General features: G+C 37.3%; 3 protein-coding genes and 1 pseudogene across 4 annotated transcripts; 2 read left to right on the top strand and 2 right to left on the bottom strand.

Moving 5' to 3' along the window:
• Window positions 1-13,371: 13,371 nt before the first annotated feature.
• Window positions 13,372-14,561, bottom strand: LOC123467613 (annotated as a pseudogene).
• A 16,898-nt stretch (window positions 14,562-31,459) lies between these two features.
• Window positions 31,460-34,528, bottom strand: LOC123467612. Its single transcript, XM_045167476.1, has 9 exons — window positions 34,235-34,528; window positions 33,939-34,032; window positions 33,527-33,866; window positions 32,904-33,464; window positions 32,674-32,829; window positions 32,481-32,612; window positions 32,096-32,415; window positions 31,852-32,032; window positions 31,460-31,788 (listed from the first exon to the last, which is right to left on the bottom strand). The coding sequence occupies exons 2-9, from the start codon at window positions 34,005-34,007 to the stop codon at window positions 31,499-31,501; spliced, it is 2,049 nt and encodes a 682-aa protein (XP_045023411.1). The 5' UTR covers window positions 34,008-34,032; window positions 34,235-34,528; the 3' UTR covers window positions 31,460-31,498.
• Window positions 34,529-34,537: 9 nt separating this feature from the next.
• Window positions 34,538-36,355, top strand: LOC123467611. Of its 2 annotated transcripts, XM_045167475.1 has the most exons (4): window positions 34,538-34,971; window positions 35,033-35,538; window positions 35,578-35,629; window positions 35,706-36,355. In XM_045167475.1, exons 2-4 carry the CDS (start codon window positions 35,447-35,449, stop codon window positions 36,351-36,353), a joined length of 792 nt encoding a protein of 263 aa, XP_045023410.1. In that variant the 5' UTR covers window positions 34,538-34,971; window positions 35,033-35,446; the 3' UTR covers window positions 36,354-36,355. The 2 variants fall into 2 exon arrangements, with proteins under 2 accessions (XP_045023410.1, XP_045023409.1); XM_045167474.1 differs by having other exon boundaries at window positions 35,033-35,629.
• Window positions 36,356-36,397: 42 nt separating this feature from the next.
• Window positions 36,398-37,533, top strand: LOC123467610. The gene has a single exon (XM_045167473.1). The coding sequence runs from the start codon at window positions 36,398-36,400 to the stop codon at window positions 37,511-37,513; it is 1,116 nt and encodes a 371-aa protein (XP_045023408.1). The 3' UTR covers window positions 37,514-37,533.
• Window positions 37,534-72,089: the final 34,556 nt, after the last annotated feature.

Genomic DNA, 72,089 nt, shown 5'->3' with positions numbered 1-72,089 from the left:
GACGAATCATAACGGCAGTAGGTAGTCCTTTCAAGGCTCTAGATCAGTACCTTGCTAAGCTTGCGGCTTGTTTACTACCGTGCATCCCGGGATCACTGATAGACACAGCAGTGCTTTTAAGGGATTTGGCAACAGTGCCAAATCTCCCGCCAGTAGCTAAACTATTTTCAGTTAATGTCATATCGCTCTACCCGTCCATCGACTGGGTAGAAGCGGTAGAAGACTCAACCAGCTTCTATATGGAACACTTTGACGTAGTTAAAGAATTTTGCGAGAAAAACGACATGCTCCCTCCTCCTCCACACCAGATCTTTAGATACATACTACAGATGCTTTTACAAAACAATGTCTTCCTTTTCCAAAATGAAAAGTACTTCAGGAAGCTTAAGGGAAGAGCAATGGGTTGCTCGATGTCAGTTTTTATGGCCAACGCCTTTATGTATAGAAAAACACGACACCTTATTGAGAACCCACCAGCCGAGCTTCTTTATTTTGGGAGGTACATTGATGACATTGAAGCGATATGGACAGGGGCGAATGAAAACATTCCAAACCTCTTTGAGGGTGTAGTTGATGACAACATCAAACTCACATTTGACTACGGTGGTAAAACACTTGAGGCCCTTGACTTGCTAATAGAGATTTAGGATGATGACTCACTGTCGACTCGCCTATATAGGAAGCCGACAGAGGGTACCCAATTCGTACATTGGACCTCAGCACATCCAGTAAATCTTAAAAGCTCAATCCCATACGCCCAACTCCTTAGGATCAAAAGGAATTGTAGTAAGCACTCTGACTTCACCCGTGAGGCAGAGACACTCCTACACAAGTTCAGAATAAGGGGCTATCCTCAGAAGGTTCTAGACAGCGCTTATAGCAAAGCTCTCCTTAAGGATCGAGCCGAACTATTGAAGACAGGGGTAACCAATAAAGACACAGACGACGAGCGCTTAACGTTAGTCTCTGATTTCCATTAACCGCTCATCCTACCACTGAGGAATAGCATACGATCCTTTAACACGATCTACACGAAACACCACTTATCACAGAAAGAGTAGACCGACTCGGCCCCCAGCTTCCATTAGAACCTCCAAGACTAGCTTTCAGAGCAGGTAGATCTCTTGGTAGCTCACTAGGTCCAATCTTCAAGAAAGGGGAACGGAATTCTTAGGAAGGAGTCGATGAGTTGCTGTGTCCACGTGCTTCGCAGGTGGACCTGACTCTTAATAGTTCCAAACCCTTTTTGGTTCGTGTGCTTCGTACACAACAAGCCCTAATCTGACACTAGATGGCGATCAAATCTCATTGGTTCGTGTGCTTCGCACACGAACACTACACTAAGGACATGAAAGAATGGGTTTTCTACCACATGGGTGATCATATTGGTTCGAGTGGTCCACAAACGAACACTATATTTTGACCTCCCGCGGGATAGAGAACGTCCATTTTGGAACACTACATCTAGAACATCCTGTTAATACTTCACAGCTAGCTTCGGGAGAGGGATGGGTACACTGGGCGTGGCTTCCTGATTTAACCTACAATACACAGTGATACCATGAGTTTTTACTCCTATATATAAACAGGATCAAATATACTTGTATTCAATGTGAATACACTGTGATATTATGAGTTTACACTTCTACATATAAACAGAATAAAATATACTAGTGTTCAAAGCAAATACACTGTGATACCATGACTTTTTACTTCTATATGTAAACAGGATCAAATAAACTTGTATTCAATGTGAATAGACTGTGATATTATGAGTTTACACTTCTACATGTAAACAGAACCAAATATACTTGTATTCAATGTGAATACACTGTGTTACCATGAGTTTTAACTTCTATATGTAAACAGGATCAAATATACTTGTATGCAATGTGAATACACAGTGATATTATGAGTTTAGACATCAACATGTAATCAGAATCAAAGATACTTGTATTCAATGGGAATACACAGTGATACCATGAGTTTTTACTTCTACATGTAAACAGAATCAAATATTATTGTATTCAATGTAAATACACTGTAATACCATGAGTTTTTACTTCCGTATGTAAACAGGATCAAATATACTTGAATTCAATGTAAATACAATGTGATACCATGAGTTTTTACTTCTATATGTAAACAGGATCAAATATAATTGTATTCAATGTGAATACACTGTGATATTATGAGTTTCACTTCTACATAAAAACAGAATCAAATATACTTGTATTCAATGTGAATAAACTGTGATATTATGAGTTTACACTTCTACATTTAAACAGAATTAAATATACTTGTATTCTATGTGAATACACAGTAATACTATGAGTTTTTACTTCTATATGTAGACAGGATCAAATATACTTGTATTAAATGTGAATACACTGTGATATCATGAGTTTTACTTCTATATGTAAACAGGATCGAATATACTTAATTCAATGTGAATACACTGTGAAATTATGACGTTTCACTTCTACATGTTAACAGAATCAAATATACTTGTATTCAATGTGAATACACTGTGATACCACGAATTTTTACTTCTATATGTAAACAGGATTAAATATACTTGTATTCAATGTGAATACACTGTGATATTATGAGTTTACACTTCTAAATGTGAACAGAATCAAATATACTTGTATTAAATGTAAATACACTGTGATACCATGAGTTTTTACTTCTATATGTAAACAGAATCAAATATAATTGTATTCAATGTGAATACACTGTTATATTATGATATTACACTACTTCATGTAACCCGAATCAAATATACTTGTATTCAATGTGAATACACTGTAATATTATTAGTTTACACTTCTACATGTTAACAGAACTAAATACACTTGTATGCAATGTGAATACACTGTGATATTATGAGTTTACACTTCTATATGTAAACAGGATCAAATATACTTGTATGCAATGTGAATAAACTGTGATATTATGAGTTTACACTTTTACATGTAAACAGAACCATATATACTTTTATTCGATGTGAATACACTGTGTTACCATGAGTTTACACCTCTACATGTAATCAGAATCAAAGATACTTGTATTCAATGGGAATACACAGTGATATCATGAGTTTTTACTTCTATATGTAAGCAGGATCAAATATACTTGTATTCAATGTGAATACACTGTGTTACCATGAGATTTAACTTCTATATGTAAACAGGATCAAATATACTTGTATTCAATGTAAATACACTGTGATACCATGAGTTTTTACTTCTTTATATAAACAGGAACGAATATACTTGTATTCATTGTGAAAACACTGTGATATTATGAGTTTACACTTCTACATGTAAACAGAACCAAATATACTTGTATTCAATGTGAATACACTGTGATATTATGGGTTTAGACTTCTACATGTAAACAGAATCAAATATACTTGTATTCAATGTGAATACACTGTGATACCATGAGTTTTTACTTCTATATGTAGACAGGATCAAATATACTTTTTTCAATGTGAATACACTGTGATACCATGAGTTTTTACTTCTATATGTAAACAGGATCGAATATACTTGTATTCAATGTGAATACCCTGTGAAATTATGACTTTTCACTTCTACATGTAAACAGAATCAAATATACTTGTATTCAATGTAAAAACACTGTGATACCATGGGTTTTTACTTCTATATGTAAACAGAATCAAATATACTTGTATTCAATGTGAATACACTGTAATATTATGAGTTTACACTTCTACATGTAAACAGAACTAAATATACTTGTATGCAATGTGAATACACTGTGATATTATGATATTACACTTCTATATGTAAACAGGATCAAATATACTTTTATGCAATGTGAAAAAACTGTTATATTATGAGTTTACACTTTTAATATGTAAACAGAACCAAATATACTTGTATTCAATGTAAATACACTGTGTTACCATGAGTTTTTAGTTCTATGTGAAAACAGGATCAAATATACTTGTATTCAATGTGAATACAATATAACACCATGAGTTTTTACTTCTATATGTAGACAAGATCAAAAATACTTGTATTCAATGAAAATACACTGTGATACCATGAGTTGACACTTCTACATGTAAACCGAATCAAATATACTTGTATTCAATGTGAATACAATATGATATTATGAGTTTAAACTGCTACATGTAAACAGAATAAATATAATTGCATTCAAAGTTATTACACTGTGATACCATGGGTTTTTACTTCTATCTGTAAACCAGATCAAATATACTTGTATTCAATGTGAATACACTGTGATATTATGAGTTTACACTTCAACATGTAATCAGAATCAAAGATACTTGTATTCAATGGGAATACACTGTGATACCATGAGTTTTTAGTTCTATATGTAAACAGGATCAAATATACTTGTATTCAATGTGAATACACTGTGATATTATGAGTTTACACTTCTACATATAAACAGAATCATATATAGTTTTTTTCAATGTGAATACACTGTGATACCATGAGTTTTTACTTCTATATGTAAACAGTATCAAATATACTTGTATTCAATGTGAATACACTGTGATATTATGAGTTAACACATCTACATTTAAACGGAATTAAATATACTTGTATTCTATGTGAATACACAGCAATACCATGAGTTTTTACTTCTATAGGTAGACAGCATCAAATATACTTGTATTCAATGTGACTACACTGTGATATTTTGAGTTTACACTTCTACATCTAAACAGAATCAATAATAATTGGATTCAATGTGAATACACTGTGATACCATGAGTTTTTATTTCTATATCTAAACAGGATGAAATATAATTGGATTCAATGTGAATACACTTTGATTTTATGATTTTACACTTCTACATGTAAATAGAATCAAATATACTTGTATTCAATTTGAATACACTGTGATACCACGAGTTTTTACCTCTATATGTAAACAGGATAAAAAATATGTGTATTCAATGTGAATACACTGTAATATTTTGATTTTATACTTCTAAATGTAAACAGAATCAAATATACTTGTATTGAATGTGAATACACTGTGATACAATGAGTTTTTACTTTTATTTGTAAACAGGATCAATTATACTTGTATTCAATGTGAATACACTGTTATATTATGAGTTAATACTTCTACAAGTAAACAGAATCAAATATACTTGTATTCAATGTGAATACACTATTATATTATAAGTTTATACTTCTACATGTAAACAGAATCAAATATACTTTTATTCAATGTGAATACACCGTGATACCACGAGTTTTTTCTTCTATATGTAAACAGGATCAAATATACTTGTATTCAATGTGAATACACTGTGATGCAATGAGTTTTTACTTTTATTTGAAAACAGGATCAATTATACTTGTATTTAATGTGAATACACTGTTATATTATGAGTTAATACTTCTACAGGTAAACACAATCAAATATACTTGTATTCAATGTGAATACACTCTTATATTATGAGTTTATACTTCTACATGTAAACAGAATCAAATATACTTTTATTCAATGTGAATACACTGTGATACCACGAGTTATTACCTCTATATGTAAACAGGATCAAATATACTTGTATTCAATGTGAATACACTGTTATATTATGGGTTTATACTTCTACATGTAAACAGAATCAAATATACTTGTATTCAATGTGAATACACTGTGATACTACGTGTTTTTCCTTTATATGTAAACATGATCAAATATACTTGTATTCAATGTGAATACACTGTGATACCATGAGTTTTTACTTCTATATGTAAACAGGATCAAATATACTTGTATTCAATGTGAATACACTGTGATATAACGAGTTTTTACTTCTATATGTAAACAGGATCAAATATACTTGTATTCAATGTGAATACACTGTTATATTATGACTATATACTTCTACATGTAAACAGAATCAAATATACTTGTATTCAATGTGAATACACTGTTATATTATGAGTTTATACTTCTTCATGTAAACAGAATCAAATATACTTGTATTCAATGTGAATACACTGTTATATTATGAGTTTATACTTCTACATGTAAACAGAATCAAATATACTTTTATTCAATGTGAATACTCTGTGATACCACGAGTTTTTACTTGTATATGTAAACTGGATCAAATATACTTGTATTCAATGTGAATACACTGTGATATTATGAGTTTATACTTCTACATGTAAACAGAATCAAATATACTTGTATTCAATGTGAATACACTGTGATACCACGAGTTTTTACTTGTATATGTAAACAGGATAATATACTTGTATTCAATGTGAATACACTGTTATGTTATGAGTTTTTACTTCTACATGTGAACAGAATCAAATATACTTGTATTCAATGTGAATACACTGTGATACAATGAGTTTTTTTCTATTTGTAAACAGGATCAAATATACTTGTATTCAATGTGAAAAACACTGTTATATTATGAGTTTATACTTCTACATGTAAACAGAATCAAAGATACTTGTATTCAATGTGAATACACTGTGATACCACGAGTTTTTACTTCTATATGTAAACAGGATCAAATATACTTGTATTCAATGTGAATACAATGATATATTATGAGTTTATACTTCTACATGTAAACAGGATCAAATATACTTGTATTTAATGTGAATACACTGTTATACCATGAGTTTTTACTTCCATATGTAAACAGGATCAAATGTACTTGAATTCAATGTGAATACAATGTGATACCATGAGTTTTTACTTCTATATGTAAACAAGATCAAATATAATTGTATTCAATGTGAGTACACTGTGATATTATGATTTTACACTTCTACGTGTAAACAGAATCAAATATACTTGTATTCAATGTGAATACACTGTGATATTATGGGTTTTAACTTCTATATGTAAACAGCATTAAATATACTTGTATTCAATGTGAATACACTGCGATATTATGAGTTTACACTTCTACATATAAACAGAATCAAATATACTTGTATCTAATATGAATACACTGTGATACCATGAGTGTTTACTTCTATATGTAAACAGGCTCAAATATACTTGTATTCAATGTGAATACACTGTGATACTATTAGTTTGCACTTCTACATGTAAACAGAATCAAATATACTTGTATTCAATGTGAAAACACTGTGATACCACGAGTTTTTACTTCTATATGTAAACAGGATCAAATATACTTGTATTCAATGTGAATACACTGTTATATTATGAGGTAATACTTCTAGATATAACAAGAATCAAATATACTTGTATTCAATGTGAATACACTGTGATACCATGAGTTTTAACTTCTATATGTAAACAGTATCAAATATACTTGGATTCAATGTGAATACACTGTGAAACTGTAAAGAATCGATGTCGCAGATTGCAAAGAGCCTTGAGAGTTCAACGTTCTCAGGGTAACCCTTGTTATTGTCACAAATCAATGCAGGGAGTTGACCGTGGGAATGACATTCGACCCGTGACCTTCAATCGGAAACCCATCTAGCTAGTCTAGAATCTTCCCCTATACTTTTCACTAGGGCAAGGCCAAGAATAGACCATATACTGCTACCTTTAAATTTGACCTCTAAGAAAGTGACGCTTAGCCAGAAAAACCTACCCGAAAGCTAACAAATAGGACCAAAAAAGCAGAAACAAGTAGATTCTTAGACGGACACTTCTTCCCTCAACTAGGGTGTTGTTCTGCTCTTCGGGAAACCAAGACTAGAACCCTTGTCTCGTATCATCATTTTTTATTTTTTTTTTTTTTTTTTTTTTTTTTTTTTTTTTAAAAAATTTTTAAAAAAAAAAATTTTTTTTTTTAATTTTAATTTTTTTTAATTTTTTTTTTTTCAATGGGAATACTCTGCAACACCATGAGTTTTTACTTCTATATGTAAACAGGATCAAATATACTTGTATTCAATGTGAATACACTGTGATATAACGAGTTTTTACTTCTATATGTAAACAGAATCAAATATACTTGTATTTAATGTGAATACACTGTGATACCATGAGTTTTTACTTCTATATGTAAACAGGATCAAATATAATTGTATTCAATGTGAGTACACTGTGATATTATGAGTTTACACTTTTACATGTAAAAAGAATCAAATATACTTGTATTCAATGTGAATACACTGTGATATTATGAGTTTACACTTCTACGTGTAAACAGAATCAAATATACTTGTATTCAATGTGAATACACTGTGATACCATAAGTTTTTACATCTATATGTTAACAGGATCAAATACACTTGTATTCAATGTGAATACACTGTGATATTAGTTTGCCGTATCGGTTTTTTCGATTTTTTGCTTCGTTAGTTAGATAATAAATTTTTCTCGTTAACATTGCGTATCATCTGATTTGTCTTGATTAAGTGGTGCTTTTTCGTTAAGCTTTTGGTTTTCCGTATCGGTTTTTCAATTTTTTGCTTCGTTAGTTAGATTATCAATTTTTCCCGTTAACATTGCTTATCATATGATTTGTCTGAATTAAGCAGTCCGTTTCGGTTAAGCTTTTAGTTTCTGTATCGGTTTTTTCGATTTTCCGCTTAGTTCGTCAGATAAATAAGTTTTTCCGTTGACAAGTGTTACAATCACGTAACACTCCACATCATTCGATTACTCTTAATTAAGTAGTGCCTCTGGGTTAAGCTTTTGGTTTGCCGTATCGGTTTTTTCGATTTTCCGTCTAGTTCGTAAGATAATTGACCCTTTCCATGAATGTTTTGTGTAAAAAATATTTGTTATGACCCATCATCCGTAAAAGTTGATAACCATGCAACAGATAGTGTTGCGAGAAGACAGAACGGACAATTAGAACCGGTTGAATTTCTGTATTTGATTCCAGACTGACTCGTTAATCGACGTGCGTACTTTGAGCGCGTCGCCTACACACTGCCCCGTACACACTTGTTCTCCCTCGGAAGACAATGGGGACTCAATTCAAGGGTTAACATCGCCGAGGGCTAATGAAGGGACAAAATAGAAATAGCTGAAGGCTAGTGAGGGGACAAAGTGGCCGAGGGCTAACTAGCAGTAGCAGTGCTACAACATTCGGCCCTTCCTGACAAAACAAGATCTCCCGATCATGATGTTTTTTTTTTTTTTTTTTTTTGAAACGGAAGAGAAGACTAAAGACTAAGTGGCGTAACAAATCGATGAAAAGGAAGATGAATTAAACAGGAGGGATAGATGGACATAGTACTGGATACAGACATAGATGAAAATAGATGTGGGCAAAACAAAGCCGAAGAGGCATAAAGAAAACTACCGTATGTTTAAGTGGCTACTTAATCGAACGGAAAAGAAAGAAAGAAAAAAAAAAGTAGAAGAAGAACGGAGAAGAAAAGAGAAAAAAAAAACCCACAAAAGACAAAACGGGAAACACTGCGAGGAAGGATACAAAAATTCAGCGACGGACTCCTGCTACAAATCGTTCTGGTTGTCTGGATTGTCTTCCTGTTCTTGTCGTTACCGGGCCCGTTCTAGTTCGTATCTCTTCATCTTCCTCGAATTCTGTATCGGATGTACTTGTTTCCAGGTCATTTTCGAATTCGGATTGGTTGGCATTTTTGTCGTCTTCCGTGCGTATCTGCTGTTCGTTACCACTGAGGCTGTCGTTATCAGTGCTACTTCCTTCGTCCGGCTGCCAATCGAGTTCACGTGGCGGAAAATAACGTCTCAGCTGGGAAACATGCACATTGAAACGGCGCCAGATTCGTTTCTTTCTATGCGCGGGAAGATCTTCTACCTTGTAGCACGTTGAAGACACTCGTTGGCAAACTTGATACGGTCCCACAAATTTAAACAAAAATTTCTTCGTTTTCCCGTTACATCGCGGTTTGCGGGCAACAAGCACTAAGTCGCCTAGTTCATACTGGGGGTTTGGTTTCCGATGAAGATCGTAGGTGGACTTGCTTTTCTTTTGCCTTTTGAAGACTAGGCGTCGGGCGATTTTTCTCCATTTGGTCACTTTTTTGAGGCGTTCTTCGTGTGTTTCGGCGTGGTCGGGTGGCCATGGAAAGCTGGCTTCATGTGGAAAGACTGCAGAACGGCCGTAAACTAATTCGAAGGGTGTGATTTGCGTCGTTGACTGTTTCGCGGTGTTAATAGAGAATGCAGCCTGTTGTAGTCCCCGGTCCCAGTCGTTATGTTCGAAATTAACGAAGGCTGCTAGAGTAGCCACCAAGGTTCCGTTAACTTTTTCCACTAATCCATTAGTTTGGGGATGCTCGGCGGAGGCCATGATGTGACGAACTCGCCAGTCCCGTAAAAATTCAGCGAATCCCAGTGACGAAAAAGCGGGGCCTCTATCACTAATGAACCTTCGTGGAGGTCCGTGTTGGAGGAAAACATTGTTTTTCTAAAATGCAACTGCCGCGTTGGTCCCCGTATCTTTTACCGCTTTTACTTCGATCCAGCGGGATAGATAGTCGATACAGACTATTACGTGTTGGTTTGCTTCGGCCGTCTCTTTAAAGGGACCCAAATGATCAGCCGCTACCATTTCGAACACTTCTTTTGGTGGAGGGATAGGGCATAGTTTACCGGCTGGGTATCCTACCCGTGCTTTGAAGGGCTGGCAAAATTCGCACGTTCTCACATATGCCTCGACACTTTTTTTCATGCTCTTCCACCAGTATCGCTGAGCTAACCTAGCCAATGTTTTTTCTATTCCGTGGTGAGCGCCGATCGGTGAATCGTGACACTCGAATAGAAGATCTCAGCGAATGATTGACGGCACCACCAAGAGACGTTTGCGGCCCGGCTTTGTATTCTTCTTATACAATACTCATTCGTACAACATGAAGTCGCTGTTTTCGTTCCGCTCGCGATTTTTGTCTCCATAACCTTGAAGTTCAAGGACAATCTTCTTTATGTCTCGATCGGCGTGTTGTAAAAGGGCTAATTGTTGGGAAGAATATTCAGCTACTTGAATCCCACATAATTTTTGATTGGGCGGGTCGGTCAGCTCTGCAGCTCCGACGGGGGCTCGAGATAAGGCATCGGCTACGACATTAGATGACCCCTTTAGATGTTGGATGTCGATGGAATATTCTTGAAGTGTTATTATCCATCTGGCTAACCGGCCGCTCAGGTCTTTCTTTTGTGACAGCCAGCGTAATACTGAGCTGTCCGTTTTGATTGTCAGGGGGCGTCCGTAGACGTGATGCCGTAGTTTGTTTAGTGCCCAGACGAGGGCCAGGCATTCCAATTCGTTACTGTGATACTTTTCTTCGGAGGGAGTAAGCCGTCTGCTGATAAATACCACTGGCTGTAGACCCCTTTCTTCTTCCAACATTAACACGGCTCCAATTCCCTTGATGCTGGCGTTCGTGTACAGCTCTATCTTTGATACCCCGTCATCGCTGACCAGAACGGGTGTGGAAGTCAGTTTCGTCTTGAGCTCCATCATTGCTATTTCGTGACTTTGGTTCCAATCTCGTTGAACATCGGCTCGTTTTTTCAGTAGATTGTGTAGAGGCCGGGCAATGGATGCGAAATTATGAATAAAACGGCGATAAAATGAGGCCAGCCCCAAGAACGCTCTCAACTTTGTCACGTTATCAGGTCGGGGAAAGTCACGCACTGCTTCTACTTTTGTAAGGTCGGGAGAAATACCCAGTCTGTTGATTCGATGGCCTAAATACGTTACACTCGACGCCCCGAATTCACATTTTCGCACATTTAGAGTCAGGCCGGCATTTCCTATTGTCTGTAACACACGATGAAGTCGTTCATTGTGCTCCGTTAGTGAACCTCCGAAAACCAGAATGTCGTCCATATAAACGAGACATTCCGTCCACTTAAGTCCGTCCAGCACCCGATCCATGAGACGTTGAAACGTAGGTGGTGCGCCACACAGACCAAACGGGAGACGTGAGAATTCGAATAGTCCGTCCGGAGTCACGAACGCTGTTTTTTCCTGGTGTTCTTTGGCCATCGGAACCTGCCAAAACCCACTCTCAAGGTCTAGGCTCGTGAAGAATTGGGCCCCACCGAGACGATCCAGCACGTCTTCTATCCTGGGAAGTGGATAGACATCTTTAACGGTCACGGAGTTAAGTCGACGGTAATCCACACAAAACCGGATTTCTCCATTCTTCTTTTTCACTAATACGACCGACGAGCTCCATGGACTCCGTGATGACGTGACGATCCCGTCTGCGCGCATTTTCTGGACCTGTTCCTGGATCACTTTTCTTTCGGTTTCGCTCACCCGGTATGGCGACGAATGAACTGGGTTGGCCGCGCCCGTCTCAATACGATGTTCTATAAGCTGCGTCAGCCCCTTTTTTGAACGAAAGCAACGCCAATGACGTCGAATAACGTCCAGTAGCCCTTCTCTATCTTTCCCAACTAGGTCGGGATCGATATTGACGTCTTTCTCAATTAACAGCATATCGTCACAATCCGGTGATTCACTCGGGGGTTGTAGCGCTCCGATCGTTGTAGTCTCTTCTTCACCAATCAGGAACACTTGGTCGGCAGCTACGATTGAAGCGCACCAAGAGCCACGCACCATCAGTTTGTTTATAGTTAAGTTGACTACCGGAATAAGCACTCTTCCATCTTGGCTTTCCACGAGACATTCCGGCGTGACCCATTCCTCCCCGGACCGGGTAGATTTGTTGGTTCTAATCAGCCACAGGCCATCACGTCGTTTTGGGGTCACCGCCTCGACAAATTGTACACTAGACGCAGCAATTCCTATTTTTTTCTTCAACCTCACGTAAAGCTGCAGCTCACCCTGATCGACACCCGGGGTCACCTCCTCTTCTTCCACTAGCGCTCCCATTACTAAGAGTTCGTCGACCGCTTTCCCGTATCCGCAATCTTTGTCGTCTGATAAGGTAGGAGTTGGTGATTTAGTGGTTTTATCCAGTTTAGAAACTGCAGGGTCGCCCATTTCTTCCTTAGTTTCATCATTCTTCGCATTTTCCTGCCTATTACTTTCCTTCAGTTTCTGGCCGCGCGTAACCTCGACTATCGCCACGCCTTCCTTCACGCAGATGACAGCTCCGGATCTTTCTATCCAATCCATTCCCAACACCATGGGAAAAATTGCATTCTCCATCACTAGAACCTGGTTTAAGTTAGTCACCGCACCACCAAAACGCACTACCAGGCTAGTTTCCCCAACTAAAGGAAGGATTTGATAATCCAACGTTCTCCAAGTTCTAGAAGCCACCCTAAGGTCAAAAACGGATCGACCGCGAATGAGATCGGCACGAATAACACTGTTTTTTGCTCCGGAATCAACCATGGCCTTCACTAACCCGACGCGAAATACGTCCACTTCGATAACAGGACTTCCACTGGTCAATTTAGTTACGGGGGCTTGAACAAAATTTACTGCCGACTCTGCCCCGAGGGGTCGGCAGACGCGTTTCCCGGTGCTGTCGTGGGCCACCGAGGATTAGGAAGGGGGCAATCACGTGAGATGTGGCCATAGCCGGAACAGTTATAACATTGCACTTCGTTTTTTGAGCCGGGAGGACGACGATCGAAACCTACTTGTTTTAGAGCAGGCTTTCCTGTCCCAGGTGAGTTGGGTCTGGTCACTGTACGGGTCAAGACGGCCACCTGATTTGTAAGAGCCTCCACTGCCTGAAATAGCGAGTCTCTGGTCTCCTGGTTCCCTGCATTCTCCTCAGTTGTCGTCGAAACGCTAGAGGGGTTGGTGACAGGCTCGCTGATGCTTTCTAAACGGCGGACTTCGGTGAGAAATGCGTTAATCGAGGCGGGTGGGTCATCATGACCGACCGCATTTCGGGGTGGTACAGTCCTCGGATAAGGTAAGGGGTCAACTCGGCATCAGTAAGAGCTGTAGCTCGCCGACGACAGAGTTTCACTTTGTCAAGCGCATAGGCGCACCCGGACTCACCCGGCAGCTGCTTCCTTCCCTCTACCAGAACCTGCCACTGGCCTTCCGTCAATTGCACTTCAAAGGCCCCTCGTAGGCCATTAATCCAGTCATCCCACTGGGGAATGTTCACTCCGATCTCCTCCTGCCAGGTTAATGCTTTTCCACTCAGAGAGCTTATGGCAGCTCTCCGTTTCTCTGCGTCCCCCCAGTTTTCCGCTAGGGCCTTTCGGTTTACCAACTGCAACCAATCTTGAAGTATTTCTTCTGTCGCTCCTGAAAACTTTACATCGGTGTCCAGGGTTGCTCGAATTATGGCGGCTGGAGGTGGGACTGGCGCTGCGGGTGGGCCAACGACCGGTACGGCCAAGATCCGGTTGGCCAATGCCGTCAATAAATCTTGCTGTTGCTGTATTTGTTGTTGTTGGAGCACGAACTGCTGTTGTTGCTGCTGTTGATTGGCCGTTAGCGCAGCTAGTGCTGCATTTAAGGCATTCGGATCCATATCTCCTAATTCCACACCCACGGCCTCTTGGGCATCAAGGAACTCCTCAGATCGTCTATTTGAACAGCGTTGGGAGAAACAGAAACAATTTTCGTCGCACAGTTGGTTCCCTTTCGAACAAACGCACTTAAGGCACGAACCCACTCCGCAACGGCAATGAGGACGATTCATTCAGTACCCCTCCGAAGAACCTTGGGTGTTTGCGGTTTGATAACGGACTTTTATGATTCTGCAGCAAACTTGGGGAAAACCACGTGTTGAACACCTACGCGAGCTGACCGCGTAAGAACGAAAACGAAACGGATGGAATTAACGCGATAATTTCCACGAGGCACGCGATACAATTCCACGTGCGAGTGTTACGACTTCGCGAGGAAACGGTACAATTTGCAACAAATTCGCGAACGGGGCGATACGATTTCGTGACGAGTTCCACGAGAAGAACCATGAATTTACGCGCTTGCTTCTGCGAAGATAAACGATAATCGATGTGCGATGGCGTAGATACGAGGCGATTCAGCTGGTAACGCCACACGTGGCGATCTATTCGCTTCCTCCTATATATATATTTTTTTTTATCAAACCTGAATCGCACGACACTGGAATTGTTAACTTCAGTTTGAATCTCGCTGCTGCCACCAAATGTTGCGAGAAGACAGAACGGACAATTAGAACCGGTTGAATTTCTGTATTTGATTCCAGACTGACTCGTTAATCGACGTGCGTACTTTGAGCGCGTCGCCTACACACTGCCCCGTACACACTTGTTCTCCCTCGGAAGACAATGGGGACTCAAGTCAAGGGTTAACATCGCCGAGGGCTAATGAAGGGACAAAATAGAAATAGCTGAAGGCTAGTGAGGGGACAAAGTGGCCGAGGGCTAACTAGCAGTAGCAGTGCTACAACAATAGCTTATTCTTTTTCACATGGCCACACCAGCCATGATTAGATGTATCTGTCTGATCCCCTCCAACCAATTAGACCCGGCGAGAACGGATTAGGATTAGCGCCATTTTGTTTTTTAGAAAATGGGGTACCCTTTTGTTGGGGAAATGACCTTGCTGCTAATGACCACCTGATGGTAGCCTTTTTGACGGCCTACCTGATGGTAGCCTTTTTTCGGCTTACCTGATGGTAGCCATTTTTCGACTTACCTGATGGTAGCCTTTTACCTGATGGTAGCCTTTTTTTGGTTTACCTGACGTTGCCAAGCCACGGCATTGGTCCATTTCTTTTTATTTAGGCGTTTTGTTTAAACTTTTGACTTGGCGCTTAGGATTTTTCGCTATCTCTTACGGTTTCTGAGTTATTTGACTTCAAAGTTTTTCTTTGATATTTTTTGACCAAAAATAACCTCTCCGCTTATCTTTTTCAGGTTGACTGCTGCTGTTTAGTATATTTTTGCCACGTTTGTATGTTCCCTCCCCCTTCTCTTAGTGTATCTTGGTAGAGCGCGCGAGTAGAAGGCGGTCTGGTGGAACGACTCTGATTTTTAGCCGATGCTGTAGTCCATCTCTCTGGCAAGATCAGAGTTGTGAAATCGAAACTGGCATTGGCTTATAATCACTATTCTGGGACTCTGTTCTTCTCTAACCGTTGGCTACACATATCGCATTCATGCTTATGAATTGATATATGTGTAGCACAACTCCTTTATCGGAGGGAACCGCGGTATAAAGGAAGGACGGAGCGACAGAATAGTGGTCGTCCGAGTCATCAGGCACATGGTCATCGGCGAAGGGTGAAAGGTCAAAGACCCGCCTGATCGTAACACAGCCAGCCGCCTTTGCCACGTTTGTAGTAACCCCCCCTTTTGGAAAATGAACGAGATTTTGAGAATAGCTCTCTCGTTCAGTGGGCAGACCTTCAGACTAATAACGAGCGTTGACGGTTCCACTGATCACGTGGACGGGTCGTTCGGAAAAATAACCGGAAGGAGTGGGATTGGACTAATCAATCATTACCTTTTACAAACTTCACTTTTCATTACCTTAATTTCAAGCTTTCACTAAAACGAGGGATTTTACTTGCGGAAGGACACTATTTTTAGGGATTTTATTTGCGGAAGGGCACTACTCTGTGGGATTTTTCTTGCAGAAGAGTACTATTTTGCGGGATTTTAATGCGGGAAGGGTGCTAAATTGCGGAATCCTCTTGCGGGGAGGATACTAAATTGCGGAATCCACTTGCGGGAAGGACAGTAATTTGCGGAATCCTCTTGCGGGAAGGACACTAATTCGCGGAATCCACTTGCGGGAAGGACACTAATTCGCGGAATCCACTTGCGGGAAGGACACTAATTCACGGAATCCATCTGCGGAAAGTGCTACTTTGCGGAACGGTAACTGCGGTTTTCCAGTCTTTTTATCAGCTTTTGAAAATGAGAGTGAGCCTTGACGAATTAGAGGGTAAAGCCAAAAAACCAGGAAACACTTAGTTCTCAGGTTCCCCAGCGCTAAAAGGAAGACGGGTAATTGGGACTACTTCTGTAGGGCAACTGAGGAATCAATTCTATCCGATGATACAATTGATCCCGAGTTACTTCGTACAATTACCATCGACAGCTCTAGACTTTCATGCCTCCCTCTCCGTACCACTAAGAACAAGAAAACTTACACCAAGATTAACCGGGCTTATTTTGGGAGGCTAGATGGGAACATAGAAAGAACCCTAATCTCACCGGTAGAGGGCGAACTTCCAGGTAGTCTTAGTTTGGAACTTTACAATAACACAACACCACGACAAATAACATCTAAGTCAGCTTCAACAACTACAGATATCTACCGTCGCAATCTAGGGGGGGTTATAATAGAAAGAAACACAGGGCAATCACCACAGCTTCCACCACCTAGCGTCAGTTTTACCACACCACAAACAACATCCACACCACCAAACAATTCAAGACGAGGCACACACACACAAAGGGATAGCCCGCTGACGATCGACCTGACACCAGGCGGTCACGAGGAGCGAACCCTAACACAAACACTACAGCCGGCATTAGAATCACCGATTGGCCACGAGGAGCCTCCTAGCCAGGCTCCGTTGACGGTCAATAATAACACACCCAACACACACAACGCATCCACAGATACATTAGAGAACTTGGTCATTTTAGCGGAACAATCAGAGGACACGGAATAACTCTCTATACTCGACCACCTACCTCCACCAGAGTTGCCGGTAGAGGCACTCCGGGAACCTAAGTGTATTCATATAGGGAAACTCTTAGCTGAGGTTGAAAACATGATCGCTGCCAAAAACGTCATATTAACGAGTTAGCTGATATCCGCCATCCAATTATCCCACTAGCCAAACAGTTTTAATGTCCATCCATGCGTAGAGTAGCCAATAAAGACCTCCTTGATAAGCTTCACGCAGCCATGATGTCCTGCGCTAGAGAATGCAGCCTTGCATTGATTAAAGCTGAAGAGGAGGTTGAAAAAAAGCTTAGGGAAGAGATACTCGATCTCTCTGAGGGTTGAAGGTTTTCCCATGATGAGTATACTTCCATCAAGTATATAAAAGAAAGCAGGCTCTCTAGCATCCATCCATACACCACACGCACAGATCCACTTATATTTTTTCAGATCACGGGGAAGGGGGATAATTTACGCATCACACCACACGTATCTAATGCTAGGGCGAACACATCAGGTCATAAAATTCCAGGAAAAGCAAAGGGAGCGAAAGCGACTGGAGCAACCAAGGAAGCTCCGGCAACCAAGGTACCTGATGCCAAACTCGCACAAAACAGAAACGAACAAAACAAGGAGAGTAAGAAGAGAAAAGGTAACACAAACAGGAATAAGAACAGAGGGAAAAATAATAAAACGATCAGTAAAGGGGGAAATAAAACGACAGAAAAGACAGCACCTACCCAAATAGCCGCCCCTAGAGTCAGTTCTCCCCAACCCTCTACAAGCAGACAGGCGGCCCCAATATCACCAGTGGCCGCCCGAAAGAACAGCAACCCCCCGGCTAGACGAACACTATCACCAACAGTTCAAATACAACCACGCACTCATGAACCGTCAAAAAACGGCCACAGATACATAGCACCACATCTCAGAGAAAACAGGGGGAATCAGAACTCTCGTTACACAAATCCACCAACACGAACAACAGGGGCACCCTCCTACCCACCCCCGGCGACATTCCGTTGGACCCCAACAGGGTGGGAAAGGATTCAACGCGACAAACCAACGGGACGGAACGACCGTCGTACGGGTTCACTCGCTCGGTACCAACCTCCTCGCTACGTACCAAACAAAGGGTAAAGATCAAAACCGACAGGGAGGGAGGAACTGCTTCAGGAAATAATTTGTAACGACATGGGGGCACAGCTTGATGAGGGTGGCTGGTGGCTTCCTGATTTAACCTACAATACACAGTGATACCATGAGTTTTTACTCCTATATATAAACAGGATCAAATATACTTGTATTCAATGTGAATACACTGTGATATTATGAGTTTACACTTCTACATATAAACAGAATAAAATATACTAGTGTTCAAAGCAAATACACTGTGATACCATGACTTTTTACTTCTATATGTAAACCGGATCAAATAAACTTGTATTCAATGTGAATAGACTGTGATACTATGAGTTTACACTTCTACATGTAAACAGAACCAAATATACTTGTATTCAATGTGAATACACTGTGTTACCATGAGTTTTACATTCTATATGTAAACAGGATCAAATTTACTTGTATGCAATGTGAATACACAGTGATATTATGAGTTTAGACTTCAACATGTAATCAGAATCAAAGATACTTGTATTCAAAGGGAATAAACAGTTATACCATGAGTTTTTACTTCAACATGTTAACAGAATCAAATATTATTGTATTCAATGTAAACACACTGTAATACCATGAGTTTTTACTTCCATATGTAAACAGGATCAAATATACTTGAATTCAATGTGAATACAATGTGATACCATGACTTTTTACTTCTATATGTAAACAGGATCAAATATAATTGTATTCAATGTGAGAACACTGTGATATTATGAGTTTACACTTCTACGTGTAAACAGAATCAAATATACTTGTATTCAATGTGAATACACTGTGATATTATGAGTTTCACTTTTACATGTAAACAGAATCAAATATACTTGTATTCAATGTTAATAAACTGTGATATTATGAGTTTACACATCAACATTTAAACAGAATTAAATATACTTGTATTCTATGTGAATACACAGTAATACCATGAGTTTTTACTTCTATATGTAGACAGGATCAAATATACTTGTATTCAATGTGAAACACTGTGATACCATGAGTTTACTTCTATATGTAAACAGGATCGAAAACTTGTATTCAATGGAATACACTGGAAAATACTTTCACTCACATGAAACAGAATCAAAAACTTGTATTCAATGAATACACTGTGATACCACAATTTTACTTCTATATGTAAACAGAATCAAATATACTTGTATTCAATGTAAAAACACTGTGATACCATGAGTTTTTACTTCTATATGTAAACAGAATCAAATAAACTTGTATTCAATGTGAATACACTGTGATATTATGAGATTACACTTCTTCATGTAACCCGAATGAAATATACTTATATTCATTGTGAATTCACTGTAATATTATGAGTTTACACTTCTACATGTAAACAGAACTAAATATACTTGTATGCAATGTGAATACACTGTGATATTATGAGTTTACACTTCTATATGTAAACAGGATCAAATATACTTTTATGCAATGTGAATAAACTGTTATATTATGAGTTTACACTTTTAAATGTAAACAGAACCAAATATACTTCTATTCAATATAAATACACTGTGTTACCATGAGTTTACACTTCTACATGTAATCAGAATCAAAGATACTTGTATTCAATGGGAATACACAGTGATATCATGAGTTTTTAGTTCTATATGAAAACAGGATCAAATATACTTGTATTCAATGTGAATACACTGTGATATTATGAGTTTTCACTTCTACATGTAAACAGAATCAAACATACTTGTATTCAATGTGAATACAATGTAATACCATGAGTTTTTGCTTCTATATGTAGACAAGATCAAAAATACTTGTATTCAATGAAAATACACTGTGATACCATGAGTTTACACTTCTACATGTAAACCGAATCAAATATACTTGTATTCAATGTGAATACAATGTGATATTATGAGTTTACACTACTACATGTAAACAGAATAAATATAATTGCATTCAAAGTTATTACACTGTGATACCATGGGTTTTTACTTCTATCTGTAAACCAGATCAAATATACTTGTATTCAATGTGAATACACTGTTATATTATGAGTTTATACTTCTACATGTAAACAGAATCAAATATACTTGTATTCAATGTGAATACACTGTAATATTATGAGTTTATACTTCGACATGTAACCAGAATCAAATATACTTGTATACAATGTGAATACACTGTGATATTATGAGTTTACACTTCAACATGTAATCAGAATCAAAGATACTTGTATTCAATGGGAATACACTGTGATATTATGAGTTTATACTTCTACATGTAATCAGAATCAAAGATACTTGTATTCAATGAGAATACATTGTGATACCATGAGTTCTTAGTTTATATGTAAACAGGATCAAATATACTTGTATTCAATGTGAATACACTGTGATATTATGAGTTTACACTTCTACATATAAACAGAATCAAATATAGTTTTTTTCAATGTTAATACACTGTGATACCATGAGTTTTTACTTCTATATGTAAACAGTATCAAATATACTTGTATTCAATGTGACTACACTGTTATATTATGAGTTTATACTTCTACATGTAAACAGAATCAAATATACTTGTATTCAATGTGAATATACCGTGATACAACGTGTTTTTCCTTTATATGTAAACATGATCAAATATACTTGTATTCAATGTGAATACTCTGTGATACCACGAGTTTTTACTTGTACATGTAAACTGGATCAAATATACTTGTATTCAATGTGAATACACTGTTATATTATGAGTTTATACTTCTACATGTAAACAGAATCAAATATACTTGTATTCAATGTGAATACACTGTGATACCACGAGTTATACTTCTATATGTAAACAGGATCAAATATACTTGTATTCAATGTGAATACACTGTTATATTTTGAGTTTATACTTCTACATGTAAACAGAATCAAATATACTTGTATTCAATGTGAAAACACTGTTATATTATGAGTTTATACTTCTCCATGTAAACAGAAGCAAATATACTTGTATTCAATTTGAATACACTGTGATATCACGAGTTTTTACTTCTATATGTAAAAAGGATCAAATATACTTGTATTTAATGTAAATACACTGTTATATTATGAGTTTATACTTCTACATGTAAACAGAATTGAATATACTTGTATTCAATGTGAATACACTGTGATACCACGAGTTTTTACTTCTATATGTAAACAGGATCAAATATACTTGTATTCAATGTGAATACAATTTTATATTATGAGTTTATACTTCTACATGTAAACAGAATCAAATATACTTGTATTCAATGTGAATACACTGTGATTCCATGAGTTTTTACTTCTATATGTAAACAGGATCAAATATACTTGTATTCAATGTGAATACACTGTGATACCATGAGTTTTTACTTCTATATGTAAACAGGATCAAATATACTTGTATTCAATGTGAATACATTGTTATATTATGAGTTCAGACTTCTACATGTAAACAGAATCAAATATACTTGTATTCAATGTGAACACACTGTGATACCACGAGTTTTTACTTCTATATGTAAACAGGATTAAATATACTTGTATTCAATGTGAATACACTGTTATATTATGAGAGTATACTTCTAAATGTAAACAGAATCAAATATACTTGTATTCAATTTGAATACACTGATACTACGAGTTTTTACTTCTATATGTAAACAGGATTAAATATACTTGTATTCAATGTGAAAACACTGTTATATTATAAGTTTATACTTCTACATGTAAACAGAATCAAATATACTTGTATTCAATGTGAATACACTGTGACACCACGAGTTTTTACTTGTATATGTAAACAGAATCAAATTTACTTGTATTCAATGTGAATACACTGTGATACCACGAGTTTTTACTTCAATATCGTAAACAGGATCAAATATACTTGTATTCAATGTGAATACACTGTGATACTACGAGTTTTTACTTGTATATGTAAACTAGATCAAATATACTTGTATTCAATGTGAATACACTGTGATATTATGAGTTTATACTTTTACATGTAAACAGAATCAAATATAATTGTATTCAATGTAAATACACTGTGATACCACGAGTTTTTACTTCTATATGTAAACAGGATCAAATAAACTTGAATTCAATGTGAATACACTGTTATATTATGAGTTTATACTTCTACATGTAAACAGAATCAAATATACTTTATTCAATGTGAATACACTGTTATATTATGAGTTTATACTTCTACATGTAAATTGAATCAAATATACTTGTATTCAATGTGAATACACTGTTATATTATGAGTTTATACTTCTTCATGTAAACAGAATCAAATATACTTGTATTCAATGTGAATACACTGTTATATTATGAGTTTATACTTCTACATGTAAACAGAATTAAATATACTTGTATTCAATGTGAATACACTGTGATACCACGAGTTTTTTCTTCTATATGTAAACAGGATCAAATATACTTGTAATCAATGTGAATACACTGTAATATTATGAGTTTATACTTCTACGTGTAAACAGAATCAAATATACTTGTATTCAATGTGAATACACTGTGATACTACGAGTTTTTACTTGTATATGTAAACTGGATCAAATATACTTGTATTCAATGTGATACACTGTGATACCATGAGTTTTTACTTCTATATGTAAACAGGATCAAATATAATTGTATTCAATATGAATACACTGTTATATTATGAGTTCAGACTTCTACATGTAAACAGAATAAAATATACTTGTATCTAATGTGAATACACTGTGATACCACGAGTTTTTACTTCTATATGTAAACAGGTTTAAATATACTTGTATTCAATGTGAATACACTGTGATAAAATGAATTTTTACTTCTATATGTAAACAAGATCAAATATACTTGTGTTCAATGTGAATACACTCTTATATTATGAATTTATACTTCTTCATGTAAACAGAATCAAATATACTTGTATTCAATGTGAATACACTGTGATACTACGAGTTTTTACTTGTATACATAAACTGGATCAAATATACTTGTATTCAATGTGAATACACTGTTATATTATGAGTTTATACTTCTACATGTAGACAGAATCAAATATACTTGTATTCAATGTGAATACACTGTGATACTTTGAGATTTTACTTCTATATGTCAACAGGATCAAATATACTAGTATTCAATGTGAATACACTGTGATACCATGAGTTTTTACTTCTATGTGTAAACAGGATCAAATATACTTGTATTCAATGTGAATACACTGTTATATTATGAGTTTATACTTCTACATGTAAACAGAATCAAATATACTTGTATTCAATGTGAATACACTTTAATATTACGAGTTTATACTTCGACATGTAACCAGAATCAAATATACTTGTATTCAATGTGAATACACTGTGATACAATGAGTTTCTACTTTTATATGTAAACAGGATCAAATATACTTGTATTCAATGTGAAAACACTGTGATACTACGAGTTTTTACTTGTATATGTAAACCGAATCAAATATACTTGTATTCAATGTGAATACACCGTAATATTATGAGTTTATACCTCTACATGTAAACAGAATCAAATATACTTGTATTCAATGAGAATACACTGTGATACCACGAGTTTTTACTTCTATATGTAAACAGGAACAAATATACTTGTATTCAATGTGAAAAACACTGTTATTTTATGAGTTTATATTTCTACATGTAAATAGAATCAAATATACTTGTATTCAATTTGAATACACTGTGATACCACGAATTTTTACCTCTATATGTAAACAGGATCAAATATACTTGTATTCAATGTGAATACACTGTAATATTATGAGTTTACTAGTATACGGCGGCCCGTCCCAGGACGGTAATAGGTGAAGTCTAGTATTGAGTGTCTGCTGTGCATTAAGTTGCGTTATACTTGTATTGTCTGCTGTCCATTTAGTTGCGTTATACTTGTATTGTCTGCTGCACGTTAGTTGAGTTATACTTGTATTGTCTGCTGCACGTTAGTTGAGTTATACTTGTATTGTCTGCTGCACGTTAGTCGACTTTTACTTTAATGCCCCTTATACTTTTTACACCTTAATCTACTTTAAGCCTCTTAATCCATGTAAGGTCGCTTAATCCATGTTAAGCCGCGGGTCTCGCCCTGCCCGCGGATCTCGCCCTGCCCGCGAATCTCGCCCTGCCCGCGGATCTCGCCCTGCCCGCGGATCTCGCCCTGCCTGCGGGTCTCGCCCTGCCCGTAGGTGTACCTGCCCGCCGTTTTCCCCAGTCCGTCCTTTTACCCGCCCTGCCCACGAAAATTCGAAAGAAATAGGTGAAGCCTAACCGGCGGCAGTTCGAACCCTTTTCAGGTGGTCGACCTTTTTCCAGGCAGAAAAAGTTACGTGAACCCTCTCGAACCAATGGAAGCACGTGCACTGGAACAAAAGGGAACCATCTCTTAATGGTGTTGGAACGCACTTAATCGAGTTGTTAAGAAAAAAAATGCAATGATGGTTCTTTGAGGGATAAAAAAAGAAATGGTGTCTAAAGGTTGTTGGAACGCAGTCAATAGACACGTTAAGAAAACATGAATTGGTGCTTGTTTGGATGCAACAGGGAACGGTCTCTTAAGGAGTTGTAAGAACTCAATGAATTGGGGCTTGTTTGGGGGGATGCAAAAGGGAACGGTCTCTGAAAAGTGTTGGAAAGTAGTCAACACAGCTGGTGAAAACACAATGAAATGGGGCCTGTTTGAAGAATGTAAAGAGTAACGGTCTCTGAAAATATTTGGAATGCAGTCAATGAAACTGGTGAAAACACAGTGAATTGGGGCTTCTTTGAAGAAAGCTAAAAGGGAACGTTCTCTGAAAAGTGCTGGAATGCAGCCAACAGAGTTGGTGAACCAAAATCAATTGGGGTTTGTTTTAAGGATGTAAAAGAGAACGGTCTCTAAATGTGTTGGAATGCAATCAATAGACCTGGTAAAAAAAAATGAATTGGAGCTTGGTAGAGGGATGCAAAAGGGAACGGTCTCTGAAAAGTGTTGGAACGCAGTCAAAGGAGCTGTTTATAACACAACAAATTGGTTCTTGATTTAGGGATGCAAAAAGGGAATGGTCTCTCAAGTATGTTGGAAAGCAGTCAATTGAGCTGTTAACAACTCAAAGAGTTGTTGGTTATTTGAGGAATGCAAAAGGGAACGGTCTCTTAAAAGTGTTGGAACGCGTTCAGCGGAACTGTTGAGAACAAAAGGCAGTAATGGTTGTTTGAGGGTGCAAAAGGGAACGGTTTCTTAAAATTGTTGGAACACAGTCAGTGGAACTGTTGAGAACAGTATGCAATAATTGTTGAGGGCTTCAAAAGGGAACGGTCTCTTAAAAGTGTTGGAACGCAGTCAGGGGAGCTGTTGAGAACAGTATGCAATAGCTGTTGGTTGAGGGATGCAAAAGGGATTGGTCTCTTAAAAGTGTTGGAACGCTGTAAATGGAGCTGTTGAGAACAAAATGCAATGATGGTTGTTTGAGAGGTGAAAAAGGGAACGGTCTCTTAAAAGTGTTGGAACGCTGTAAATGGACCTGTTGAGAACAAAATGCAATGATGATTGTTTGAGAGGTGATAAAGGGAACGTCTCTTAAAAGTGTTGGAACGCAGTCAAGGGAGCTGTTGAGAACAGTATCCAATAGCTGTTGGTTGAAGGATGCAAAAGGAACGGTCTCTTAAAAGTGTTGGAACGCTGTAAATTGAGCTGTTGAGAACAAAATGCAATGATGGTTGTTTGAGAGGTGATAAAGGGAACGTTCTCTTAAAAGTGTTGGAATGCAGTCAAAGGAGCTGTTGAGAACAGTATCCAATAGCTGTTGGTTGAGGGATGCAAAAGGGAACGGTCTCTTAAAAGTGTTGGAAAGCTGTAAATGGAGCTGTTGGGAACAAAATGCAATGATGGTTGTTTGAGAGGTGATAAAGGGAACGTCTCTTAAAAGTGTTTGGAACGCAGCCAACAGAGTTGGTGGAACCAAAATCAATTGGGGTTTGTTTTAAGGATGCAAAAGAGAACGGTCTCTAAAAGTGTTGGAATGCAATCAATAGACCTGGTGAAAACAATGAATAGGGCCTTGTTTGGGGGGATGCAAAAGAGAACGGTCTCTGAAAAGTGTTGGAATGTAGTCAACACAGCTGGTGAAAACACAATGAAATGGGGCTTGTTTGAAGAAGGTGAAAGGGAACGTTGTCTAAAGGGTGTTGGAATGCAGTCCATGGGGCTGATGGAAACACAATGAATTGGGACTTGGTAGAGGATGCAAAAGGGAACGGTCTCTGAAAAGTGTTGGAATGCAGTCAACGGAGCTGGTGGAAGCAAAATCAATTGGTGTTTGTTTAAAGGATGCAAAGTGGAACGGTTTCTGAAAGTTGATTGAATGCAGTCAACTGAGCTGGTGAAAAACCAGGAATTGGGGCCTGTTTGAGGGTTGCAATAGAGAACGTTCTCTGAAGTGTGGTGAATTCAAGTCAATGGAGCTGTTGAAGACACAGTAAATTGGAGCTTGCTTGAGGGTTGCAAAATGTAACGGTCTCTAAAAAGTGTTGGAATGCAATCAATAGACCTGGTGAAAACAATGAATTGGGGCTTGTTTGGGGGGATGCAAAAGTGAACGGTCTCTGAAAAGTAGTGTTGGAACGTAGTCAACACAGCTGGTGAAAACACAATGAAATGGGGCTTGTTTGAAGAATGTGAAAGGGAACGTTGTCTAAAGGGTGTTGGAATGCAGTCCATGGGGATGATAAAAACAAAATGAATTGGGGCTTGGTAGAGGATGCAAAAGGGAACGGTCTCTGAAAAGTGTTGGAATGTAGTCAACACAGTTGGTGAAAACACAATGAAATGGGGCTTGTTTACAGAATGTGAAAGGGAACGTTGTCTAAAGGGTGTTGGAATGCAGTCCATGTGGCTGATGAAAACACAAAGAATTGGGGCTTGGTAGAGGATGCAAAAGGGAACGGTCTCATAAGGTGGATTTGGGGACACAGCAAATGGAGCTGTCAACCTAAACAGTGAATTGGTGGTTGTTTCAGGGCTGTCAAATGGAACGGTCTCTTGAGGTAGTTTTGAAACACAGACAATGACAACGACAGGCAATGAAAACAATGAATTGTTGGTTGTTTTGGGACTGCAGTCTCTTCGAAATAGAACGTTACCAACGGATCTGTTGGAAAATAGTTGTTAATAGGTGGTGTAATTGGTTATTCAGCGTGTATATAATCTTATTACCGTTGACGTGAAGGCTGTGTGCTGGGCATATGGTTGACGTCGGCCATTATGGTGGAGTCGGAGTAGATGAAATGCGGAGTGCGGTGTGGGGAATAGCTATAGTGTAGAAAAGCGGAAAGAGGGAAAAGATTAAGCCTTGCTGGCGGCAGGTCGAACCCTTTTCAGGTAGTCCAACCTTTTCGCAGGTAGAAAAAAAGCACGTGACGCCGTCCAACCAATGGCAGCGTGCGCCTACACGACCTTGAACGGACAAACAAACAGACAGATACACAAACAAAACTCCGCCCACAAAGAACCCTTGCTGCTTTATAGAGTGAGTGATACTTCTAAATGTAAACAGAATCAAATATACTTGTATTCAATGTGAATACACTGTGATAGAATAAGTTTTTACTTCTATATGTAAACAGGATCAAATATGTTTGTATTCAATGTGAATACACTGTTATATTATGAGTTCATACTTTTATTTGTAAACGGAATCAAAAATACTTGTATTCAATGTGAATACACTGTTATATTATGAGTTTATACTTCTACATGTAAACAGAATCAAATATACTTGTATTCAATGTGAATACACTGTGATACTACGTGTTTTTCCTTTATATGTAAACATGATCAAATATACTTGTATTCAATGTGAATACACTGTTATATTATGAGTTTATACTTCTACATGTAAACAGAATCAAATATACTTGTATTCAATGTGAATACTCTGTGATACCACGAGTTTTTACTTTGATATGTAAACTGGATCAAATATACTTGTATTCAATAAGAATACACTGTTATATTATGAGTTTATACTTCTATATGTAAACAGAATCAAATATACTTGCATTCAATGTGAATACACTGTGATACCACGAGTTATCCTTCTATATGTAAACAGGATCAAATATACTTGTATTCAATGTGAATACACTGTTATATTTTGATTTTATAATTCTACAGGTAAACAGAATCAAATATACTTGTATTCAATGTGAAAACACTGTTATATTATGAGTTTATACTTCTCCATGTAAACAGAAGCAAATATACTTGTATTCATTTTGAATACACTGTTATACCACGAGTTTTTACTTCTATATGTAAACAGGATTAAATATACTTGTATTCAATGTGAAAAACACTGTTATATTATGAGTTTATACTTCTACATGTAAACGGAATCAAATATACTTGTATTCAATGTGAATACACTGTGATCCAATGAACTTTTACTTCGATATGTAAACAGGATCAAATATACTTGTGTTCAATGTGAATACACTCTTATATTATGAGTTTATACTTCTACAAGTAAACAGAATCAAATATACTTGTATTCAATGTGAATACACTGTAATACTACGAGTTTTTACTTGTATATGTAAACTGGATCAAATATACCTGTATTCAATGTGATACACTGTAATACCATGAGTTTTTACTTCTATATGTCAACAGAATAAAATATACTTGTATTCAATGTGAATACTCTGTGATACCACGAGTTTTTCCTTCTATATGTAAACAGAATCAAATATACTTGTATTCAATGTGAATACACTGTGATACCACGAGTTTTTACTTGTATATGTAAACAGAATCAAATACACTTGTATTCAATGTGAATACACTGTGATACCACGAGTTTTTCTTCTATATCGTAAACAGGATCAAATATACTTGTATTCAATGTGAATACACTGTGATACTACAAGTTTTTACTTGTATATGTAAACTGGATCAAATATACTTGTATTCAATGTGAATACACTGTGATATTATGAGTTTATAATTTTACATGTAAACAGAATCAAATATACTTGTATTCAATGTGAATACACTGTGATACCACAAGTTTTTACTTCTATATGTAAACAGGATCAAATATTCTTGTATTCAATGTGAATACACTGTTATATTATGAGTTTATACTTCTACATGTAAACAGAATCAAATATACTTTATTCAATGTGAATACACTGCTATATTATGAGTTTATACTTCTACATGTAAACAGAATCAAATATACTTTATTCAATGTGAATACACTTTTATATTATGAGTTTATACTTCTACATGTAAACAGGATTAAATATACTTGTAATCAATGTGAATACACTGTTATATTATGAGTTTATACTTCTACGTGTAAACAGAATCAAATATACTTGTATTCAATGTGAATACACCGTGATACTACGAGTTTTTACTTGCATATGTAAACTGGATCAAAAATACTTGTATTCAATGTGATACACAGTGATACCATGAGTTTTTACTTCTATATGTAAACAGGATCAAATATAATTGTATTCAATGTGAATACACTGTTATATTATGAGTTCCGACTTCTACATGTAGACAGAATCAAATATACTTGTTTTCAATGTGAATACACTATGATACTTTGAGTTTTTACTTCTATATGTAAACAGGATCAAATATACTAGTATTCAATGTGAATACACTGTGATATCATGAGTTTTTACTTCTATGTGTATACAGGATCAAATATACTTGTATTCAATGTGAATACACTGTTATATTATGAGTTTATACTTCTACATGTAAACAGAATCAAATATACTTGTATTCAATGTGAATACACTGTAATATTATGAGTTTATACTTCGACATGTAACCAGAATCAAATATACTTGTATTCAATGTGAATACACTGTGATACAATGAGTTTCTACTTTTATATGTAAACAGGATCAAATATACTTGTATTTAATGTGAATACACTGTGATACTACGAGTTTTTACTTGTATATGTAAACTGGATCAAATATACTTGTATTCATTGTGAATACACTGTGATATTATGAGTTTATACTTCTACATGTAAACAGAATCAAATATACTTGTATTCAATGTGAATACACTGTTATATTATGAGTTTATACTTCTACATGTAAACAGAATCAAATATACTTGTATTCAATGTGAATCCCTAGCAAATATCTTGCGGGGCAAAACCAGTTTTTCCCGGGTATTTTTCACCAGTTTTAAGATAAAACCCCGTGGTTTACCCCTGGTGAATAACCGCTTGTTTGCGTGCGGAAAACGGTTTAAAACTAGTATTTATAACCGTTTTAGAACCCACCTTCCATATAATACTGAGAGGTAGTACAGTGAGCAAAAAGGTGAAGAAAATCGGTATTTTACTGGTGGTAACTACGATTTATAAACCAACCTTCCGTAAGAAAAAAAGAGGTAACACAGCGAGCAATAAGGTGAGAAAAACCGGTAATTTTCTGGTAGTAACTACGACTTATGAACTAGAATTTAAAAATGGTTCCAGGTACCCTACTTTTTAAAACTACTGAGCTTCCCCTTCTTTTTTCAGATAGTTTACTATTAAGTTAAAAAGACGAAAATGGAATTGAGAAACCATCAGCGTTTATTGCGTTTTGTCTTTGCATATGAAACAACCTTAAATAAAACCAAAGTACGAGTAACTGCGAAAGGCAATAAATTATAAAATGACAATTTTCTGACTTTAGAACGACATTGGCAAAAGAATAAACGTCAATTCAATAGGTTTGAAACGGTGTTGAATCTTCAATTACAAAGATCTGGTGCTCGAGCAAAAGCAGGCGGAGGTCTAAAATTAACAACTTCTTTTTCTAGAATAGTCATGTAGTTGTAGAGAATAACCGCGTCACTGTCATCATTTGCATTTGGAAGCTGAGGAGCATGTGCTGACGCATCCGTCTCCAAGGCACCTGGCACATTATTCTTCTTCCTGTAGTTTTTGGCATTGTATTTCCGGCAGTTTTTAATCATTTCAATTAGCCTCCGATGATCAACATTTGCAGTGTTCCGCGAAAGATTAAAAATGTCGAGAGCAACTAAAATAGAAAAAAATAGAAGGAAATAAGGGCTGTATGTAAGCGCAAACAAAAGATGCTTACCTCCTATAACTGAAAGCATATTCATCAGACCAGAGAGTCCGGGCCTTAAGTCATTGACCCGACCAACACTACGCCACTGCATTTTCTGACTAGTTTCGTCACATAAAAACAAACGATACGCCTGGTTTACAAAAGCGCCTATTGATTTGGACGCCTTATATCGCTCAGATATGAAGAAAACCTGTGGAGAACATAAGATAAAAAATTAATTTTGAAATTTAAAAGAAAATGAACAGCTTCTAACCATGCTTATTGCAATTGTTTTGTCCGAGAGAGCTGTGTTGGTAGCAATGAGTTTTTCTACTGTATCGCAAGAAACAATTCCGAAGTTGGACTCCACGATCCATCTATGGTAGTTGGCGTGCTTGGTAGCTTTTAAGGGCAAATCATTTTTGAAAGACTCCTCCATTCTTTTAGAAACGGAATCTAACTTTTCGATTACTGTACTTCCAAGCCCATCGAGCTTCTTTTCTACTTGCTCAATGGCTCTCATCAATGTCTGAACGTCGAATGATGAAAATGCCTGAGATGACTGATAGCCATTCAATTGCAGGAGATCGCCACCTGTGCGAAAAGGTTTCAATAATATAAAAACACTTGAGAGAAGCACGAAAATGAGGTTCAATTACCGTTTGCCCATGACAATGGAGTGTCATTATGTCTGTTCAAGCTACGTGTGTAAACAGCATCCAACCTCGTGAACTCGTCACAAGTAGGAAAAGATGGAGGACTTTCCAACTCTTTGTCATGATGGCCAACACCTAGCAACAACAAAATAGTCAATGGAATACGAAGTAGTAAAGTGACGAAAATAAAATTTACCAATATTCGTTGAACGTGTTATAACGTCGTTGTTTTGAGTGCCATTCAAATATGCCCCATGTCCACGAGTTTGTGTTTGTGAAATGGACGGTAAAGCGTTGGAACCCTGAATATCAATATTATTCCGATTCTGCTCTTCTTCATCTTGTACGTGGCCTGTTTGCAAATTGAGACGACATATAAACATGAACATCATATATACATTCAATTAAATGAAAAAAAATAATCACTTGTAGACGGTAAAGGTGCTCCATTGTTGACCATTCCACTTGCTTTGTTAATAGCTCCACATAATGCTGCTTCAGTTCTTGTGCCAACATCATGCGGTTGTGGACTAGGAATAACGGACGGACGAAGAATATTGCTGCCGTCACCACTGCTACCATGGGGCGCCGGTACAGCTGCATTCGAAACTGGCATGGATGAGTTGTTCAATGAAACCAACTCAGAGTTGGTGGTGATGTTGCCCACACAAGCTCCAACATTTAAGTTCGTTGGGAAATTTTCGAAATCAAACGGGGTGTTCGACTGACAAGATCTTAAGCTTTGAGTCCTGATGGCAACAGCTGGATTGAGGTTGGAGCTGGACGATGGTGTCTCTATTAGAGAATTATTATTCGTTCTTCTTTCCTTGCCTTTTCCGGAAACCTTCTCTTCCAATGGACGCTTTTGAGCTGCCTTCCTTAATCCTCTGCCCAAAATACGATCACTGTCGGAAATAAAAGCGTCTGACAGTATGGGTTGACCATTAGCTGCAGCTTTGGCGGCCTTTATTGCTTTCGTAAATTTAACTGCATAAATAAACATTACGGTACAAACAGGTGTGTAGAAACAAATACATTAATTAACTTACCAACCTTGGTTTGGTTTAAAATGGCATGAATATCATATTCCATCCACGACTCGAATGGTATTTGGAATCTTCTGAATGTCTTCTCTCCCCAGTCAATCGGACTTTTACCCCCAACTGTGAATCTGGGTTGAGGATAAAGTAGATATTCCATGTTGCTCGAAATCCATCCAGTTGGGATAATACTGTGCACTTGTCGCTGTATGCGGTCTTCTCCACATTCCAGTGTGGTAACAATGAAAAACTTCACTTCACTCGATGAGTTACCTCCAAGTGGATGACTACCAACTTCAGGCAAAATTTCATTGTACGTTCCCTTCCAGAATTGCTGAATTCTTCCAACCTGAGATAGAAATCATTAGTTACAGTAAAGTGAACAAAAGTATTATCTTCCTAAAATTTCAAAGAAAAAGACCTGAAATGCTTCTTCGTCAGATGAAAACGAATCATCTTGTGGTTCATCACTGTCACCAGAGGATGCCATCTTCAATATAAAACGCTATATTATCCTGAAAAAGAACCATTAAGAAGTTAATTAACTGATTAGTTCTGCAATCACGTGTGAAACATGTGATTACCACGTGAGAAATTCACAAAAATCGAATGACGGAAAAAGTAAAAATCAAACATGAAATATGTCATCTCACAATCAATTTAAATTTTGAAACGTGAAGTTTAAAGCACAAATCACATATTTCGGTGAAATTTTACCTGAAAAATCGTCGAATTAGGTACTTAGAAAAATCACGAAATTTGAAATCGAAAGCAGGCTTAGGAACACACAAGTTTGCCACTACGTCACAAAATGGAGTTTCTGCACGCCACCGTTACTGAGAGATCTGGCATCTTCTTTATTATTTAAATCGGATATGAAATCCATTAAGTCTTGATGAATAAATTTTTAATAAATTACTGCATTTTAGTTCGATATAAGAATAGGAAATATGAATTGAAACAGATAAATCCAATCAGTTGGTCAAACGTAAGTGGCAACAATGATCCCTAGGAATGTAGCAGACGCTTTTCATTTTGTGGAGCGCATGACAGTCACGTTTTTCTTTCTTCCTATTCTGTGCTAAGTTAGGTTTTTTGCAGTTTTGAACTAGAATAGTTGTGTCAAATGTCCGAGTTGTTACCGTTCAGTGATGTTCAAACTAATCAAATACTGTTGATTGCTGGATACTTTAAACGTGAGCCCAAGAAGAAGGCTGGTAACGTAACAGCGGAATATTCAAGAATCTTACAAAGAAAAGCACGAAAGTACATCGACGAGTGGCTTATGAAAGGTGTCCCACCAGTTACGTTTGATAAATTAGCAAGATCAGCACCATGGATTTTTGAAAAGTTTGAGTTGACGAAGTCTGTAGTTCAAGAAAACATATCCACCCAGCCATGTCAATCGACATCAAAGCCAACACCTGTTCCAGGAAACACAACTACACTTAATGGTAACCCAATCTAGTACCGTTTCCTTACATTATTTATTATTAACAACATATACTTCATTAGGCTACCATACATCGCAGGATACTTATGGACAAGAAGGTGGAACGTCACACATTGCTGAACTGTTGTTTAGTGAAGAAGATGATGATGATGGAGATGATACGTCACATGAATTTGAAGGAATGCCAGCTAATTTTTTATGTGGTGGAGAGTATTTGGAAAAAACACTGACTCTCAAGAAAATTTTACAGCATTTTGCAGTGTCAACGAATCAAAAGAAAAGTCATATGACATACTTGTTGAAACTGTTGATTGAATATCAGCCTCTTCCAGCCTACGACTCATTGCCAGCTACAGGCCAGCAGTTACTTTATATAGATGGGAGAGATGTAGTGAATCAAAGAAGCGCACAAACCTTGACATCGTCACAAACACCTAGCTCTACTGAACAACCGACGAGAAAAAAAGAGAAAACCGATGCCTTTACCCCCTGTTATAAATTTGGACGACGAGGGCAATTGCCTATACGTGCACTTTGGGCTAGAAAACGCATTATGTGGTGATTCTGTTGGCATCTATTTTAAACACGCGGATATCCTCCAGTATGCTGGCATCTATAGGACAAATCCTGAAGCTTTGCCCTTTTGTTTAAGAAACAAGGTAATTTTTGTTTTTATTTGATGAAACAGTTGGCAAAAGTCGTTTATTTCTGATCTCCTTTATTTCGTTTTCCTAGATTTACAAGATGGATAAGAAAGTTGAAGTGGAGCAGGCCAAAGCATTTCTTCAAGGTCGTCGCTTGGATGACACGGACAACGCAGTTTTGATCTCTCGTCATGTGACACACTTTGAGGTGGATTTAAGTGCGGATGGAGTTCAGTTTTTCGACAATTCAGAACAGTCTGAATGCATCCCTATCTGTATGATAGTCCATTCAGTGAGTGAGTCTACTGATCTATCCAAGTGCAAGCGTATTTTACTTAAAGTGCGAAAACCTGTTATTATTGGCGTTGCTCATTGCAAAACAAAACCAGACGTGAAGAAATTCCTTGCCCCTTTGATTCAAGAATTAGTGCGACTTGATCCGACGAATCTGGATGACCAAGTTACTGCTGGTCGACAATTTACAGTGTCAATTCGGTGCATCATAGCCGATTGGCCTATGCGATCGTATCTTAAACGAATAAAGGGACATTCAGGATATTGGTCCTGCGAACGCTGTATTCAGGAAGGTGTACGATGCATTCATCATCCCACAGTGCCACTGAAATCAGGAGAAGAGCCGAAAACTAGTATTCAATTTTTTGGAACTGAACGCCCCCAAGAACTGATGAGGATTTTTTGTCATATTGTGAAAGCGATGAAAGTAGAGATAACCACATAACTAATGTTAACGATATAAGTCCATTTGTTGAATTGAATGTTCCAATGGTTACTGCATTCCCCATTGAACCGATGCATACAATGTATGCATGTTGTTTTGGCAGATTACTAAAGGGAATAGTATCAGTTCAAAAGGAGGGTAAAATAAGCAAAAATCTTTTGTCTTTAATAGATTCGAGACTGCGACTTTTCAAAAAGTGCAAGCCATTTGAGTTTGACAGATACCTTCGATCACTTAAAAATTGCGTAAACAAGTATAAGCATCATGAATTAAGAGATTTGTTGATGTACTTTCTTTTTCCAGTATTTAGTGGCATTTTGAGTGAAAAACAATTTAACAACTTAATGTTGCTTCAATATGCGATGCTCTTAATGGGAGGTTTTAGCCCAAACCCGGTACCAAAAGAGGATGCCTTGCGAGCATCGTGTGTTTTGAAATTTTTTGTTCAGCAACTTATCGATTTTGGCTATCCAATCAGGCCGACTACACACGCAGTTATTCATCTTCCGGAAGACGTTATTCATTTTGATTGTGGAATTGAATCTTTGAGTGCTTTCCCTTACGAAAATTTCTACAGATTCTTTAGAAACATTCTTTCTTCGGGAAATAAACCTTTAGAGCAGATAAGAAACAGATTAGTAGAAAGATCGAAGTATCTTTTGCCCACTTCTTCGGATGGGATGATCATTAATTCATCACAACAGCTTTTGTTGGGAAAAGAGCAAGAAATGAATTCTAGTAACAAGGTCGTTTTAAGTTTCAAAAATGGAAAAGGGCCCGATAAGGAGAAAAAAATCACGTTCCGCGATTTCGTTTTATCAAACAAATTCCCTAACAATGTTGCTCTAATGAAAAACGGAAATGTAGTCGTCTGTTCTGATATCATCGAAAATCCCCCCGAAAGTAAAGTGTTGCTCATCATTGGTTCCAAATTTTCCTTAAAAGAAGATGCGTTCCATTATCCTTATCCCTCATCTACCTATGGAACTCATATTGTTTCTAAACTTGAAAATAGAATAGGTGAATGGAATTTAAATTGCTTACAGGGGAAAATGTACGCATTGCCGCATAAATTAAGTGATTATAATGATTTGCCAGACATTAGAACAAGCACTTGTAAGTGGTTTGTAACTCCTATTCGTCACACACTGCCTATGTAAATTTTCTCCTGTCAAATAATACATAAGTTTTACTGTTTCTTACAACTCCAGGCGATTTATGTTTACATTCTTTTAAAAATCAAGCAGCATTTTCAAATTTTAAAGCAAGATTCTGATCATATGAATCTGCTGAGCACGTTGAGGAGCATTCTCATGAGTTGTATCTCATTTTTACAGGGATGGGTCTCATAACAAAAAAAGGACGGTGGAAAGAACCAGTTAAAAACTGAGTAAAACACGGTGAATAAAACCCGTTTCTCAAAATGATAGTGAAGGGGAAAAATACCCTTTTTTAACGGAAAAGTGAAGGTTCTTAAACAGTGGAAATCACTGAAACTGAAAATTTACCACGTTTAAGTACTAGGGATGCACTGTAAAACCTCGAGTTTTTACTTCTATATGTAAACAGGATCAAATATACTTGTATTCAATGTGTATACACTGTTATATTATGAGTTTATACTTCTACATGTAAACAGAATCAAATATACTTGTATTCAATCTGAATACACTGTGATATTATGAGTTAATACTTCTACATGTGAACAGAATCAAATATACTTGTATTCAATGTGAATACACTGTGATACCATGAGTTTTAACTTCTATATGTAAACAGGATCAAATATACTTGTATTCAATGTGAATCCACCTTGATACTATTAGTTTTTACTTCTATATGTAAACCGGATCAAATATACTTGTATTAAATGTGAATACACTGTAATATTATGAGTTTAAACTTCTACATGTAAACAGAATCAAATATACTTGTATTCAATGTGAATACACTGTGATACAATGAGTTTTTACTTTTATTTATAATTGGGATCAAATATACTTGTATTCAATGTGAATACACTGTTATATTATGAGTTCAGACTTCTACAGGTAAACAGAATCAAATATACTTGTATTCAATGTGAATACACTCTTATATTATGAGTTTATACTTCTACATGTAAACAGAATCAAATATACTGTTATTCAATGTGAATACACTGTGATACCACGAGTTTTTACTTCCATATGTAAAAAGGATGAAATATACTTGTATTCAATGTGAATACACTGTTATATTATGAGTTCATACTTCTACATGTAAACAGAATCAAATATACTTGTATATAATGTGAATACACTGTAATATTATGAGTTTATACTTCTACGTGTATACAGAATCATATATACTTGTATTCAATGTGAATACACTGTGATACAATAAGTTTCTACTTTTATATGTAAACAGGATCAAATATACTTGTATTCAATGTGAAAACACTGTTATATTATGAGTTTATACTTCTACATATAAACAGAATCAAATATACTTGTATTCAATGTGAATACACTGTGATACCACGAGTTTTTACTTGTATATGTAAACAGGATCACATATACTTGTATTCAATGTGAATACACTGTGATACCATGAGTTTTAACTTCTATATGTAAACAGGATCAAATATACTTGTATTCAATGTGAATACACTTGGATACCATTAGTTTTTACTTTAATATGTAAACAGGATCAAATATACTTGTATTCAATGTGATAAACACTGTTATATTATGAGTTTACACTTCTACATGTAAACAGAATCAAATATACTTGTATTCAATGTGAATACAATTTTATATTATGAGTTTATACTTCTACATGTAAACAGAATCAAATATACTTGTATTCAATGTGAATACACTGTAATATTATGAGTTTATACTTCTACATGTAAACAGAATCAAATATACTTGTATTCAATGTGAATACACTGTGATACCACGAGTTTTTTTTTTATATGTAAACGGGATCAAATATACTTGTATTCAATGTGAATACACTGTTATATTATGAGTTTATACTTCTACATGTAAACAGCATCAAATATACTTGAATTCAATGTGAATACACTGTTATATTATGAGTTTATACTTCTACATGTAAACAGAATCAAATATACTTGTATTCAATGTGAATACACTGTTATATTATGAGTTTATACTTCTACATCTAAACAGAATCAAATATACTTGTATGCTTGTGTGGTGTGCTTGATCAACGATTCTGTGCTTACTCTTGTCTCCCACTTTTTTTCAAGTTTAAAATATTTCTACGGCAAATCTGTGTCTTTTTCAAGTATTCATATAGCAAAACTACCAGGGCGCGTACCAAAACAAGTTTCACCACTCTGCACCCGGTTTTCACACCGTTTTTCTCAATCGAAATTTCCGCAACAACATCAGAAGTTGCTACTGTGACAGTTTGTTGGCATAAAAGTCTCCCATCCCCCCGTCTGATTCCCAGTCAAAGCCGCGGGCCACCGCCCTTCTCCTTCTAAGTGTCTTTCTTCTCTCGTCCTACCTGCTGGTTTCAGGTATGGATTCTGAGAGCGGAGGGAACACCTTTGCACCCGAAGAAAGTCTCGTCGACCATCTCGACGAATCGACTATTTCAGACGGGTCGCAAAAAGGGAAGGAAAGAACATGCGAGCGATGTAACTACAGATTTGTCACTAAAAGTGTGGGCAGAGGGAATTACAGGCTATGCCCAAACTGCAGAACAGAGATAAAGAAGGCAACAACTGAGCAGTCTACTCCTAATCCCAGCATGGACACAAGTAAACAACAGAAACGGAATTATACACAAATAATATCACCTAGCTCGGAGGACCAAGGTTCACCGAAGAAAGAGTCTACGTGCCTAGATCATAACTACAGAACTCATGCCGACTCTCTAGAGGACTCGCTACTCAGAGTTGACGAAAGGGAACTGAGTAAATTAACGCATAAGGAACTTATCCAGCGAACCCTCAATATTGCATATGCAGCAAGGAAATACCAAGGCCAACTGAAACAAACACAATCGTTCCTGATCGCAAAGACAAGCGAATTGGAGAAACAAGAACAACTTTTTCAAGAGGCTAAACTTGCCTTTGCTGACAAGGTAATAGCCGCGCACACCGAATCGAGTCAACGTAACGAAGGAACCAAGTCATACGCTGCCGCCGCGAGAGGACCGTCGGAGAACCACAAACACAACCAAACAACGGTAGCCTTCAAAATTAACCGGACTAGCGCAGGAGAACTTAACGTAGGCCTCATGGATAAGCTACTTAAGTCAAAAGAAATCGGAAACCCAATACCACTCATAGTCAACACGAAAGACGACAAAGGTTTCATTATTTTCCAGAATCAACAAGATGCGGATAAAGCCCTCGATATAATCAGAACCAGTGAAGAGTGCCAAGTAGTCATAAACGACCCGAGAACCCAAGAAAAACTATACCCAGCAATCGGTCTTTATGTCCCAATCGAGAACATGGATGAACTAAAAGAGGATATTAACTTCAGAAACAGCTTTATTGAAGGTACACTTAAAAAAATAGTCCAGATCCACAAATGCAACGACCAAGATCTAGGACATGTTAAAACGTATTGTAGCTCCGCCGCGGTAAGGGATGATTCGCTAAGTAGAAACAAAATTCACACGCGCTACAAACTAATCAAAATCGTCCCGATTGATGTAAACAGGGAAGTAAGGAGATGCTACAAATGCAACAACTATGGGCACACCTCGTCACACTGTAAAGCCCCCGCGCCAACCTGCGGTAAATGTTCGAGTAACCACGATTCCAGGTCCTGCAATGCGTCCACCTTTAAATGCCCAAATTGCAAAAAGAATCACACAGCAGGAGACCCAAGCTGCCCAGATCAAATTAATGCAGTGAAACGGTATCGTCAACTTTTCAACATTTAGATGGAAGATAATCACACCCTAAAAAAAGAGCACCCCATGCACTCTAAAAAGTTTCTCCAAATTAACCTCCGACACTGCAAGGTGGCCTCCGCTTTACTAGCAAAAACGATTGACGACTATAAAGTTGATATAGTAATGATCCAAGAACCGTACGCAACGAAAAGGCTTGACCACTACGACCTAAAATACATACCGGAAGGCTTCACTGCATTTCACAACCTTAGTGACCAACATCCGTACGGCTCCGCGATCCTGGTAAATAATGGAATCAAAGCGCATATGGAAAAGTGCTCGTCAAACGAGGTAGTGGTTGTTAAAATTGGCTCTGATAAATCCAAGTTCCTCCTAATATGCGCTTACTGCCGACCATCATCCCCCTCAATTTGTTTAACCATCAAGAGCTATTTGAAGACTTACGAGACTGAACTAAGGAGAGCCGTTATCTGCATGGACTCCAACGCAAAGAGCCCAGTCTGGAACTCCCACTCCACTGATAAAAAAGGAAAGGAACTAGAAAACCTTATAGCACATTTTTCCTTAAAGGTAGCAAATGCAAATGCAGACTCCCTAAATTTCATTCCGGCTGGCACAGCCTTTGTTGACGTCACACTACTAGGAGGCGATACCAACACAACAAGCTGGCAATTTTTACAGGATCACTTCTTGTCGGATCACCCCTATATATTTTTTGTTCTGTCGCAGACGCCACAAACGCCTGGCACACGCACAGCTAAAAAACCACCAAGAGAAGGGGATATAGACGCTGATCTGTATATGGAGAACTTATCTAACGAACTGTAAGCTCATGATGTAATCCAAAGCAAACTGAAAGCTGGAGACGATATCGACAAATATGTAGAAGCTATATCATCAATCATCATATCAAGCGCAAATAAAAGCAAAATTAAAAATCAAAAACACAGACCACGTCCCTTGGCCCCCTGGTGGACAGAAAAACTTGGCCGCCTACGAAAGGAAACCAGGAAAGCATTTAAAAAATGGTCCCGCTTCCACCGGACTGAAGACCAAGCCCGTTTCAAAGAAACTAGAGGCATATTCCAAAAACATATTCGTCAAGCCAAACGAGACTCGTTCAAAAAATTTATCAGTGATATGAACGGTAACGCAAACAGCGCGTTCAGAGAGATAAAAAAATCCGCGCGCTCCGCAACTTCTACACAGCCGAAACTCGAAATAAATGTAAACGGACTCCTTACAGCGGACCCATCAATTGTTACATCCCGCTTCGCGGAACACTTCTTCCACACGGAAGGAAAATCAGACAAACCACACCAAGAAATTGAAATATCCGTAATTAGGTCCTTAGCAGAAGACGTTCAAGATGTTTGTGCATCAATCATAGAAAGTGAGATAAAGTTAGCAGCCAAAGCTCTAAAGAAAAAATCCGCGCCAGGCTGGGACGGCTTATCCACCGGCCTACTTATACTCTCCCTTCCGATTTTAATTAGATACATTCTCGTCCTTTTCAACGCCTGTCTCGTACATGGAAAATTTACAAATGCAAATGCATACAAATTACAAATGTACATGGAAACAAGCGAGAATATGTATCATTCGCAAGCCAGGGAAAGCCGACTACTCTGACGTGAATAGTTATAGGCCGATAAGCGTCCTACCGGCAATGAGTAAACTTTTCGAGAAAATTCTTCTGAGTCGATTTCAGCAGCTGGCTTTGATAGGAAACTGGGTCCATCCAAATCAACACGGTTTTCAAGCCCACTGCTCAACAGAATCAGCACTCCACTGTCTTGTCAATGAAGTCGAAACGGGGTTTCAAAAAAAGAATGTTACGGCATGCGCACTTATTGACATTAAAAGCGCTTTCGACACAGCATGGGCTCCCGCGATTCTACTAGCCCTTATCAAGAGAAAGTGCCCACTCTCTCTTGTGAGAATTGTAAAGGATTTTCTGTCGTACAGGGTAGGCAAATTCGACCAACAACAAACAGACGAGCCTTTTCCAATACCTACAGGCTGCCCACAAGGTAGTCTACTCTCTCCCTTCCTTTGGAACGTTATGATCGACGACATATTACGGATTCCAGCCGACCTCAAGCTACAGGGGAAAATACTAGCATACGCAGACGACTTAACAGCAACATTACAACATAAGGACGAATCTATGGCAGTCAGACAACTGCAAGTGCTGACGGACGCTATCAAATCCCCCCTGGGGAAATTAAAATTAAAAATCAACGCCGCGAAGACAGTACTTATTATCTTCAGTAGAAAGCATGCGCCATCGGACAACCTCTACCTGACTGTGGATGAGCACCATATCTTACCAACCTCTCATAAAAAAATACTAGGCCTAATTCTGGACTCAAAACTGAACTGGTCAGCACACCTCAACGAGAAGGATCGCCAAGTAAGGAAAATTTTCTTTTCCCTTCGCTCCTACGCCGGAAGAACATGGGGTTTATCTGGGACACGCCTGGGAGCCTTATATAAAGCTCTGGTGGAACCCAGCCTTCTATATTGTTGCTCAGTCTGGGCATCCACGATCAAAACGAAACATAACCGGAAGAAACTAAGACAAATCGAACGCCAATTCAACATCCTAATTTCCAAATCTTTCAAGACGGCCGACTCCGGAGCTCTCTCAGTTCTCACCGGATCCCTGCCTGTTGACTACAGAGTCTCAGAAATCACCCTAAGACGACTTCTCATGTCGAAACTCCAAACCTTTTCTCCTTACGCCCAGCAAGCCACAGAAACTCTCCTACCGGATATCGATCAAATTCTACGAAAGGAAGAAAAGGACGCCCGGCAACGGCAACACCACCCTTTCACGCATACAGGCATACCCCCGTCGCAGATAAAGAAAGCCATAAGGACTGTGCTAGGAAATATTTGGAGTAAGGAGTGGAGCGAATCGTCCCAAGGCAACACCACCAGGTCGTTTTTCCCATCGCCAAGCTGTTTCACCCAATTATCCTCTAATAACCTACCTCACCAAGTCATACAAATTCTATCAGGGCACAGCTATTTAAATGTCCACCAACATCGTCTCAAACTTTTAAACTCTCCTTCCTGTGCATGTTCCTCCCAATACGAAACCACGGAACATTTTATTTTCGATTGCCCCCTCTTTGCCAACCCCCGTGTCAATTTCATAGCAATATGCCTCTCAGAACTTAGTCTCTGGCCACCCCCAATCCCAAAAATCCATACGTCTACCAAAGTCTTTAAGGAACTGTGCAAATTTATCCTGACTTCCGACCGTCTATCCCCCCCAAGAAAGCGCACAAATCAAATTTTAGCCTAAATCTATCTAAGAATCAATTATAAGAAAAAATGCCAAATGGTACGTTGTATGTAATGTACGTTGTGGAACGCTCAAATGCATATGTATTTAAATAAAATCACGGGGCAAAAGGGAGTAGTCCCTCTAAAAAAAAAAAAAAAAAAAAGAAACAAATGCTTGTATTAAATGTGAATACACTGTTATATTATGAGTTTATACTTCTACATGTAAACAGAATCCAATATACTTGTATTCAATGTGAATACACTGTGATACCATGAGTTTATACTTCTATTTGCAAACAGGATCAAATATACTTGTATTCAATGTGAATACACTGTGATACCATGAGTTTTTACTTCTATATGTAAACAGAATCAAATATACTTGTATTCAATGTGAAAACACTGTTATACATTGAGTTTTTACTTCTATATGTAAACAGGATCAAATATACTTGTATTCAATTTGAAAAACACTGTTATATTATGAGTTTATATTTCTACATGTAAATAGAAACAAATATACTTGTATTCAATTTGGATACACTGTGATACCACGAGTTTTTACCTCTATATGTAAACAGGATCAAATATACTTGTATTCAATGTGAATACACTGTAATACTATGAGTTTATACTTCTACATGTAAACAGAATCAAATATACTTGCATTCAATGTGAATACACTGTGATACAATGAGTTTTTACTTTTATTTGTAAACAGAATCAAATATACTTGTATTCCATGTAAATACACTGTTATATTATGAGTTTATACTTCTACATGTAAACAGAATCAAATATACTTGTATTCAATGTGAATACACTGTGATACTACGTATTTTTCCTTTATATGTAAACATGATTAAATATACTTGTATTCAATGTGAATACACTGTTATATTATGAGTTTATCCTTATACATGTAAACAGAATCAAATATACTTGTATATAATATGAATACACTGTAATATTCTGAGTTTATACTTCTAAGTGTAAACAGAATCATATATACTTGTATTGAATGTGAATACACTGTGATACAATGAGTTTCTACTTTTATATGTAAAGAGGATCAAATATACTTGTATTCAATGTGAAAACCCTGTTATATTATGAGTTTATACTTCTACATGTAAACAGAATCAATTAACTTGTATTCCATGTGAATACACTGTGATACCACGAGTTTTTCCTTCTATATGTAAACAGGATCAAATATACTTGTATTCAATGTGAATACACTGTTATATTATGAGTTTATACTACTACGTGTAAACAGAATCAAATATACTTGGATTCAATGTGAATACACTATTATATTATGAGTTTATACTTCTACATGTAAACAGAATCAAATATACTTTTATTCAATGTGAATGCACTGTGATACCACGAGTTTTTACTTCTATATGTAAACAGGATCAAATATACTTGTATTCAATGTGAATACACTGTTTTATTATGAGTTCATACTTCTACATGTAAACGGAATCAAATATACTTGTATTCAATGTGAATACACTGTTATATTATGAGTTTATACTTCTACATGTAAACAGAATCAAATATACTTGTATTCAATGTGAATACACTGTGATACTACGTGTTTTTCCTTTATATGTAAACATGATTAAATATACTTGTATTCAATGTGTATACACTGTTATATTATGAGTTTATCCTTCTACATGTAAACAGAATCAAATATACTTGTATATAATGTGAATACACTGTTATATTATGAGTTTATACTTCTACGTGTAAACAGAATCAAATATACTTGTATTCAATGTGTATACACTGTGATACCACGAGTTTTTACTTGTATATGTAAACTGGATCAAATATACTTGTATTCAATGTGAAAACACTGTTATATTATGAGTTTATACTTCGACATTCAAACCGAATCAAATATACTTGTATTCAATGTTAATACACTGTTATATTATGAGTTTATTCTTCTACATGTAAACAGAATCAAATATACTTGTATTCAATGTGAATACAATTTTATATTATGAGTATATACTTCCACATGTAAACAGAATCAAATATACTTGTATTCAATGTGAATACACTGTGATACAATGAGTTTCTACTTTTATATGTAAACAGGATCAAATATACTTGTATTCAATGTGAATACAAAGTTATATTATGAGTTTACACTTCTACATGTAAACAGAATCAGATATACTTTTATTCAATGTGAATACACTGTTATATTATGAGTTTATCCTTCTAAATGAAACAGAATCAAATATACTTGTATTCAATGTGAATACACTGTAATATTATGAGTTTATACTTCTACAAGTAAACAGAATCAAATATACTTGTATTGAATGTGAATACACTGTGATACAATGAGTTTTTACTTTAATATGTAAACAGGATTAAATATACTTGTATTCAATGTGAATACACTGTTATATTATGAGTTTATCCTTCTACATGTAAACAGAATCAAATATACTTGTATATAATGTGAATACACTGTTATATTATGAGTTTATACTTCTACGTGTAAACAGAATCAAATATACTTGTATTCAATGTGTATACACTGTGATACCCTGAGTTTTTACTTGTATATGTAAACTGGATCAAATATACTTGTATTCAATGTGAAAACACTGTTATATTATGAGTTTATACATCGACATTCAAACAGAATCAAATATACTTGTATTCAATGTTAATACACTGTTATATTATGAGTTTATACTTCTACATGTAAACAGAATCAAATATACTTGTATTTAATGTGAATACAATTTTATATTATGAGTATATACTTCCACATGTAAACAGAATCAAATATACTTGTATTCAATGTGAATACACTGTGATACAATGAGTTTCTACTTTTATCTGTAAACAGGATCAAATATACTTGTATTCAAGGTGAATACAAAGTTATATTATGAGTTTACACTTCTACATGTAAACAGAATCAGATATACTTTTATTCAATGTGAATACACTGTTATATTATGAGTTTATCCTTCTAAATGAAACAGAATCAAATATACTTGTATTCAATGTGAATACACTGTAATATTATGAGTTTATACTTCTACAGGTAAACAGAATCAAATATACTTGTATTGAATGTGAATACACTGTGATACAATGAGTTTTTACTTTAATATGTAAACAGGATCAAATATACTTGTATTCAATGTGAAAAACACTGTTATATTATGAGTTTATACTTCTACATGTAAACAGAATCAAATATACTTGTATTCAATGTGAATACACTGTCATATTAGGAGTTTATACTTTTTCATGTAAACAGAATCAAATATACTTGTATTCAATGTGAATACACCGTTATATTATGAGTTTATACTTCTAAATGTAAACAGAATCAGATATACTTGTATTCAATGTGAATACACTGTGATACCATGAGTTTTTACTTCTATATGTGAACAGGATCAAATATACATGTATTCAATGTGAATACAATGTGATACCACGAATTTTTACTTCTATATGTAAACAGGATCAAATATACTTGTATTCAATGTGAATACACTATGATACGATGAGTTTTTACTTCTATATGTAAACAGGATCAAATATACTTGTATTCAATGTGAATACTCTGTTATATTATGAGTTTATACTTTTACATATAAACAGAATCAAATATACTTGTATTCAATGTGAATAAACTGTGATAACATGAGTTTTTACTTCTATATGTAAACAGGATCAAATATACTTGTATTCAATGTGAATACACTGTTATATTATGAGTTAATACTTCAACATGTAAACGGATCAAATATACTTGTATTCAATGGAATACACTGGATACAATGAGTTTTTACTTCTATATGTAAACAGGATGGAATATACTTGTGTTCAATGTAAATACACTTTTATATTATGAGTTTATACTTCACATGTAAACAGAATCAAATAACTTGTATTCATTGTAAATACACTGTGATTCCACGAGTTTTACTTCTATATGTAAACTGGATCAAATATACTTGTTTTCAATGGAATACACTGTGATATTATGAGTTTATACTTCACATGTAAACAGAATCAAATAACTTGTATTCATTGTGAATACACTGTTATATTATGAGTTTATATTTCTACATGTAAACAGAATCAAATATACTTGTGTTCAATGTGAATACACTGTTATATTATGAGTTTATACTTCTACATGTAAAAAGAATCAAATATACTTGTATTCAATGTGAATACACTGGGATACCACGAGTTTTTTACTTGTATATGTAAACAGGATAAAATATACTTTTATTCAATGTGAATACACTGTTATATTATGAGTTTATACTTCTACATATAAACAGAATCAAATATACTTGTATTCAATGTGAATACACTGTGATACAACGAGTTTTTACTTCTATATGTAAACAGGATCAAATATACTTGTATTCAATGTGAATACACTGTTATATTATGAGTTAATACTTCAACATGTAAACGGACTCAAATATACTTGTATTCAATGTGAATACACTGTGATACAATGAGTTTTTACTTCTATATGTAAACAGGATGGAATATACTTGTGTTCAATGTAAATACACTTTTATATTATGAGTTTATACTTCTACATGTAAACAGAATCAAATATACTTGTATTCATTGTAAATACACTGTGATTCCACGAGTTTTTACTTCTATATGTAAACTGGATCAAATATACTTGTTTTCAATGTGAATACACTGTGATATTATGATTTTATACTTCTACATGTAAACAGAATCAAATATACTTGTATTCAATGTGAATACACTGTTATATTATGAGTTTATATTTCTACATGTAAACAGAATCAAATATACTTGTGTTCAATGTGAATACACTGTTATATTATGAGTTTATACTTCTTCATGTAAAGAGAATCAAATATACTTGTATTCAATGTGAATACACTGTGATACCATGAGTTTTTACTTCTATATGTAAACAGGATCAAATATACTTGTATTCAATGTGAATACACTGTGATACAATGAGTTTTTACTTCTATATGTAAACAGGATCAAATATACTTGTATTCAATGTGAATACACTGTGATACCACGAGGTTTTACTTCTATATGTAAACAGGATAAAATATACTTATGTTCAATGTGAATACACTGTTATATTATGAGTTTATACTTCTTCATGTAAAGAGAATCAAATATACTTGTATTCAAAGTGAATACACTGTGATACCACGAGTTTTTACTTCTATATGTAAACAGGATCAAATATACTTGTATTCAATGTGAATGCAAATTTATATTATTAGTTTATACTTCTACATGTAAACAGAATCAAATATACTTGTATTAATTGTGAATACACTGTGATACCACGAGTTTTTACTTCTATATGTAAACAGGATCAAATATACTTGTATCAATCAGAATTCAATGTGAATACATTGTTATATTATGAGTTTATACTTCTACATGTAAACAGAATCAAATATACTTGTATTCAATGTGAATACACTGTTATATTATGAGTTTATACTTCTACATGTAAACAGAATCAAATATACTTGTGTTCAATGTGAATACACTGTTATATTATGAGTTTATACTTCTTCATGTAAAGACAATCAAATATACTTGTATTCAAAGTGAATACACTGTGATACCACGAGTTTTTACTTCTATATGTAAACAGGATCAAATATACTTGTATTCAATGTGAATGCAAAGTTATATTATTAGTTTATACTTCTACATGTAAACAGAATCAAATATACTTGTATTAAATGTGAATACACTGTGATACCACGAGTTTTTACTTCTATATGTAAACAGGATCAAATATACTTGTATTCAATGAAAATACACTGTTATTTATGAGTTTATACTTCTACATGTAAACAGAATCAAATATACTTGTATTCAATGTGAATAAACTGTTATATTATGAGTTTATACTTTTACATGTAAAAAGAATCAAATATCAATGTGATTACCCTGTGAAACTGTAAAGAATCGATGTATCAGATTGCAAAGAACCTCGAGAGTTCAACGTTCTCAGGGTAACCTTTGTTATTGTCACAAATCAATGCAGGGAGTTGACCGTGGGAATGACATTCGACTCGTGACCTTCAATCGGAAACCCATCTAGCTAGTCTAGAATATTCCCCCTTACTTGTCACTAGGGCAAGGCCAAGAATAGACCTTTTACTACTTCGTTTAAATTTGACCTCTAAGAAAGGTACACTTAGCCAGAAAAACCTTCCCGAAAGGTAACAAATAAGACCAAAAAAAGCAGAAACAAGTAGATTCTTAGACGGACCCTTCTTCCCTCAACTAGTGTGTTGTTCTGCTCTTCGGGAAACCAAGACTAGAACCCTTGTCTCGGACCATCATTTGAAAGATTATTTCTTCCTTCCTCACTACGTTCCTGTAACGACAATGCGGTAAATAAACAATTTAAATTCAACTATTTTATGTTGATAGTCTCTGCAGTGACGCGCAGAAATTTTTACAATACCATGAGTTTTAACTTCTACATGTAAACAGGATCAAATATACTTGTATTCAATGTAAATACACTGTGATACCATGAGTTTTTACTTCTATATGTAAACAGGATCAAATATACTTGTATTCAATGTGAATACACTGTTATATTATGAGTCTCTACTTCTACATGTAAACAGAATCAAAAATACTTGTATTCAATGTGAATACACTGTTATATTATAAGTTTATACTTCTACATGTAAACAGAATCAAATATACTTGTATTCAAAGTGAATACACTGGGAAACCACGAGTTTTTACTTCTATATGTAAACAGGATCAAATATACTTGTATTCAATGTGAATACACTGTTATATTATGAGTTTATACTTCTACATGTAAACAGAATCAAATATACTTGTATTCAATGTGAGTACGCTGTGATACCACGAGTTTTTACTAATATATGTAAACAGGATCAAATATACTTTTATTGTGAATACACTGTTATATTTTGAATTTATACTTGTATATGTAAAGTGGATCAAATATACATGTATTCATTTTTAATACACTGTGATATTATGAGTTTATACTTCTACACGTAAACAGAATCAAATATACTTGTATTAAATGTGAATACACTGTTATATTATTATTTTACTAGTATACGGCGGCCCGTCCCAGGACGGTAATAGGTGAAGTCTAGTATTCAGTGTCTGCTGTGCATTTAGTCGAGTTATACTTATATTGTCTGCTGCACGTTAGTGTATTTATACTCTTATTGTCTGCTGCACGTTAGTCGACTTTTACTGTAATACCCCTTATACTTTTTACACCTTAATCTACTTTAATCCTCTAAATCAATGTAAAGCCGCTTAATCCACGTTAAGCCACTTCATCCATGTTAAGCCACTTTGCGCGTACCCATGGGAGAGGGGACAGTGGAGGGGGGTTTACCTGAGCTACACCATACGGCCCCATGTTTTCTTTTGCCTCGCATGTTTACGGTGGTGCAATGTTAGCCGATTAACCGGTGATGCGAAAGATCCGAGGTTCGAATCTCGGTAAAGTCTGGATGAATATTTCAGAAAAATTTATTGATACACGTACCAAACAATGGATGAAAAACCAATCACGGTTGAGCGCACTTGGGAACTTCCCCCAAGGCCATGCCCGTGCTCCTTTCTTGGTCCTTTACTTGCAGATTAAGTGTCTAACCAATGCCCGTCGTTTCCAACCTGTCCGCGGGTCTCGCCCTGCCCGCGGATCTCGCCCTGCCTGCGGGTCTCGCCCTGCCCGTAGGTCTACACCTGCCCGCCGTTTTCCCCAGTCCGTCCTTTTACCCGCCCTGTCCACGAAAATTCGAAAGAAAAAGGTTAAGCCTAACCGGCGGCAGTTCGAACCCTTTTCAGGTGGTCGACCTTTTTCCAGGCAGAAAAAGTTACGTGAACCCTCTCGAACCAATGGAAGCACGTGTACTGGAAAAAAAGTGAACAATCTCTTAATGGTGTTCGAACGCACTCAATTGAGCTGTTAAGAAAAACAAATGCAATGATGGTTCTTTGAGGGATAAAAAAAAATGGTGTCTAAAGGTTGTTGGAACGCAGTCAATAGACATGTTAAGAAAACATGAATTGGTGCTTGTTTGGATGCAACAGGGAACGGTCTCTTAAGGAGTTGTAAGAACTCAATGAATTGGGGCTTGTTTGGGGGGATGCAAAAGGGAACGGTCTCTGAAAAGTGTTGGAATATAGTCAACACAGCTGGTGAAAACACAATGAAATGGGGCCTGTTTGAACAATGTAAAAAGTATTTGTCTATGAAAATGTTTGGAATGCAGTCAATGGAGCTGGTGAAAACACAGTGAATTGGCTTTTTTGAAAGAAGTTAAAAGGGAAAAATCTCTGAAAAGTGCTGGAATGCAGCCAACAGAGGTGGTGGAACCAAAATCAATTGGGGTTTGTATTAAGGATGCAAAAGAGAACGGTCTCTAAAAGTGTTGAAATGCAAGCAATAGACCTGGTGAAAACAATGAATTGGGGCTTGTTTGGGGGGATGCAAAATAGAACGGTCTCTGAAAAGTGTTGGAATGTAGTCAACACAGCTGGTGAAAACACAATGAAATGGGGCCTGTTTGAAGAATGTAAAAAGTAACGGTCTCTGAAAATATTTGGAATGCAGTCAATGGAGCTGGTGAAAACACAGTGAATTGGGGCTTGTTTGAAGGAAGCTAAAAGGAAACGATCTCTGAAAACGTGCTGGAATGCAGCCAACAGAGGTGGTGGAACCAAAATCAATTGGGGTTTGTTTTAAGGATGCAAAAGAGAACGGTCTCTAAAAGTGTTGGAATGCAATCAATAGACCTGGTAAAATCAATGAATTGGGGTTTGTTTGGGGGGATGCAAAAGGGAACTGTCTCTGAAAAGTGTTGGAATGTAGTCAACACAGCTGGTGAAAACACAATGAAATGGGGTCTGTTTGAAGAATGTAAAAAGTAACGGTCTCTGAAAATATTTGGAATGCAGTCAATGGTGCTGGAAAAAACACAGTGAATTGGGGCTTGTTTGAAGTAAGCTAAAAGGGAACGATCTCTGAAAAGTGCTGGAATGCAGCCAACAGAGGTGGTGGAACCAAAATCAATTGGGGTTTGTTTTAAGGATGCAAAAAAGAACGGTCTCTAAAAGTGTTGGAATGCAATCAATAGACCTGGTGAAAACAATGAATTGGGGCTTGTTTGGGGGGATGCAAAAGGGAACGGTCTCTAAAAAGTGTTGGAACGCAGGCAGTGGAGCTGTTGGGAACAAAATGCAATAGTGGTTGTTTTAGGGCTGCAAAATGGAACGGTCTCTTAAAACTGTTGGAACGCAGTCAGTGGAGCTGTTGAGAACAGTATCCAATAGCTGTGGGTTGAGGACTGCAAAAGGGAACAGTCTCTTAAAAGTGTTGGAACGCAGTCAATGGAGCTGTTGAGAACAGTATCCAATAGCTGTGGTTTGAGGACTGCAAAAGGGAACGGTCTCTGAAGATTGTTGGAACACAGTCAATGGAGCTGGAGAAAACAAAATGAATTGGGGCTTGTTTGAGGGATGCAAAAGGGAACGGTCTCTCAAAGGTGTTGGAATGCAGTCAAAAAAGCTCATCAGAATACAATGAATTGGTGGTTGTTTGAGGGATGCAAATAGGAACGGTCTCTTAAAAGTGTTGGAACGCAGTCAGTGGAGCAGTTGTGAACAAAATGCAATGATGGTTTTTTGAGAGGTGAAAAAGGGAACGGTCTCTTAAAAGTGTTGGAACGCAGTCAGGGGAGCTGTTGAGAACAGTATCCAATAGCTGTTGGTTGAGGGATGCAAAAGGGAACGGTCTCTTAAAAGTGTTGGAACGCTGTAAATGGAGCTGTTGAGAACAAAATGCAATGATGGTTGTTTGAGAGGTGATAATGGGAACGGTCTCTTAAAAGTGTTGGAACGCAGCCAACAGAGGTGGTGGAAACAAAATCAATTGGGGTTTGTTTTAAGGATGCAAAAGAGAACGGTCTCTAAAAGTGTTGGAATGCAATCAATAGACCTGGTGAAAACAATGAATTGGGGCTTGTTTGGGGGGATGCAAAAGAGAACGGTCTCTGAAAAGTGTTGGAATGTAGTCAACACAGCTGGTGAAAACACAATGAAATGTGGCTTGTTTGAAGAATGTGAAAGGGAACGTTGTCTAAAGGGTGTTGGAATGCAGTCCATGGGGCTGATGGAAATGGAACAATGAATTGGGGCTTGGTAGAGGATGCAAAAGGGAACGGTCCCTGAAAAGTGTTGGAATGCAGTTGTAACGAAGGCCTACAAATATATTTACTCAACATGCCCACATTTTATGATCTTATGTTACTCCCCTTTTCACTTATGATATCCACCTTTTTCCTTATGTTAACGTGTACAATTCGTATCGTATTTCCTGTTTACTTCCTTGAAACGTTGTTTGTCAATCCGGAGATGAGTCGTCAACGCTTTTAACTGACCTCGATGAACACCTGCAACTGATGCGCATATCGCACAATAAGTAAACAATCAGTTGATTGGTTGCTTACACGTCATAATCAATCAATTAATAAAACATCTCTCGATTGGTTGCTCGTGCCGAGTTGCGACAGGCCATCAGCGTCTGTGACCACTCCCGAAATGCGAGATTTCGTGATGAACCCACATTTCGGACAAACAGAGTCGTTCGGCAACTTCCACAACGTTTAGACGCGGAAACTCTGTCGGTGCAAATTCTTGAATTTGCTAGAGTCTTCTCACAGTTCTGAAACGTTTAGTAGTCGAATTGCTGAGTGTTAATTTCCCCGCTTCCTATCGTTTTACCAACGTGCGCTCCCGTAACGCTCGCGCTACATCGGTAAGCTTCCAAATTGTCCTTATTTCATTGGTCATTATGGTTTGGCTCGTTATCCCCTTTCTTGTCATATTGTATGTCCTTTCCCGTGTAATTCTTATGGCCTTAGTCAAGTAAAATACATGTCTATCATTGTGGGTAATTCGCCTCCGAGTTCACTTAAATTCCAATTCGAAACAACATTTAATTCTTTGTAATACTTCAACCCCCCAAAGGGATGTATTACACAGTCAACGGAGCTGGTGGAAGCAAAATCAATTGGTGTTTGTTTAAAGGATGCAAAGTGGAACGGTTTCTGAAAGTTGATGGAATGCAGTCAACTGAGCTGGTGAAAAACCAGGAATTTGGGCCTGTTTGAGGGTTGCAGTAGAGAACGTTCTCTGAAGTGTGGTGAATTCAAGTCAATGGAGCTGGTGAGGAAACAGTAAATTGGAGCTTGCTTGAGGGATGCAAAATGGAACGGTCTCTAAAAAGTGTTGGAATGCAGAATAAGGAGCTGGTGGAAACAAATTAATTTGGGACTGTTTAAAGGATGCAAAAGAGAATGTTCTCTAATAGTGTCTGGTGGATGCAAAATGGGACAGTCTCATAAGGTGGAGTTTGAGACACAGCAAATGGAGCTGTCAACCAAAACAATGAATTGGTGGTTATTTCAGGGCTGTCAAATGGAACAGTCTCTTGAGGTAGTTATGAAACACAGACAATGACAACGACAAGCAATGAAAACAATGAATTGTTGGTTGTTTTGGGGCTGCAGTCTCTTCAAAATAGAACGTTACCAACGGATCTGTTGGAAAATAATTGTTAATTGGTGGTGTAATTGGTTATTCAGCGTGTATATAATCTTATTACCGTTGACGTGAAGGCTGTGTGCTGGGCATATGGTTGACGTCGGCCATTATGGTGGAGTCGGGGTAGATGAAATGCGGAGTGCGGTGTGGAGAATAGCTACAGTGTCGAAAAGCGGAAAATGGGAAAAGGTTAAGCATAGCTGGCGGCAGGTCGAACCCTTTTGCAGGTAGTCGAACCTTTTCGCAGGTAGAAAAAAATCACGTGACGCCGTCCAACCAATGGCAGCGTGCGCCTACACGACCTTGAACGGACAAACAAACACACAGACAGATTCACAAACAAACTCCGCCCACAAAGTACCCTTGGGTTTTTATAAAGGTAGGAGACTAGTATACGGCGGCCCGTCCCAGGACGGTAATAGGTGAAGCCTAGTATTTAGTCGGACCTTTCCTTAAGCCGCTGAATCCACTTAAAAACCCTTAATCCACTTAAAGCCACTTAATCCACTTAAAGCTTCTTAATCCATGTAAAGCTGTTGAATCCACGTAAAGTCCCTTAGTCTACTTTCAACTTATTAATCCACTTAAAGGCCCCTTAATCCATGTTAAGCCGCTGAATCCACGTAAAGAAACTTAATCTTCTTACCAACTTAATGATCCGCTTGTATCCTCTTAATTTATGGTTAGCCGCTTAATCTACTTACAATTTATTAATCCACTTTAAGCCCCTTAATCAACGCATTGTCATGTCGTACCACTCATGCACGTAACAAACCATGGAGGAAAAACAAATCACGGTTGAGCGCACTTGGGAACTGCCTCCAAGGCCATGCTCCTTACTTGGTCCTTTACTTGCAGTTTTTGTGCTTTACCAATGCCCGTCCCCTGCCCGTCGTTTCCAACCTGTCCGTTGTTTCCGCCATGCCCGCGGATCTCGCCCTGCCCGCGGATCTCGCCCTGTCCGCGGGTCTACACCTTCCCGCCGTTTTCCCCAGTTCGTCTTTTTACCCGCCCTGTCCGCGGAAATTGGAAAAAAAAGATTAAGCCTAGCCGGCGGCAGTTCGAACCCTTTTCAAGTAGTCGATTTTTTTCCAGGTAGTCGACCTTTTTCCAGGCAGCAAAAGTTACGTGAACCCTTTCGAACCAATGGAAGCAAGCGCACTGGAAAAAAGAGAACACTCTCTTAATGGTGTTGGAACGCAGTCAATTGAGCTATCAAGAAAAAAATGTCAATAGTAGCGCGCGCACAATGATAGATTCCCGGAAAAACAAACAGACAGATACACAAACAAATCCCTCCCACAAATACCCTTTGCGCATTAATAGAAGTAGTAGATGATGCTTGTCCTCTGCCCGTCATTTCAAACCTGTTATTTGTTTCCGCCTTTCCCGCTGGTCTCGCCCTGCCCGCTGTTTTCCTACGTCCGTCCTTTTACGCACCCTGTCCGCGCGAATTCCAAAGAAAAATGTTAAGCCTAACCGGCGGCAGTTCGAATCCTTTTCAGGTGGTCGACCTTCTTCCAGATAATTAACCTTTTTCCAGGCAGAAAAAGGTTACGTGAACCCTCTCGAACCGATGGAAGCGCGCGCACTGGAACAAAAGGGAACAATCACTTAATGATGTTGGAACGCAGTCAATTGAGCTGTTAAGAAAAAAATGCAATGGTGGTTCTTTGAGGGATGAAAAAAGGAAATGGTGTCTAAAGGTTGTTGGAACATAGTCAATAGACATGTTAAGAAAACATGAATTGGTGCTTGTTTGAGGGATGCAAGAGGGAACGGTCTGTTAAGAAGTTGTAAGAACTCAATGAATTGGTGGTTGTTTGAGGGATGCAAAAAGGAACAGTCTATGAAAAGTGCTGGAACACAGTAAATGGAGCTGTTGAGAACAAAATGCAGTGGTGGTTGTTTGAGGGGTGCAAAAGGGAACAGTCTCTTAAAAGTGTTGGATCGCAGTCAGTGGAGGTGTTGAGAACAGTAAGCAATTAGAGTTGTTTGAGCGATGCAAAAGGGAACGGTCTCTTAAAAGTGTTGGAACGAAGTCAGTGGAGTTGTTTAGAATAAAATGCAGTGGTGGTTGTTTGAGGGGTGCAAAAGGGAATGGTCCCTGAAAAGTGCTGGAACGCAGACAATGGGGCTGTTGACAACCCAAGGCATTGGTTGTTGTTTGAGGGATACAAAAGGGAACGGTCTCTCAATGGTGTTAGAACGCAGTCAATTGAGCTGTTGAGCACTTAGAACTGGTAGTTGTTTGAGGGCTGAAAAAGGGAACGGTCTCTCAAGTATGCTGGAACACAGTCAATGGGGCTTTTGAAAACTAAAAGAATAGGTAGTTGTTTGTGGGATGCAAAAGGGGACGGTCTATGAAGATTGTTGGAATACAGTCAAGGTAGCTGGTGAAAACAAAAGGAATTGTGGCTTTTTTGAGGGATGCAAAAGGCAACGGTCTCTCAAAGGTGATGGAATGCAGTCAATGGTGCTAATCAGAATACAATGAATTGGTATTTGTGTGAGGGATGCAAAAGGGAACGGTCTTTAAAGAGTGTTGCAAAGCAGTCAAGGAGCTAATGAGAACACAATGAATAGGTGGTAGTTTGAGGGCTGCAAAAGGGAACGGTCTCTGAAGATTGCTTGGACAGAGTCAATGGAGCTGGTGAAAACACAAAGAATTGGGTCTTGGTTCAGGGATGCAAAAGGGAACAGTCTCTGAAGGGTGGTGAAACACAGTCAATTGAGCTGTTGAAAACACAATGAATTGGTACTTGTTTTAGGGATGAAAAAGGGAACAGTCTCTCAAGGTTGTTGGAAGGCAGTCAATGGAGCTGTTTAAAAACCAAAGAATATGTGGTTGTTTGAGGGATGCAAAAGGGAACGGTCTCTGAAGGGTGTTGGAATGCAGTCAGTGGAGCTGTTGAGAACAAAATGAAGGGGTGGTTGTTTCAGGGGTGCAAAAGGGAATGGTCTCTGTAAAGTGTTGGAACGCAGTCAGAGGAACTGTTGAGAATAAAATAAAGTGGTGGTTGTTTCAAAAGGGTGCAAAAGGGAACGGTCTCTTAAGTGTTGGAAAGCAGTCAATGGAGCTATTGAAAACACAATAAATTGGGGCTTGTTTGAGGGATTCAAAAGGGAACGGTCCCTAAAAAGTGCTGGAACGCAGACAATGGGGCTGTTGACAACCCAAGGCAATTGTTGTTGTTTTAGGGATACAAAAGGGAACAGTCTCTCAATGGTGTTGGAACGCAGTCAATTTAGGTGTTGAGGACAAAGAACTGGTGGGTGTATGAGGGTTGAAAAAGGGAACAGTCTATCAAAGGGGTTGGAACGCAGTAAATGGGTTTTTTGAAAACTCAAAGAATAGGTTGTTGTTTGTTGGATGCAAAAGGGAACGGTCTCTCAATGGTGTTGTAATGCAGTCAAAGGAGCTAATCAGATTACAATGAATTGATGGTTGTTTGAGGGATGCAAAAGGGAACGGTCTATGAAGGGTGGTGGAAAGCATTCAAGGGAGCTGTTAGGAATACATTTTAATGTTGGTTGTATGAGGGAAGCAAAAGGAAACGGTCTCTTAATTTTGTTGGAACGCAGTCAAAGGAGCTGTCCAGAACATAAATTAATAGTGGTTGTTTGAGGGGTGCAAAAGGGAACAGACTCTGAAATTTGTTGGAAAGAAATCAATGGAGATATTAAGAAAACAAAGATTATGTGGTTGTTTGAGGGGTGGAAAAGGGAACGGTCTCTTAAAAGTGTTGGAACGCAGTCAGTGGAGCTGTTGAGAACAAAATTGCAGTGATGGTTGTTTGAGGGGTGCAAAAGGGAACGGTCACTTAAAAGTATTGGAACGCAGTCAGTGGAACTGTTGAGAAAAGTAAGCTATTGTGGTTGTTTGAGTGATGCAAAAGGGAACGGTCTCTAAAAAGTGTTGAAACGCAGCCAATGCAACTGTTGAAAACCCAAAGAATAGGTGGTTGTTTGTGGGATGCAAAAGGGAACGGTCTCTGAAGATTGTTGGAACACAGTCAATGGAGCTGTTGAAAACAAAAGGAATTGGGGCTTGTTTGAGGGATGCAAAAGGGAACGGTCTCTCAATGGTGTTAGATACAGTCAATGGAGCTGGTGAAAACACAATGAATTGAGGCTTGTTTTAAGGGCTGCAAAAGGGAACGGTCTCTTAATATTAATGAATAGCAGTCAAAAGAGCTGTCCAGAACACAATGTAATAGTGGTTGTTTGAGGACTGAAAAAGGGAATGGTTTCTTCAAAGTGTTGAAACGCAGTCAGTGGAGATGTTGAGAACAAAATGCAGTGGTGGTTGTTTGAGGGGTGCAAAAAGGAACAGTCCCTTAAAAGTGTTGGAACGTACACAGTGGAGCTGTTTAGAATAAAATGCAGTGGTGGTTGTTTGAGGGGTGCAAAAGGGAACGGTCTCTTATAAGTGTTGGAATGTAGTCAATTGAGCTGTTTAGAATAAAATGCAGTGGTGGTTGTTTTAGGGGTGCAAAAGGGAACAGTCTCTTAAAAGTGTTGGAACGCAGTCAGTGGAGCTGTTGAGAACAGTAAGCAATTAGGGTTGTTTGAGTGATGCAAAAGGGAACAGTCTCTTAAAAGTGTTGGAACGTAGTCAGTGGAGCTGTTTAGAATAAAATGCAGTGGTGGTTGTTTGAGGGGTGCAAAAGGGAACGGTTTCTTATAAGTGTTGGAATGTAGTCAATGGAGCTGTTTAGAATAAAATGCAGTGGTGGTTGTTTGAGGGGTGCAAAAGGGAACGGTCTCTTATAAGTGTTGGAATGCAGTCAATGGAGCTGTTGGGAATACCATGAATTGTTGCTTGGTTAAGGGGTTGCAAAAGGGAACGGTCTCTTAAAGGTGGTGGAACACAGTCAATTGAGCTGTTAAGGACAAAGAATAGGTGGTTTTTGAGGGATGCAAAAGGGAACAGTCTCAATGGTGTTGGAATGCAGTCAAAGGAGCTGTCCAAACACAATGAATGGGTGGTTGGTTTAGGGAAGCAAAAGGAAACAGTCTCTCAATGGTGTTGGATACAGTCAATGGAGCTGGTGAAAACACAAAGAATTGAGGCTTGTTTGAGGGATGCAAATGGGAACGGTCTCTTAAAAATGTTGGAACACAGTCAGTGGAGCAGTTGAGAACAAAATGCAGTGGTGGTTGTTTGAGGGGTGCAAAAGGCAATGGTTTCTGAAATTAATTGGAATGCAGTCAATGAAGCTGTAAAAAAAACAAAGAATATGTTGTTGTTTGAGGGATGCAAAAGGGAAGGAACTCTCTTAAAAATGTTGGATCGCAGTCAGTGGAGCTGTTGGGAACAAAATTGCAGGAGTGGTTGTTTGAGGGATGAAAAAGGCAACAGTCTCTGAAATGTGTTGGAATGCATTCAATGTAGATGTTAAGAAAACAAAGATTGTGTGGATTTTTGATTGATGCAAAAGGGAACGGTCACTCAAGGTTGCTGGAATGCAGTGAATGGAGCTGATGAGAAGACAATAAATTGGTGGCTTAAATGAAAGAAGCAATTAAACAGTCCATTACAGTTGGTTATTGTATACCCAATTGCTTGAAATTAGTTAATTGTAATAGTTGATGGCGTAGAAAAATGTTCGTATGATGTCGGCCATGTTGGAAAAGACGTGGAGATAAATTGCGGAATGCAGGGTTGTGATTGGCTACAGCAAAAATCACGTGACTCGCATGCAACCAATGGCAGCGTGCGCCTACACGAAATTTCTCGGACAAACAAACAGACAGACAGATACACAAAAAAATCCCGCCCACAAATACCCCTTTGGCTTTTATAAAGGTAGGAGGATACTTCTACATGTAAACAGAATCAAATATACTTGTATTGTATTTGAATACACTGTGATACCACGAGTTTTTACTTCTATATGTAAACAGGATCAAATAAACTTGTATTTAATGTGAATACACTGTTATATTATGAGTTTAGACTTCTACATGTTAACAGAATCAAATATACTTGTGTTCAATATGAATACACTGTGATACAATGAGTTTTTACTTCTATATGTAAACAGGATCAAATATACTTGTATTCAATGTGAATACACTGTTATAATATGAGTTTATGCTTCTACATGTAAACAGAATCAAATATACTTGTATTCAATGTGAATACACTGTGATACAATGAGTTTTTACTTCTATATGTAAACAGGATCAAATATACTTGTATTCAATGTGAATACACTGTTATATTATGAATTTATACTTCTACATGTAAACAGTATCAAATATACATGTATTCAATGTGAATACACTGTGATACCATGAGTTTTTACTACTATATGTAAACAGGATCAAATATACTTGTATTCATTGTGAACACACTGTGATACCACGAGTTTTTACTTCTATATGTAAACAGGATCAAATATACTTGTATTCAATGTGAATACACTGTTATATTCAGAGTTTATACTTCTACATGTAAACAGAATCAAATATACTTGTATTCAATGTGAATACGCTGTGATACCACGAGTTTTTACTTCCATATGTAAACAGGACCAAATATAATTGTATTCAATGTGAATACACTATATATTATGAGTTTATACTTCTACATGTAAACGGAATCAAATATACTTGTATTCAATGTGAATACACTGTGATACCACGTGTTTATAAAAAGTAAATACACCGTTATATTATGATTTTTTTTTTTACATAAAAACAGAATCAAATATACTTGTATTCAATGTGAATACACTGTGATACCATGAGTTTTTACTACTATATGTAAACGGGATCAAATATACTTGTATTCATTGTGAATACACTGTGATACCACGAGTTTTTACTTCTATATGTAAACAGGATAAAATATACTTGTATTCAATGTGAATACACTGTTATATTATGAGTTTAGACTTCTACATGTTAACAGAATCAAATATACTTGTGTTCAATGTGAATACACTGTGATACAATGAGTTTTTACTTCTATATGTAAACAGGATCAAATATACTTGTATTCAATGTGAATACACTGTTATATTATTATTTTATACTTCTACATGTAAACAGAATCAAATATACTTGTATTGTATTTGAATACACTGTGATACCACGAGTTTTTACTTCTATATGTAAACAGGATCAAATATACTTGTATTTAATGTGAATACACTGTTATATTATGAGTTTAGACTTCTACATGTTAACAGAATCAAATATACTTGTGTTCAATGTGAATACACTGTGATACAATGAGTTTTTACTTCTATATGTAAACAGGATCAAATATACTTGTATTCAATGTGAATACACTGTTATAATATGAGTTTATGCTTGTATATGTAAACAGGATCAAATATACGTGTATTCAATGTGAATACAATATTATATTATGAGTTTAAACTTCTACATGAAAACAGAATCAAATATACTGTAATTCAATGTGAATATCTGTGATACAATGAATTTTTACCTCTATATGTAAACAGGATCAAATATACTTGTATTCAATGTGAATACACTGTTATTTCATGAGTTTATACTTCTACATGTGCACGGAATCAAATATACTTGTATTCAATGTGAATACACTGTGATACCATGAGTTTTTACCTCTATATGGAAACAGGATCAAATATACTTTTATTCAATGTGAATACACTGTGATACCATGAGTTTTTACTTCTATATGTAAACAGGATCAAATATACATAGATTCAATGTGAATACACTGTTATATTATGAGTTTATACTTCTACATGTAAACAGAATCAAATATACTTAAATATATACTGTTATATTATGAGTTTATACTTCTACATGTAAACAGAATCAAATATACTTGTATTCAATGTAAATTTGGGATAACCAGGATTTTACTCCATAGTAAAAAAGAGCAAATATACTGTAGTGAATACACCGTTATATTATGAGTTTATACTTCTACATGTAAACAGAATCAAATATACTTGTATTCAATGTGAATACACTGTGATACCATGAGTTTTTACTTCTATATGTAAACAGGATCAAATATACTTGTATTCAATGTGAATACACTGTTATATTATGAGTTTATACTTGTACATGTAAACATAATCAAATATACTTGTATTCAATGTGAATACACTGTGATACCACGAGTTTTTACTTCTATAAGTAAACAGGATCAAATATACTTGTATTCAATGTGAATACACTGTTATATTATGAGTTTATATTGCTACATTTAAACAGAATCAAATATACTTGTATTCAAAGTGAGTACACTGTGATACAATGAGTTTTTACTTCTATATGTAAACAGGATCAAATATAAGTGTATTCAATGTGAATACACTGTTCTATTATGAGCTTATGCTTCTACATGTAAACAGAATCAAATATACTTGTATTCAATGTGAATACACTGTAATATTATGAGTTTATACTTCTACAAGTAAACAGAATAAAATATACTTGTATTCAATGTGAATACACAGAGATACCACGAGTTTTTACTTCTATATGTAAACAGGATCAAATAGTTGTATTCAATGTTAATACACTGTTATGTTATGAGTTTATATTTCTACATGTAAACAGAATAAAATATACTTGTATTCAATGTAAATAAACTGTGATATTAGTTTGCCGTATCAGTTTTTTCGATTTTTTGCTTCGTTAGTTAGATAATAAATTTTTCTCGTTAACATTGCGTATCATCTGATTTGTCTTGATTAAGTGGTGCTTTTTCGTTAAGCTTTTGGTTTTCCGTATCGGTTTTTCAATTTTTTGCTTCGTTAGTTAGATTATCAATTTTTCCCGTTAACATTGCTTATCATATGATTTGTCTGAATTAATCAGTCCGTTTCGGTTAAGCTTTTAGTTTGCTGTATCGGTTTTTTCGATTTTCCGCTTAGTTCGTCAGATAAATAAGTTTTTCCGTTGACAAGTGTTACAATCACGTAACACTCCACATCATTCGATTACTCTTAATTAAGTAGTGCCTTTCGGTTAAGCTTTTGGTTTGCCGTATCGGTTTCGGTTTTTTCGATTTTCCGTCTAGTTCGTAAGATAATTGACCCTTTCCATGAATGTTTTGTGTAAAAAATATTGGTTATGACCCATCATCCGTAAAAGTTGATAACCATGCAACAGATAGCTTATTCTTTTTCACATGGCCACACCAGCCATGAATAGATGTATCTGTCTGATCCCCTCCAACCAATTAGACCCGGCGAGAAGGGATTAGGATTAGCGCCAATTTGTTTTTTAGAAAATGGGGTACCCTTTTGCTGGGGAAATGACCTTGCTGCTAATGACCACCTGATGGTAGCCTTTTTGACTGCCTACCTGATGGTAGCCTTTTTTCGGCTTACCTGATGGTAGCCATTTTTCGACTTACCTGATGGTAGCCTTTTACCTGATGGTAGCCTTTTTTCGGTTTACCTGACGGTAGCCAAGCCACGGCATTGGTCCATTTCTTTTTTATTAGGCGTTTTGTTTAAACTTTTGACTTGGCGCTTAGGATTTTTCGCTATCTCTTACGGTTTCTAAGTTATTTGACTTCTAAGTTTTTCTTTGATATTTTTTGACCAAAAATAACCTCTCCGCTTATCTTTTTCAGGTTGACTACTGCTGTTTAGTATATTTTTGCCACGTTTGTATGTTCCCTCCCCCTACTCTTAGTGTCTCTTGGTAGAGCGCGCGAGTAGAAGGCGGTCTGGTGGAACGACTCAGATTTTTTGCCGATGCTGGAGTCCATTTTTCTGGCAAGATCAGAGTTGTGAAATCGGAACTGGCATTGTCTTATAATCACTATTCTGGGACTCTGTTCCAGACCTTCAGACTAATAACGAGCGTTGACGGTTCCACTGATCACGTGGACGGGTCGTTCGGAAAAATAACCGGAAGGAGTGGGATTGGACTAATCAATCATTACCTTTTACAAACTAGAGTTTCAGGAACGAAGAAACTTTAATTTCAAGCTTTCACTAAGACGAGGGATTTTACTTGCGGAAGGACACTATTTTTAGGGATTTTATTTGCGGAAGGGCACTATTCTGTGGGATTTTTCTTGCAGAAGAGTACTAATTTGCGGGATTTTTATGCGGGAAGGGTGCTAAATTGCGGAATCCTCTTGCGGGGAGGATACTAAATTGCGGAATCCACTTGCGGGAAGGACACTAATTCGCGGAATCCACTTGCGGGAAGGACACTAATTCGCGGAATCCACTTGCGGGAAGGACACTAATTCACGGAATCCATCTGCGGAAAGTGCTACTTTGCGGAACGGTAACTGCGGTTTTCCAGTCTTTTTATCAGCTTTTGAAAATGAGAGTGAGCCTTGACGAATTAGAGGGTAAAGCCAAAAAACCAGGAAACACTTAGTTCTCAGGTTCCCCAGCGCTAAAGGGAAGACGGGTAATTGGGACTACTTCTGTAGGGCAACTGAGGAATCAATTCTATCCGATGATACAATTGATCCCGAGTTACTTCGTACAATTACCATCGACAGCTCTAGACTTTCATGCCTCCCTCTCCGTACCACTAAGAACAAGAAAACTTACACCAAGATTAACCGGGCTTATTTTGGGAGACTAGATGGGAACATAGAAGGAACCCTAATCTCACCGGTAGAGGGCGAACTTCCAGGTAGTCTTAGTTGGGCACTTTACAATAACACAACCCCACGACAAATAACACCTAAGTCAGCTTCAACAACTACAGATATCTACCGTCGCAATCCAGGGGGGGGGTTATAATAGAAAGAAACACAGGGCAATCACCACAGCTTTCACCACCTAGCGTCAGTTTTACCACACCACAAACAACATCCACACCACCAAACAATTCAAGCCGAGGCACACACACACAAAGGGATAGCCCGCTGACGATCGACCTGACACCAGGCGGTCACGAGGAGCAAACCCTAACACAAACACTACAGCCGGCATTAGAATCACCGATTGGCCACGAGGAGCCTCCTAGCCAGGCTCCGTTGACGGAAAATAATAACACACCCAACACACACAACGCATCCACAGATACATTAGAGAACTTGGTCATTTTAGCGGAACAATCAGAGGACAGGGAATCACTCTCTATACTCGACCACCCACCTCCACCAGAGTTGCCGGTAGAAGCACTCCTGGAACCTAAGTGTATTCATATAGGGAAACTCTTAGCTGAGGTTGAAAACGGGATCGCTGCCAAAAACGTCATATTAACGAGTTAGCTGATATCCGCCCTCCAATTATCCCACTAGCAAAACAGTTTCAATGTCCATCCATGCGTAGAGTAGCCAATAAAGACCTCCTTGATAAGCTTCACGCAGCCATGATGTCCTGCGCTAGAGAATGCAGCCTTGCATTGATTAAAGCTGAAGAGGAGGTTGAAAAAAAACTTAGGGAAGAGATACTCGATCTCTCTGAGGGTTGAAGGTTTTCCCATGATGAGTATACTTCCATCAAGTATATAAAAGAAAGCAGGCTCTCTAGCATCCATCCATACACCACACGCACAGATCCACTTATATTTTTTCAGATCACGAGGAAGAGGGATAATTTACGCCTCACACCACACGTATCTAATGCTAGGGCGAACACATCAGGTCATAAAATTCCAGGAAAAGCAAAGGGAGCGAAAGTGACTGGAGCAACCAAGGAAGCTCCGGCAACCAAGGTACCTGATGCCAAACTCGCACAAAACAGAAACGAACAAAACAAGGAGAGTAAGAAGAGAAAAGGTAACACAAACAGGAATAAGAACAGAGGGAAAAATAATAAAACGATCAGTAAAGGGGGAAATAAAACGACAGAAAAGACAGCACCTACCCAAATAGCCGCCCCTAGAATCAGTTCTCCCCAACCCTCTACAAGCAGACAGGCGGTCCTAACATCACCAGTGGCCGCCCGAACGAACAGCAACCCCCCGGCTAGACGAACACTATCACCAACAGTTCAAATACAACCACGCACTCATGAACCGTCAAAAAACGTCCACAGATACATAGCACCACATCTCAGAGAAAACAGGGGGAATCAGAACTCTCGTTACACAAATCCACCAACACGAACAACAGGGGCACCCTCCTACCCACCCCCGGCGACATTCCGTTGGACCCCAACAGGGTGGGAAAGGATTCAACGCGACAAACCAACGGGACGGAACGACCGTCGTACGGGTTCGCTCGCTCGGTACCAACCTCTTCACTACGTACCAAACAAAGGGTAAAGATCAAAACCGACAGGGAGGGAGGAACTGCTTCAGGAAATAATTTGTAACGACGTAGGGGCACAGCTTGATGAGGGTGCAAGAGAAGCCTAATTTAAAGGCCTTTCTTTCATCCCACAAGTAAATTTAAATAAGGAAACACTAGAAAGGGACTTAGGGAAATTAAGACGTAGCACAAATCTGAAATTACACTGGAATATGAATGGAGGGGGGGAATTACAAAACCGGCATGATATCTAGGATCCTTAAATCAGATTGGGAACCCCCTGAGGCATTAAAATAGTCTAATGTACTCTGGTCAGAGCTCTGCTCCACCGAAATACCGAAGGGAAAGATAGGGACCAACTTCTCAACCAGCGCTTTCAAAGCCTGGAAGAAGCTGATCAATGACACACGCTGGTACGTATTAAAAGCAGATAAAGGGGGGAAAACAGTTATTTGTGGTAGGGAAGATTACAAAAAAGAGGCCCTTAGACAACTAGGGGATAAAAACACTTACATGGAGCTATCAAAAACAGAGGCAGAGGGATACATAGGGAAAATACATAAACACAAAATCATAGTTCCAAATGCACTTGAAAAACATAACAACTGTATCACAAAGGCGGAGGGTAGTGGAGTTAGGAACCAGCAGGTCTCGTTACCTGCCACATATTTTCTCCCAAAAATCCATAAAGAGAAGCGGGAAGACACCGGAGCATTCGCAGCAAGACCAATCATAGCGGCAGTAGGTAGTCCTTTCAAGGCTCTAGATCAGTACCTTGCTAAGCTTGCGGCTTGTTTACTACCGTGCATCCCGGGATCACTGATAGACACAGCAGCGCTTTTAAGGGATTTGGCAACAGTGCCAAATCTCCCGCCAGTAGCTAAACTATTTTCAGTTGATGTCATATCGCTCTACCCGTCCATCGACTGGGTAGAAGCGGTAGAAGACTCAACCAGCTTCTATATGGAACACTTTGACGTAGTTAAAGAATTTTGCGAGAAAAACGACATGCTCCCTCCTCCTCCACACCAGATCTTTAGATACATACTACAGATGCTTTTACAAAACAATACCTTCCTTTTCCAAAATGAAAAGTACTTCAGGAAGCTTAAGGGAAGAGCAATGGGTTGCTCGATGTCAGTTTTTATGGCCAACGCCTTTATGTATAGAAAAACACGACACCTTATTGAGAACCCACCAGCCGAGCTTCTTTATTTTGGGAGGTACATTGATGACATTGAAGCGATATGGACAGGGGAGAATGAAAACATTCCAAACCTCTTTGAGGGTGTAGTTGATGACAACATCAAACTCACATTTGTCTACGGTGGTAAAACACTTGAGGCCCTTGACTTGCTAATAGAGATTTAGGATGATGACTCACTGTCGACTCGCCTATATAGGAAGCCGACAGAAGGTACCCAATTCGTACATTGGACCTCAGCACATCCAGTAAATCTTAAAAGCTCAATCCCATACGCCCAACTCCTTAGGATCAAAAGGAATTGTAGTAAGCACTCTGACTTCACCCGTGAGGCAGAGACACTCCTACACAAGTTCAGAATAAGGGGCTATCCTCAGAAGGTTCTAGACAGCGCTTATAGCAAAGCTCTCCTTAAGGATCGAGCCGAACTATTGAAGACAGGGGTAACCAATAAAGACACAGGCGACGAGCGCTTAACATTAGTATCTGATTTCCATGAACCGCTCGTCCTACCACTGAGGAATAGCATACGATCCTTTAACACGATCTACACGAAACACGACTTATTACAGAAAGAGTAGACCGACTCGGCCCCCAGCTTCCATTAGAACCTCCAAGACAAGCTTTCAGAGCAGGTAGATCTCTTGGTAGGTCACTAGGTCCAATCTTCAAGAAAGGGGAACGGAATTCTTAGGAAGGAGTCGATGAGTTGCTGTGTCCACGTGCTTCGCACGTGGACCTGACTATTAATAGTTCAAAACCCTTTTTGGTTCGTGTGCTTCGTACACAACAAGCCCTAATCTGACACTAGATGACGATCAAATCTCATTGGTTCGTGTGCTTCGCACACGAACACTACACTTAGGACATGAAAGAATGGGTTTTCTACCACATGATCGATCATATTGGTTCGAGTGGTCCACACACGAACACTATATTTTGACCTCCCGCGGGATAGATAACGTCCATTTTGGAACACTACATCTAGAACACCCTGTTAATACTTCACAGCTACCTTCGGGAGAGGGATGGGTACACTAGGCGTGGCTTCCTGATTTAACCTACAATACACAGTGATACCATGAGTTTTTACTCCTATATATAAACAGGATCAAATATACTTGTATTCAATGTGAATACACTGTGATATTATGAGTTTACACTTCTACATATAAACAGAATAAAATATACTAGTGTTCAAAGCAAATACACTGTGATACCATGAGTTTTTACTTCTATATGTAAACAGGATCAAATAAACATGTATTCAATGTGAATACCCTGTTATACCATGAGTTTTTACTTCTATATGTAAACTGCATGGAATATACTTGTATTCAATGTGAATACACTGTTATACCATGGGTTTTTACTTCTATATGTAAACTGCATGGAATATTCTTGTATTCAATGTGAATACACTGTTATACCATGAGTTTTTACTTCTATATGTAAACAGCATCAAATATACTTGTATTCAATGTGAATACACTGTTATACCATGAGTTTTTACTTCTATATGTAAACAGCATCAAATATACTTGTATTCAATGTAAATACACTGTTATACCATGAGTTTTTACTTCTATATGTAAACTGCATGGAATATACTTGTATTTAATGTGAATACACTGTTATACCATGAGTATTTACTTCTATATGTAAACTGCATGGAATATACTTGTATTCAATGTGAATACACTGTTATACTATGAGTTTTAATTTCTATATGTAAACTGCATGGAATATACTTGTATTCAATGTGAACATCCACAAGGGTTGCTTAAAACTGTCATGGGAAAACCAGCTACCAGCCCGTCTCCAGAGCAGACAAAAGCCCCTTTTGAACACATGGAATATATTTTTAGGAACAACACCCCCGGTCTTTCTCAGCAAGTTCAATTGATAGCAAGAAAATGGCAAAGCCAAAAACATCTGTCGTTGTGCCTGTCCTATAGGCATGAGGGCGATGGATTTGGCAACCGTTAATATTGAAGGACTCAACAATTGGATTTGTGTCATGACAAGCCACAATTGAGCACGTCTTATTTAATCGTTTATAACCTGTTATACCATGAGTTTTTACTTCTATATGTAAACAACATCAAATATACTTGTATTCAATGTGAATACACTGTTATACCATGAGTTTTTACTTCTATACGTAAACTGCATCAAATATACTTGTATTCAATGTGAATACACTGTTATACCATGAGTTTTAACTTCTATATGTATACTGCATCAAATATACTTGTATTCAATGTGAATACACTGTTATACCATGAGTTTTTACTTCTATATGTAAACAGCATCAAATATACTTGTATTCAATGTGAATACACTGTTATACCATGAGTTTTTACTTCTATACGTAAACTGCATGGAATATACTTGTATTCAATGTGAATACACTGTTATACCATGAGTTTTTACTTCTATATGTAAACTGCATGGAATATACTTGTATTCAATGTGAATACAC

The sequence above is a fragment of the Daphnia magna genome, unplaced genomic scaffold (genome assembly GCF_020631705.1).
Source record: "Daphnia magna isolate NIES unplaced genomic scaffold, ASM2063170v1.1 Dm_contigs204, whole genome shotgun sequence".
In the NCBI taxonomy this organism is placed as follows: Eukaryota; Metazoa; Arthropoda; class Branchiopoda; order Diplostraca; family Daphniidae; genus Daphnia; species Daphnia magna.
The sequence above is the reverse complement of the archived record's forward strand: the minus strand, read 5'-3'. Positions and strand labels throughout refer to the sequence as shown.

Excerpts from the sequence above, each read along its gene's own strand:
- LOC123467611 (XM_045167474.1), top strand. The coding sequence starts at position 35,447 with ATGCCTTTACCCCCTGTTATAAATTTGGACGACGAGGGCAATTGCCTA. Across the intron at positions 35,630-35,705 it reads CCTTTTGTTTAAGAAACAAG|ATTTACAAGATGGATAAGAA; the intron begins GTAATTTTTGTT and ends TCGTTTTCCTAG.
- LOC123467610 (XM_045167473.1), top strand. The coding sequence starts at position 36,398 with ATGGTTACTGCATTCCCCATTGAACCGATGCATACAATGTATGCATGT.
- LOC123467612 (XM_045167476.1), bottom strand. The coding sequence starts at position 34,007 with ATGGCATCCTCTGGTGACAGTGATGAACCACAAGATGATTCGTTTTCA. Across the intron at positions 32,830-32,903 it reads AGCACCTTTACCGTCTACAA|GCCACGTACAAGATGAAGAA; the intron begins GTGATTATTTTT and ends ATTTGCAAACAG. Across the intron at positions 32,416-32,480 it reads TCCATTGTCATGGGCAAACG|GTGGCGATCTCCTGCAATTG; the intron begins GTAATTGAACCT and ends CTTTTCGCACAG.